At 43.1% G+C, this 60,948-nt stretch overlaps 3 protein-coding genes and 1 long non-coding RNA gene across 9 annotated transcripts; 3 read left to right on the top strand and 1 right to left on the bottom strand.

Moving 5' to 3' along the window:
• Nucleotides 1–7,564: 7,564 nt before the first annotated feature.
• On the top strand, nucleotides 7,565–13,565 carry SMIM45 (small integral membrane protein 45; the record flags this gene model as incomplete). The annotated part of the gene is made up of 1 exon (XM_083698845.1): nucleotides 7,565–13,565. One exon carries the CDS (start codon nucleotides 7,565–7,567, stop codon nucleotides 7,769–7,771), a length of 207 nt encoding a protein of 68 aa, XP_083554971.1. The 3' UTR covers nucleotides 7,772–13,565.
• A 5,411-nt stretch (nucleotides 13,566–18,976) lies between these two features.
• Nucleotides 18,977–44,073, top strand: SEPTIN3 (septin 3). 4 transcript variants are annotated; one of them, XM_083698493.1, is made up of 11 exons: nucleotides 18,977–19,265; nucleotides 21,982–22,930; nucleotides 31,676–31,867; nucleotides 33,255–33,383; nucleotides 34,796–34,877; nucleotides 35,523–35,660; nucleotides 36,455–36,572; nucleotides 36,694–36,789; nucleotides 37,697–37,793; nucleotides 39,384–39,435; nucleotides 39,701–44,073. In XM_083698493.1, exons 2-11 carry the CDS (start codon nucleotides 22,006–22,008, stop codon nucleotides 39,834–39,836), a joined length of 1,965 nt encoding a protein of 654 aa, XP_083554619.1. In that variant the 5' UTR covers nucleotides 18,977–19,265; nucleotides 21,982–22,005; the 3' UTR covers nucleotides 39,837–44,073. The 4 variants fall into 4 exon arrangements, with proteins under 4 accessions (XP_083554619.1, XP_083554618.1, XP_083554620.1 ...); XM_083698492.1 differs by having other exon boundaries at nucleotides 18,984–19,265; nucleotides 37,694–37,793; XM_083698494.1 differs by lacking the exons at nucleotides 18,977–19,265; nucleotides 21,982–22,930 and adding an exon at nucleotides 24,724–25,143 and having other exon boundaries at nucleotides 37,694–37,793.
• Nucleotides 43,228–47,937, bottom strand: LOC310825255. 2 transcript variants are annotated; one of them, XR_014555196.1, is made up of 2 exons: nucleotides 47,835–47,937; nucleotides 43,228–45,760 (listed from the first exon to the last, which is right to left on the bottom strand). It is a non-coding gene; the product is annotated as an uncharacterized lncRNA (long non-coding RNA). The 2 variants fall into 2 exon arrangements; XR_014555197.1 differs by lacking the exon at nucleotides 47,835–47,937 and adding an exon at nucleotides 47,616–47,824.
• A 286-nt stretch (nucleotides 47,938–48,223) lies between these two features.
• WBP2NL (WBP2 N-terminal like) lies at nucleotides 48,224–60,540 on the top strand. Of its 2 annotated transcripts, none has more exons than XM_083698497.1 (8): nucleotides 48,224–48,382; nucleotides 52,257–52,365; nucleotides 53,613–53,748; nucleotides 54,817–54,909; nucleotides 55,209–55,418; nucleotides 55,924–56,064; nucleotides 57,372–57,448; nucleotides 58,669–60,540. In XM_083698497.1, the coding sequence occupies exons 1-8, from the start codon at nucleotides 48,324–48,326 to the stop codon at nucleotides 58,714–58,716; spliced, it is 873 nt and encodes a 290-aa protein (XP_083554623.1). In that variant the 5' UTR covers nucleotides 48,224–48,323; the 3' UTR covers nucleotides 58,717–60,540. The 2 variants fall into 2 exon arrangements, with proteins under 2 accessions (XP_083554623.1, XP_083554624.1); XM_083698498.1 differs by lacking the exon at nucleotides 48,224–48,382 and adding an exon at nucleotides 48,682–48,915.
• Nucleotides 60,541–60,948: the final 408 nt, after the last annotated feature.

Here is a 60,948-nt window from a genome sequence, read left to right on the forward strand (position 1 = left end):
AGTTTAGCAACATTTTATACTTGGATAACATGTTTCCAACTTGTTCTTGTGCTTGAGGACTTTGTTGTTGTTGATAATAGTCTATTTTACTGTGGAGGGAAGATGATGTAATGGTCTAATACAAAATATGAACAGCAGCATGGGCACTAACTGGTTTTGACCACATCCTGTGTGCTTTCCTTTTTTGAAATACCATAAAGCACAGACCATGCAAAGGCTGTGTGTGTTAATGCAATCTGACATCATTTTTAAAAATCCTAACAAAGGTTGACAGTTCAGCACATTGCCAATGCTAGACAAATTGCAAGTGAAGTGGAAGAACTCTAGAAATATTTTTGTTCCTCATCAGATTCAGTTAGGGTTCATTGAGAATTATTCTGAAATAGGCTCATTGTAAAGGTATGAGAACAAAAAATAAATAAAACATTAAATCACCAGAAACTGCTATTGGGAATTTTAATTTTTAAAAAAGTGCAATGCTACATCTTGGAGATAAAAGAAATTGGGGGATGTCTTCTTTTATCTCCCATTTGTCACTTCTCCATTTATATAAAGCAGTTAGAACTATTGCCTGAATTGATGCTATTGTGCAATCTAGGTCACAGCTTCTAACTAGTCTGAATGCATTTCCCAGTGCTACATATTGATCTTCTTCCACAATTTGATATTTATTTAAGGAATTTCAGGCAGACATCACAAGGCACTTTACAAAAGATCATTACAACAATAGCTTTGATTTTAAAAATGTTACAACAAAATGGAGAGGACACCTGTTTCTTTAGAAGAAGCTATATAGCTACTCTCTTCAGGGCAATATGTTCTGCAGAAACCCCTGTGGTGACAGTTGGACTAGCAGTATGTTTGGTAACATCCAGAAAAAAGCATCACTGGTATTAGCAGCTTACAAGGTGGGATCTTTTATTGAGGCCCAAAGGCTGATAAGGGCTCACAAAACTGGGGGGGGGGGGGGGACTGTCATCCCCATTTCACATGGGGCATCCAATAAGATTTTCCCCAGTTTCCCAACCCAGATCTCATGCTCATACAGCACTGCTACATTACAACACTCCTGACTTTAGTAAGGGAGGAAAAGACAGAAATTCCCTGCGTTCTCCAATCCCTTTTCTTGCCAGCATTCTCCATGCCCAACCACATCTTCACTGCTGATTTCCTGTCCTTCATACTCACTTCTCACTCTGTAATGTGTATCATGCCCATAATTTTCTGCCAGGATTATTGCCCTGATTTGTTTGCACTAGCTTCGGTTAAAAATATATACTTATACATAACTAGTTGTGTCAAAATATACACAAGGATGGTCAATAGAATGAATATCAGAATCCATCCCATTGAAAGCAATGTAGCACCAGATGCAGATCTAATGTGCATTAGTTTATGGGGTGTGGTTCCTGTTCAAGTAAGTGACGCACATGCAGAAACCTGTTTACAGGTGTTTGGGAAAGCATGGAGTCAAAAGTGGCAACTTTAAGTGTTGCTGGGGTGGGCATAATATGTGTCTCTGTTGATGCTCATACATCACTATACTATATTTGCAAACATTTATCCCTTTTAAAACTGACTTCCTCGGCTTAGAGCATCTATCTCTCTCCCAATTCTGCTTGCTTATTCTCTGTACCACGTGCACTGGAGATCTTTCTAGGCTTGTTGCTATGACAACAGCTGATAGTCTGGCTGTGGTGTTTCGATTGGTTGGGGAAGGTCTTGCCTCTTTTGTGAGGGTGAAAGGGAGGGGGCCACCAAAATGGGAGCAAGATGGAAAGAATCCAAAGCCGATCCATTTATGCGAGCAATGGGGGGGGGGAGCGGGGGAGCAGTCCTCGGCAGCTTCAGATGATGAGGCAGTGAGCTTGACTGTGTGTCATTTACAATTGCATACATGAGCATGCGTACATGCAGGGCAAGCAGCACTTCATTTCTGTCCATGCTCTTGACTGCTCTGACACTTTGACGTGCTTGGACTGCATTCCATTGGAGAAGCACTTTGTCCCTTCCTCTGACCCATACAGCAGAGAGCAGCATCAGATGAGCGGAATGCTACTGTTCTGTCCTGGATAACAACAGATCGCAGAGCAGTAGTCTGAATGAAGCATGTATGTGGATCGAGGTAGGTGATGCACCATGCCCGGTATTGTACATGCATGACTTCTTGTGTTTAGGGATCTCCATTGAGTTATGTCTATGTGTAATACATCTTCGTTTATTTGGGCACTGTGAAGAAAAACAGAGCCATGGAAATTGAGGTATGGAAGGGAGCACATGGGTCATTTGTTCTAACCAAGCCCATAGAAGAAAATCCTTTCCTAAAGAAGAGAAAAAGCTAGGCTTTTCTTTAAACCTTCAGTGATGGAGAGACATTCTGTGATAGAGACTGGATGGAAGGAGGATATAGATGCATACCATGGGACTTAAATTTATTTATTTTATCTAGAAAAAAGTATAGACTACTTAATCATAAAGCTCTATAAGTGGTGTAAATAAAAATAATATAAAAAACCCACCATGCATAAGTAGGAGTGTGAATAGTGTTCCACAATGCTAACCTAATGATGATTTTATATAAAGTCTATGACAACAATCTTAGGCTGTGCTGTCTTTATTCTTTTGCAGAAGTGCAGTGATTTTAGGCAGGTAAAGTTTTACTTTCAGTTCCTCATACCATTTTAATAACATTTAATTTCATAAAGTAGCATAAAATAAACAGAATCTCAAAACAGACATATGCAGACTCCAGATATCACATATGAAAAAAATGGGGAGATGCAAAAGACTGAATGGAGAAGATAAATAAGGTTTGTGGATTTTTAAAGGAATTTGAATAACCCTATTTGGGGTCAATATAGTCCCAGTTCTACTGGGTATTGTTGATTTTTGATCTATGGGGCTGCAGTCTAAGAGCAGTAAGGAGTAAGTCCCAATTATGTCTCTGAGACTTCTGAGCAGAAGTGATTAGGCTTGTGGCAGTAAAGGAGAAGGATAAAAAAGGTGGATAGGATATTTGCCTATCAAAGTTAATGCAACATTTACGAGCATCTGAGGATTCACTGGATATTTATTTATTAAAATTACTCATCATATGACTGGCTATTATATTCCACTCTGTCAATGGCACCTGTTTCTTCACTTTGCTTGAATCTCTCTCAGTAGCTGCACTTTAAGGATGTCTTTTAAGGATTGTGAGGCTCACCATATGAAACCAAGGCCTATCCTTGCTAGTTTGGTTGAGTTGGCATGGGTTGGGTTAACTTCTAGTTGAGGCTGACATATTTTTGACCGGAAACTGGTAGGGAAAAGAGCTCCTACATTTTTCTTTTTGACCTGTTAAGAGTTGTTTGATGTGGTAGACCTTTGGATCCTACTAGATAGTTTCAACAGCTATGGGAAAGCTGTGTGTTGGTTCTGTTCTTTCCTTTCTGTGCCTAGCCGTAGAGTAAATTTAGGGGATATCTGTTCCACACCATGGGAACCGATCCGTGTTCCACCAGAACTGTTTAACATTTGTGAAACCACCGGGCTTAGATTGTCCAAAGACTACAAATGTGGCACCATTGTCAGTAAGCTGAAGTTTCCCAGATCTATGTTGTTTAAGCATGCAAGATGGTATCATGACTTTGTCACTTCTCAATAATAGGGAGCCTACCATTTGTCATTTATGCATTTGTGACCTCTGTCATTTCATTTCTGTGTGCCCTTTTTGAAGACTCCCTTCCTTGGACTATATTACTCACTTTTGCTGTAGTAATAAGGGATAGGGAAAACAAGTTTTAGTCATGTGGCATCTCTTCCTTTCTCACCTCTGTTTGTTCAAGATGCATCAGCAAAAGTAACCCAGAAGTTGCTTGCTGCCATCTGCTTTATGGAGTACACAGCTTTATATATTTTTTAAATATCTGCCAGTGTTTTGCCTAATGGATTTGGCCTCTGTACAATTATGGCAATATGTTGCCAGAGTATGTGAAACAGGGCACTTTTGTGCCTGGTTTAAATTTAAAAATCTGTTCCCATGATCAGCTCTAAATGAAATTGGGGCATTACTTCTGAAGTCTAAATGAGAGAAAGAAGTGCCCTCCCAAATGAGAATATGCTTGTAACCAGAGGCGTAGGAAGGGGGGGACCGCCCCGGGTGTCACCGCTGAGGGGGGTGACATTTGGTGCTTTGCTCACCTGCCTACCCCAAGCTGTTGATGGGGGGGGGGCATTTTGACAAAAAAAAATTCGCACCGGGTACCACCTGACCTTGCTACGCCTCTGCATGTAACTTCCTAGTTCTTATACTAAGGGTCATTGCTCATGCTGCACCCCAAATTGCTGGGTGCTCTTTTTGCATACTGCATTTTCATGTAATGATGAGCTGAAAGTTATCCTGTGAAGTTATCCAGAAAGATATGCCCCTCAAAATCACTGAAATGTCTTCACATGCATTGACCGATACACCCTTGAGACCCCAGGGAGAGAGCTGTACTTTGAAGGGCGACTCCCAATAACTCTACCAGCTTATATTAACCAAATCCTGATGTTCCAAAATAGAGTCAAAATAGGGACAGTGGATTGCGGATACCAGAAAACAGGGATTATCTCTGGCAAAAAAGGGACAGTTGGAATGTATGTGTAGCTCTGAAATGCTCCCATTGAGTTCTGTGGGACTAAATAAATGGACTGCAAGTATCTGAAATGTAGTTGAGAAGGTGCAACATTTCCTCCTTTCTGGGGTCAGGTTCTAATTGCCTCTCCAGTCATGACCCTGAATTCCTACCTTAATGGGAGCAGTGTTGCAGTACATCATCCCTGATGCAGAGGAGCTTAGCCTTCCACACCAAGGATCCCACAAGGAGAAGGACAGTAAAGCAGAATGCTTTTGATGCTTCTCCACATATCAGACACATATTTGAGAAGGGGAGACACTGTAGAGCAGTCCCTCCCCACCCCTCTGCTGCAATTTCTGCTTGGGAGGGTAGAGAAAGATCCTAGGAGCATCTTCTGTTTTAGAGGTCAGGACCAGATTTGGAAGTATAGGTCTGGTCTCATTCTTGACTCTCTCTGATGCTGTCGTGGTGGCTGGGGAGTGGCTGAATGGGGTTGAATAGGTAGGAGAGAGCAGTGGTGGAAAGTACTGAAATGCTCCTTCCTTCATCCATCAAATTTGAAGCATTGTTGGTTAGTTATTGTTTTATCTAGCAGCATCATATTGGTTCACGGAGTAACCAAAAAGGAGGGGAAGAGGATTCACACAGTTTGCATTTGGACAGTAAGAGAAACAAAAAAGGGAGGAATGGAAAGATGCAAGGACAACACAGAATCGGAGGAGAGGACAAGGAATGATTGTGAGGAAATGCAGTTATATATATTTTAAACATTTTGTTTCAGCTAGGGATGAAGACGGAGTGGTTAAGATAATAAAGAACCAAATTATGTGAGATAAAATGGGAAAGAATCAGTGGATTCACAAAATATGTCATTGCTATAGTCAATATCAGAAGCAAAGAATGATTGAATAATGAATTAAGGCCACTTGCAGACAGAGGATTTTTGAGTGCCATACAGGACTGTGTGTCTTCTCATGCAGATCACTGCAAGTCCAGATGACAGGCTGGGATCTAACAGGGCCAGCAGTGGCTGCAGGGTTGAAAATAATGACTGCACCCTACTTGGTACATCTTCTGTACTTTAGGTTCAGCAGTTTAGTGCTAACTTGCCAGCGGTGGCAGAAGCTGCCAACTGGATACAGTCTGAGTGAAAAAAGGAAAGAAGCTGAAAAAAGCAGGAAATGGAGCTCATCTATATTGAATGACTAGCTGGTCTAGGAAGTGGAAAAGTAGTGGAATATAGAGTTGAGGAAAATGTGTGATCAGTTGAGGTATGGCTAGGATAAAAGGGGGAGTGAAGTCAACAGTCTGGGACCAGTTAGTACCATTTGAAGGTGCCTTTGCCAGCCAATCAACAACATAAGCCTTGTTATCTAGCCTCCCTGCTGTGTGTAAAATGATGTGTGGGAACATGTGGCAAGGCTTTGTTGTAGGGGCTAGTTTTAGCTCTCAGTAGGGATAAGCTTCAGATTATTGGTAGCTGCTGCACTGATCAAACTAGTCTGAGTTCTGGATGAGGCAGATCAGGATCAGAGGGGCCAGAGCTTCCAGAGGAAGTCAGGGTTAGGTTGTAGGTTGTAGGTTGAGTGGCAAAGGCACCAGAACTATGCACTGCTACTCATGGCAACACATAGATGAGAGTTAAGGAGCAAGGAGAAAGCAGGAGTTGGCCTGTGGGATCAGCTAACAACTCAGGTAGGCCGGTACTTCAACCTTGAGGTAAAGGTTGACAGGTTTACAGAGGAGACAGAACACAATGGAGCAGAAGGCTAGGTTCTAGATCATGACACTAAATTCCTAAAGATACCAACTTGACTACAGTGGTACCTCGGGTTACATACGCTTCAGGTTACAGACGCTTCAGGTTACACACTCCACTAACCCAGAAATAGTGCTTCAGGTTAAGAACAGTTTCAGGTTAAGAACGGACTCCGGAACGAATTAAGTACTTAACCCGAGGTACCACGGTACTTCATAGCTTGACAAGCGCCAAATATGTTACTTTGTAAACAGACATTTGGACTGGAGTTTCATTAACTGATTGCACCCTTGTTGTCGTCGTCACCTATTTGTTGTTTTATGCTATACTGTTTGTGTTTTTATTATTAGGTTATCATTGTTTCTATCTGGATGTTAGCTGCCTTGGATAAAATATTTTAATTTTTAAAATCCAAATACTGCCAAAAGATAAAGGAAATGTGTGCATATTGGCTTGCTTTATTATGATTTGTTATTTCTCAATTTTCTCTCTCAGGGGTATAGCAACTTTACAAAGCACTTCTTAACAAGCAATCTGAGAGAGGAAAAAATCAGTTGCTCAAGGTAAGCTATTGTGTGGCTTTAGTAGACTTGCATTATTCTTTGGAATCATAGTATAATTATACTGCATTAAAAGAGACAATATATTAAGTGAAGCATGGATTAAAGGAGAAAGAAAAAAGTGGGGTATCAAAAGTTGCAATCAGCCTAGTGGGGATAGAGAGCACATTAGGAATTTTGAGACAGTAAGTACAATGGGTACCAGTCACATAAGAGCTGCTGTGGGGCCATAGCATAATACAAAATGGCTGCCACATCCAAAAGAGAGAGAGAAAAGACAGGATCATAAAATTGTGTGGGCATGTTCCTTACCACCCTCCCATCCATGGAAGAAAGGCACCGGATATCAACCTCTGCTGCACTTGCTCACAGAGTGCACCTCTCCAATGTGGGCATGTCTAAGGGTTCATATTCAATGTAAGAAAGGCTGAACCAATGCAAACAGGAACTGAACAAGGAGGGCAAACCTTCTCATGCATTGTGGATTTTTGAGGAAATATTTACTGAGACCTTCTGTGGGTGTCATAGGAAATACGCTGGCACCCATGGCTGCTGCGCTAGTGTCTATATAAATATATATATGTTTGACAGTGATTTTGATACTCATCAACTGCATATGTTTACCTTTTCTTTTTCTAGCAATCATGCCTCATTTCTTGGATTGGTTTGTGCCAATGTATCTGATGATCTCCATTCTTATCCTGGTGGGCTTTGGAGCTTGCATATACTACTTTGAGCCGGGGCTTCAGGAAGCGCACAAGTGGCGGACACAAAGGCCAATCATGGAACGAGACCTTCGGAAAACACTGATGATACGAGACAACCTTGCATTTGGGGTGCCTGAAGTCTAGTATTCTTCTTGCATATATGTGTTGGAAGTATCTAGAAGAAAGCCATCCCCACCTGAAGTTACAAATTACTGTGCACACTCTGGTTTGCTTAGCACTTCTGCAAGTGATGTGGTCAAACCACTCCTTGCTTGGGTCTCTGATAATGAAGTGTTCCTTTTTGCTATTTAGACAAGGCCTGTAGACTCATATCAACTTATACTCTCTGGTTTTTGAATTTGTTCATCACTCCATCACTTGATATTTTTTATCCTCCATATATAAAGAGCTCTTGTTACCTTGCTAGGAGTGGTCACACCTGTACGTGAGCTTTAGACCTCTTAAGTATAAGAAAGCAATATTTCTGCATGACCTGTGTATTTTGGTCGAGTGCCTCCTGGACAAGTGCCCATCTCACAAACCTCACAACAGACACCATTTCATTACTTTATTTAGAGTCTCTTGGGTGAGGCAAAAACCCCAAATTGATTGCTCAGACTGAATTCTATTCTCATTCCCAACACTGAACTCAGATATGCAGTAGGACACATTACTAGCCAAGTTGTATATATTTTGATTTCAGATCATTTCACTGCACACAAGCGCCTGTCTGGCTCTGAACTCACTCACTCAGATTTCACTTGTAAAAGTCTGTGCAGATTAATTACCGTTAACAAATTGCTTTTATTTCTCCATGGTTGGGGAATTTGTTTCTAGATGTTGGATCGTCTGCGCTTCTCTATACTTAGAGGATCCAGACTGCTGTCATGTGAAAAGCTTGTATTTCACAATCCTCTGCTGCTGCAATCTTTTAAAGTGGTCTGATCAGGAGTCCCCTGTTTAGCACTGTACTTTCTAGATTGTCAGCCAGACTGAAAACTGTGAAACACCATCACACAACCTACCTTTCTGCATCCACACCAAAAGCCACGGAGCCAGAGGCAGTCACACCGCAGTTCTAATTTCTATACGTTGCTTCTGGAGCTCCGTTGTGTGGGGTTATGCTGTCTATCCACACAGTGTTTGCACTTTGATCCACACTTCCTTTAGGGATATGTTACCAAAGTACTGTATGAAAACATTAATGCATGTGAAAATGAGCGGGAACCTCTGCTAATCTAATAGTGTGCAGATTGCATACTGATAATATTGGCAGAATATAGGACCTATGACATGATGGGTATTCTCATAGCTGGTTTTACTGTGCCCATATTATCTCTCACCTTTGTTTCAGGGCATCAGTTCTGACTGTAGAGTATGTTTCATTCCCTTGTTGGCAGAGTATGTTGTGCTGTGTTAACACATCTGTTGCACTGTGAAGTACTAGTCTTGTGGACATCAGTTTCACCATTATATAGTTCATGTTAGGGACATGTGCCTTTGCTTCTCTACCGTACTCATGTGCGTACATTCCATGTTAAGGTAGCACATACTGTTAATGTCTACATCATCCCCAATTACAGAGACATGTGTATACATTGGATGCCTCATTGGAATGTATTCACTCCCACACCATAGTTTTGTAGAACATAGTTCTTCTCTACATTCCATACTTTCCTCGCCTGTCAAGTGCTGCCTTCTCATACACTTGGATACATTCCATCGCTTCCATGATCTCATTCAGTGCCATAGTCCCTGTCAACTGCACAGTACAGCAGGAACTTGGAATCTTGCTGGAAAGATGCTCGCTCCTTCATTGGATTTCCTCCCCAGTCTGCTCACAATGAAACCACACAGCCAGCCGGAGATCGCTCTCACTTGAAAATGTGTGGCATGCTTTGTTAGCAGCTGCTGAATTTGAGCATAGCACATTGCATAAGGTGGTATGTGATTTATTGTGAGTGGCTGCCTGAGGACACTTCTAGTGTGAGTGAGGGTAGTTTCTAGCACAAGGTGGGGGTAAGTGTTTTGGTACAGCTGTGTGGAGCTAGTCTCAAAGCAGGTGTAAAAACCAGACTAGGTCTCATTACCTGCATCACAAATGTCCACAGAACTTGTGTTGCTTCAAATATACAGAACAGGGTGAGATTCCTGCATTGCAAGAGGTTGGACTAGAGGACCCCTGGGGTTCCTTCCAACTCTATGATTCTGTGAGGAAGAGGCGCCATTTCCTAGGTGCCCAAAACAGCAGAGCAGCTTTCTGGTGTGGGGTCATGTGTGTTGAGAGCATGGACCTTGGCTAGGTATATGCCATTTTAAGCATTCTAATGTTTTAAATTGGCTGCCCCTCTCCAGGGACCCTTGCACAGAGCAATAAGCTGCATCTGGGCCAGTCTTTCCATTAGGCAGAGTGAGTTGGTTGCCTGAGAAAGCAACTTTTGGATGCCCTACCAGGGTGGCAAGTTGCTTGTTTATATTGTGTCTGTATGTGTTGAGTTTGTAAGGCACCCAAATGTCTTGGTCAGCTGTGAGCAGCATGCTCCAGTGTGCAAAGATCAGATGGCACAGACAGAGCTAACCATCCATTTAGCAAGTGGTGATGCGCATTATCCTGCTCCAACACATAACATGCGTCTGTGCGAGGGCTACAGATTACTTTTCACCCTGCACAGTCAACCTCTCCTTGGAGTCCTCCGTGGACCAATGCAGAAAGGGACCTGCACACACAAACCTACTTCTGTGTGCACAGATTGCCTTTGCAGGATTGGAGCAATTATATTTTTGTTTGAGGGCATGAGACTAGGAAAAAGGCAGCACCATAACATTCCCAAGTTGTTCTGCTCTAAATGGGCACTTTCCTGTATCCATGACCCATTTGTTACTACATATATCTACTATAGCCATAGTCTCTGAGTTTCACTTGGAGACCTGTTTTCTGAGCCTTGATTTCATTTGTGAAGACTAGGCTACCAGTGCAAATGAATGGACCCCAGGCTGAGCAATGGGGGTAGCAATAAGTATCCTATCTGGGGCCAGGAGTTTTAAAGACTTTGTGGACAGGCTGCATTATCCATTGATGGCTAGTACATAGTGGGTGGAGGGTTCTGTGGGACTTATCATGACACACTTTTTTGAACTTAGCCACATAATCTTTGTCCTTCCCAAGTTTCTTTTCTCAGGGTTGCCTCACATGATAAGGAGAAAACGAGATGCATCTTCAGTGAATCAGCCACATGACGCTGCCTGCTGCAAATATGCTTTTCATATTATGTCAGGTATCTCTCAGTGTAAGATAATCTCCGTTAGGAGGTGACTCAGTGACCACACAAGCTTTTTGTAGGTATATTGATTTCAATGGAACTGCAGAATGTGAGTGCAAATAGTCGTTGAGTAATACCCTTGATATTGAGAAGTGCTGAAAGGAAACAATTTTTTCTCTTTTCTGTTCAAAATTAAAATTACTGGGCACAGGAACCTGGGTATATAATTTATATCCTCGCCCTCCAGAAGTGGTTGGGAACCAGCTACCCAGGTTCATGTGTCCAGTAATTTTAATTTTGAACAGAAAAGATAAAAATTAACTCCAGCCACAGAGACTGATCAATCATCAGCCCAAACTGATTCACATTGAGTGCTATTGAGTGAGAGCTCAGTGGAAGTTTCTCACACTTTTCTATTCCTATCCTTGAGGACAATTGAGGAACTGCATTTCCTACCAGCATGAAATCCACAGTATGTTTTCTGTTTCACGAGCAAAAAACATTTTCGAAAAGTCAACTATAGAAATAAAACAAGTCACTGAGTTTTGTGCCAAAATCTGGGAGTTAGGATAAATGGTTAGAATTATCCCACCTAACTTAGACCAAAAGGGCATCAGCCTATATTTGTGCTTGACTTTGATTAAATAGTAACCACATATACTGTTTTCTTCAGTGACAACCAATAATTATTTTAAAAAGGGGGAAATCAGAATTAGAAGAACCAATGGCCTGTCTACATTCTGTGTGAATCCCTGGCCTCTTCTCTTGCTTTGTACTGTTTTGTGTGCCAAGTCTTAAATGGTCTTATCTATCAAATTCTGTATCTTACTCCATAGGGCTACCTACCTGCAAATGAACAAGAAGTAAAAATATTTTTGTTCGTAATGTCTGTTTTGATAATGGAGCAATCTCATAAGAGAACTGTGGTGTTTTGGGGATTTTTTGAGAGTTTGTCACTTTTTGTGCTGTTCCTAAACCTACCAGTTTGCCTGCGAAATCTTCAGAATGTAATTGTTATGATAACCTCATGTGTGAATGTTCTGTTTCAGTGGTGGATTTTTATGCCCATGTGATCTTTTCTTGGATCATGTGCTTTACCTGATTGGGCTTTTGTGAGACAGTATGTATTTTCCATTATTGGAACCAACATTTCAGCAGGGTTTGAATCTGATTAATTAGAATTAAATATCAAATTTCAATCTGCTCAGAATTTAGAAATGTTAAACTGTTATTTCTATTTGTAACTCTTTGAGGTGAGAAAGCTGAACTAAAGAAAGTTGAAAAGTTACTCAATGCTCTGGAACATTCAATTTACCTAGTTTTGAAGTTCAAAGTTGTGAAAGTCAAAGACTAATCCTAAACAGACTCATTAAGAAGTCTCATTAAAAACAGTAGGAACTAATTTTCTGAGCAAACATGCATAAAATTTCTCTGACATTCGGAGCAATTTCAAATGTGTTATGAATCTAATTTAACTGGACATTTGTTTATTTTTAGATTTCAGATTTGTTCTGGTTCTTACTTTGTATTAACTGGTAACATTTGGAAATAGAACAGCTTAATGGTTCAGAAATCAAAACACACATCAGAATTGCGTTTGAAAAACAACTTGGAGTTTGGAAACTTGAGTCATAAATTGTTGTGCCTTGGATTATCATGGCTATTTTGGACATCTCTCCTAATCCAGAGCCACCAATTAGTGAGCAGAAGGTGGTTTCCTCTCTGTGGAAGTAGGTAAACCTGCAAGTTGCTCATGGAACCTGGACAGCTATGGGGAGCACCCAGCTGTCATGTCACCTGCCACAACTAGATGGATACTGAGAGAGACTTCTCAGGAGCTCCTCACAATAAAGACTTGTTTTGGGGAATGTATGTGGAGTGCTCAGTCTGAATCTGGGATTCCTTATGCCCAGCAACTTTCCCCCCTGAGAACTAATAGAAGCTAGAAGAGGCATGTAACTCTCCAGACATGATTGCTCTGTGAAGATCAATGAAGCTACATGTCTTCTGCTATACACATTAATTCTCTGCACTGGGGCTGTTAGGTTTTGTTGTCAGCATATGTGGGTAAATTTATTGTGTGAATTGTAAAGCACAAAGCAGACTCTCCAGCAGGTTTAGGAAATTTAAAACTGCAGTAATGCCTCTGAAGTATATACTGAAGTTAACAAGAGGTCCTACTACACTGACCCTGATACAGAGAACTGCAAGCAAATTAGAAGGCTGCAGAGCCAACTATGTTGCTTGTAATGCTTATATGGTGACTGGAGTTCCCCACTGTGCAATTTTCCCCCCCACAGCAGTTCTGCTCCCTGATGAATCAGGAGCAGGGAAAAGGAGGAATGACCAGACTGAAGTTAAGGGAAGATACTTAATACGGGCAGGGGGTGAATAAGCTGTGACCTTGTTTTCCACTACAAATACCTATTTCTCCCGAACCACAACATTTTCTTCCATTATGATAGTTCCATCCTGTGAATTTAACTCATTTGCCTCAGAGCTAAGGGAAAACAAAAAGTAACCTCATCCCTGTCTGATGTTGTGCAAAGTATGTTCTCAGCTTGCGTTTTGCACTGTTTGGTCATAGATGCTCCTGATGAAATGCAATTTCATGTTAATTGTTATATAGTGCTGTATTATGAAAAAAAATGAAATTCTAATAAACTATGTGGAGTCAATCAAGAGCATGGTGCTTTGTTGACATTGATGCATGTATGTTAATGTTTTTAACAAGCAGTCTACACAACTGCACTGGGGCTTAGGTTTTTGTTTTGTTTTGTTTGATACACAGAACAAGTGATACAAATTGGCTCAAACCAGTTTGCTACTAGCACAATTGTGTCATCAGTTGCTCACCACAAGCTGCACCTTCTGGAGCACATAGCAGCCAGGGTGATATTCTTCAAGAAACTGCCACAGGCCCAGTCCTGATCAGGAGTAAATCCCACATTGGATCCTGTGACTGCTTTGTTTTTCTTTCTTCAAAATACAAGTGGTTATTGTAACATGGTTTCGCCCTGTGCAGATTTTTCTCTCACAACTGCCCTATTGTTTTGCAAGTGCTTAGTCCACCAGGGTGTGCAGCTTTTTGAAGAAATGGAAGTGCTATATAAAACAAAATGGTGGCATGACCATATCTGTACACATTCATGCATTTTAAGATTCCGTGAAAGGACAGTGGGTTGCTTATTTCTGATTGACTGTGAATTCTCATCTTCAGTACCCCGGAAACCCACTTGTGACATGAAAATACACATTTCCAGTTATTTTTTTTAATGACTGGAAGGAAATGAAATTACTAATATCTTTTCTCAGTTCCCAAATGGTGAATTCTGGATACTCTGTTTTTGTTCTGCTCAGGGCTGCCCCAAGGCTCATTTTGCTGACTGAGGCAAAGGACAAGATGGCATCCCCTCTAATAATAATAATAATAATAATAATAATAATAATAATAATAATAATTTTATTATTTATACCCCACCCATCTGGCTGGGCTTCCCCAGCCACTCTGGGCGGCTTCCAACAAAATATTAAAATACCATAATACATCAAACATTAAAAGCTTCCCTAAACAGGTCTGGCTTCAGATATCTTCTAAAAGTCTGGTAGTTGTTGTTCTCGTTGACATCTGGTGGGAGGGCGTTCCACAGGGAGGGCGCCACTACCGAGAAGGCCCTCTGTCTGGTTCCCTGTAACTTGGCATGTACGAAAGCTGATCTGGTTGGCAACTGAATCTTCCAGTACTGGTGGTGATGGGTCTTTCACTGCACTTGAAGGCGCTAGGGCAACTTAGGGCAAACCATGCAGCGCACACAACTATATTCTTCCAACAACTGACTGCTGCTTTTTGCCACACACACCCACACCCAAGCAGTTGCTGCCTGAAGCAGCTGCTTCACTTGGGTAGCTATGCTGTTGCTACTAAAGTAGAATGGAGCACAGATCTTAAGATGCCTTAGTTTCTTAAAAGTGGTTTTTAGGCATTTTACATGAAAGTGTTAGAAAAATGCTCTTGGGGAGACGACGACCCCCCAGGAACTTTAAACGTCTCCCGGTAGGCACGTCTCTGGAATGGCATGTCCCTTCAACTCCAGAGTGCCCTTCTGCGACACTTTTCTTATGAAAAGTTCACACAAGTCTTCTAGCATCATACAGCAAGAAGAAAGAAACATCCGTAAATCTAAACGACATTTTATTTACATTCTATTCAGACAATCCATAATCACGTCTGTGTTCTCCAAGCTCTGGCAGAACAACTGTTGCATACTACAAAAGTGAAAGTACAGTACAAAAACACGCTCAGACCAAAGAGATAAGACAGTCTTCTGTTCCCACACTCTTCTCAGACATCTCATGTGATTTATACTAATCACACTAGCAGTATCGGTTGCATAAAATCCCAACAGAAAGAGCCACCTAGCAATATGTTTGTGTACCTATCCCAGCATTTCCATGCACATATTAGGGATTTTCAGACTTCCTTTTCTGATTATAAGCTCTTTGCTGTATGACGGAGGTTGCTCTATGGGACCCCATGACTTTTTGAAGTGAGATGTTGCAGTGGGAATTGGACTTCAGAGGTCACACTACACCCCTAGAAGTTGGACCGGCAGGTATTTGAGTCCATTCCCTATTGTATACTGAAAATCTGAACACTATGGAAGCAAGTTGTGACCACAAAAACAGATAATTATAACACTTGCAAAAATGTGTTTTCCATTGTACAAAATATGCATTTTTCAAATTAACATCTAAAAAAAATAAATTGGCAGAGCATGGTCCCAAGAAGAGGTGTTTTGTGAACATACCAAAACCTCCTTCCTTACTTTAATTGTTTACGTTAACCAATATTCCACTGTCAAATTTGGGAAGGTATGTAATCTGTTCAGTGTTATTGTTCAAAAACCTTTTGAACATCACTCCTGATGCTTCTACCAAGTCTGAAAGATATTTTGTGCTGCATGGTGCAACCAAAATAAATGAATTCCAGTTTTGCCATCTCATTACAGTACTGCAGTTGGCATCTTGATAGCCTGGTAGACCTTTAAATAGCACGGCTGTGGAAATATCACCTATAATTAAGAAATGTATGCATCATTGGTTTCCACCATTTATGTAGACTTGTCTGGGGATGACAGGGTTAGCGTGGCAAGAATGCGGGAGGGTCAAAGGTCTGGTATGGAAATAATGTTAGGATTCCAGGCCCTTCAAGCTTTCCACAAAAAGCTTATTGTTCTACCTCCTCCAACTTTTATGCTTCATAAACAAACACTAGATGGAGATGGCAATGGGCATGGTGATGACTGGGTAGATATGTTATTTACATGTATGACTTTAAGTAGGTCACAGATAACGATTCAAGAAACTCAAAAGATGCAAAATAGTGAAAATTAAACCACTATGAGGTGGAACGTGAAGTGAGAACCCAAGCCAAAGAGTCCAGAAAGGTGCTGTAGAACTATGTTTAAGAAGACTTTTACATGCATTTATAAGGTTGCTGCACTGCATCACTATGATCAGAGGCAGTAGCAACAGGAAGTATTGAAGAGGAACTTCCTCTTGAGGGGATTTACTGCTCCTGTTGCTCTTCTAGTGCAGTTGTAACCCTGCCTCCTTTGGTGGCCTTGCCCTTCCTTCTAGACCAGAAGTAACTGACCAAGGATCAATGACTGAACAACTATGTCTACATATAGACACCAGCATAAGAGCATTCATGTTCTGTTAACCCACTGGCCTATCAAGATTGTTTGGGGCTGTTAAAATAAAAATGGGAATATGAATATGAGAGAAAAATGGGAATATGAGAGAAATCAACTTTGACAGGTTTATCCAGCCCTACTTCTCATAGATCTGGGTGATTTTTTCACAGTTCCAAACTTCTACAGGGTTGTGGGGTATTTTGTGGGGGGGGGGGAGGGAGGAAGGATGCCTTTTACGAATAAATCCAGTTTATATTTCCACAGGTGAGAGATCCAGGTAAAACTGATTCTATTGTATGTTCAATTTGCCATATTTCAACATAAAGCTCCTTCGTATAGTCAATAGGAAGCATATTTTGGGTGATGATCTCTTGTCAACACAGCTTATCAGCTCTGTCCGGGGTACTGAAAAACCTGCCTCTGACTGCCCTTGTTTTGCCTGTTAGCTGCCTGTCCTTTCTCTCTGCCCCAGAACATTTGTCTGGACCTACTATACATCCTCTTGACCTGTCAATGGACTCATCATTGCCGGAATTGGATATCTTCCTCAGCAAACCTGCCATGCTGCAATCCATTGGAATTCTTACAGGCTTGCACAGAAACAAAGGTTAACTTTCAAAGAGCAACACTGGTGAATTTAAAGTGTTGTTTGTGCTTTCTGATGAACTGTGAGCTGCTGCAACACACTGCTTGGCTAATCATATGCCACTTTCTCCCCTCCAGTGGAGATACTCTTAGCTGCTAAATGGATATAAAAATAAAAACATGACAAAAATAATAAAGAACAATAATCCGATTATTAAAAGCAATTAGGTAAGGGGTTGCCAATCATTTGGGACCTATGGGCTCCTCTACAAGCTGGAGAAACTGCATGGCCACCCAGCATGCAGCACTACCTATTCTTTCTGTTAGATGTACTGTAGGGTGCTTATTTCAAGCCCGCTTTCAATAGGGGGTAGGGGTGGACTGTGGGCACCACAGAACACATCTGTGGACATGTGTACCTGCACATACCGGAATCAGGACTTCCGAACTAGATCAAGAACAAACACATCTCAAGACTGAAAATAACATTCAGGCACTAGTGGTGACCTGGGACCAGATCCATCCCCTCAGGGTTGTTGTGAGGATAAAAGAGAAAGTGGAGAGAAACATACATGCAACTTTGAGATATTGGGAAGAAAGGTAAGAATGTAATTTTTAAAAATGACTGCAGAATTATTGTAACGGTACGTTTGAATGGAAAGAAGAAGAAGAAGAAGAAGAGTTTGGATTTGATAACCCACTTTATCACTACCCACTTTATCACTACCTTTCACTCCTTTTTAAAAGAGTCTCAAAGCGGCTAACATTCTCCTTTCCCTTCATCCCCCACAACAAATACTCTGTGAGGTGAGTGGGGCTGAGAGACTTCAAAGAAGTGTGACTAGCCCAAGGTCACCCAGCAGCTGCATGTGGAGGAGCGGAGACCCGAACCCGGTTCCCCAGGTTATGAGACTACCGCTCTTAACCACTACACCACACTGGCTCTCCAAAGGAGAGAAGTCCAAAGTCCTTTGCCGTTTGGTAGAGTGGACAGAGAGGCTTGCGGTCCCACCTCTCTTCTCTTCCCTTAGCCTGATGGAATGGATGCTGTAGATGATGATGGTGATTTTATTATTTATGTCCCACCCATCTGACTGGGTTTCCCCAGCCACTCTGGGCAGCTTCCAACAAATATAAAAATATAATAAAACATCAACCATTAAAAAACTTCCCTAGAAAGGGTTGCCTTCAGGTGTTTCCTAAAGGTTGTATAGTTATTTATCTCCTTGACATCTGCTAGGAGGGTGTTCCACAGAGTGGGCGCCACTACCAAGAAGGCCCTCTGCCTGCTTCCCTTTAACTTCACTTCTCACAGTGAGGGAACCACCAGAAGGCCCCTGGAGCTAGATCTCAGTTAAGATGACAGTTAAGAGCCTGATGCTTTAGCAGATGGCAACAACAGACACCCCAAACCTGGAAAATGCTGAACAAGACATCTGAATATGGGGGCGGATTCATACTAAGCCAACTGTGACCTTGTCTCCCGTTCCTTTAAGCCTTAGTTGCTGCTGGATTGCAAAGCCTGCAGGGCAAACTTGGGAGAGATTCACTCTCTTGCCTTGTCCAACCAAGTCTCCATAATGCATGCCAGATCAGCTTGCTCTATATTGTCATTTCTGAAGTGTTACAGAAGATGGAAGTTGCACGACGTTTGTAGTTGTTGACATGGTCATGTGCACTGAGACCTTTAGAGTCCACTCGCCCCTGCTTTTTATTTCCTAGTCAGGGCAGTCGATGAGTGCTCTCATTCAGTGCTCCTGCCCACTCCTTCTGGCTTCTGTGTCCAGCTCCAAGTTCTCCTGGACTCTCTCTCCCACTTACTCTCTTGCAGAGGATGGGAAAACACCCAACAGTTCAAGAGAAGGGATAAAGAAAGAGAAGAAACTCACCCCATTCACCATGACGTCCAGGAGGTCTGGAAATGGATGTTCCTTCTGAGGACTGGTGTAGTCAAAATATTTTTGTAGAATTAATTGTGATCCATGGGTTGGGGAGCAGCCTGCCTTTGAAAGGTTTGGATTTCTTTTAAGTTCTGGTACACCAAATGGTTGTTTGTTGTGGACATTCAGCTGCTTTGCACCTACATCATTCCAGGTAAGCTCCTGATGTGTTCTTTCAATGTAAGAATCCTCTGGGAAAACTAGAGAAAGATCAGAAAAATCAACAGCTTTTATGAAGTGATTATTCCTTGAAACAGTGCTGGTTGGCAACAGGCAATAGCTTTTAAGAGAGCTGGGAAGGGCATCCTTCCTTTACTAAATAAACATATGCTTCTTTTATCTCATGGTCCTAGGGGCTTTGTGTGTGCTTGAACACTACAACACCTGGTCAACCTTGTTTAACTACCAGAGGGGAAGGTGGGTTGTGAGTGTGCACACACCACAATAATCCTTCCCTTATACAATTCAGTTTTACCTTTCCCAGAGTATTATCTGTCTCCAGACTTTTTATATACAAATTGGAGCAAGTGGATGGATAATAATGTTAATTTTCATATATTATATCTCGTAGCAAGGATTGCAAACATCTTTCTATATCTTAGCAGACTGTGAAATTATTTAAACAATAACAATATTCTGGAAAGGTGGAGAAATTTATCTCTGTGTGTCATGGGCGGGGAACATTTCGAGGGCTCAAGGCATTGCACTCATGGAAAACCTGAGTGAGGGAGCTAATTCCAGTAGTGGGCAGGGTCAGACCCACGACCAGCATCAGACCCACACACTTTCACACACCCTTAACACACCCCTAACACACCCCACACACAAACATCTCTATTTCCCATGGAAACAATGACATATATCTTATTCTTAGTAACAGCAGTTAAGTTTTGCTTTCTATTTTTATAGATTTAAATACTAATAAAAAGCTTGCTAAACATGGCTTTTTTAAAAAAATCTGGTTGTGCAAAAGGCAAAAAAAGTCAGTAATTCTAGCGCTTATTATATGTCTTAATAGCTTTTTTACAAAATGTCACAAAGCAACTTATGAAATATTAAGAATCTAAATAATGTAAGTGCCCATCTGAACTGCAAAACTGTGCATTACAGCTATTCAACGCCTCAAACTTGGCACACTGAAAATTGCTTACAGGGAGTCGCAAAATGAATGGAAACTTTGTTTGTTTATATACATTGTTTAAAAAAAAGTATATGACTTCTCATATTATAATATATCAGAGTGGTGTAAAGAAAACAAAAGATAAACATAAAATATACACCATGTGTTGCATCCAACTGAATTCTACACAGAGTAGATCAACTGAAATTAATGGACATAAGTTAGCTATGCTCATTAATCTCAATGGGTCTACTCTGGGCAGGACTAGCATTGAACACCGTGCCAAAACTAATACTGTTCAAATGACAGTTCAACACTACAAGTTGATCAGCAGACAATAATTCATTAGGAAAAGCTCACGCAAGTAAAGAAGGATGGTATTACACATGCACCTGAAATAGAGGATCGTTGGGGCATGCCTTGTCTCTAAAGGTATAAAATTGCACATTAAATGGATTTAACTCTGAAAGTCTCACTACTGGAGGACGCAGGGTGCGTAGGGAATGGTCTCAATGCCACTAGGAGGTCCTCTTCTATGAAATGTGGTGGCTGGGCAAGAGTCTAAGGAGAGAGGTGGTCTCTCAGGTAGAATAATAGAATAATAGAATTGTAGAGTTAGAAAGGACCCCAGTGATCATCTAGTCCAACCCCCTGCAATGCATATGCCAGTCTGGATCACACCCACCCACCCCTCCATTCATGGCATTCATAACAGTCTGCCCGGACACTGAGGTCCAGTACCGAGGGCCTTCTGGCAGTTCCCTCGCTGCGAGAAGCCAAATTACAGGGAACTAGGTAGAGGGCCTTCTTGGTAGTGGCACCCTCCCTGTGAAATGCCCTCCCACCAGATGTCAAAGAGAAAAACAACTACCAGACTTTTAGAAGACATCTGAAGGCAGCCCTGTTTAGGGAAGCCTTTTAATGTTTAATAGACTATTATATTTTAATATTCTGTTGAAAGCCACCCAGAGTAGCTGGAGAAACCCAGCTAGATGGGCGAGGTATGAATAATAAATTATTATTATTATTATTATTACTACTACTACTACTACTACTATACTTCTAATTTGGCTCTCACTCCCAGGAAAGTAATGTAGATTCTGTCAAAGGTTTCATAGAAATTTTCAGATTTTTAACTTTTTAAGTAACTGGCTTTGCAATATATCGAGAAAATGTGGGATTCCTTCCTCTGCATCACACACCATACAGTTAAAGCACATGACCTGCGCCAAATAATCCTGGGAACTGTAATTTGTTAAGCTTGATGGGAAAAGTGCCTAGAGCCAGTGTGTGTGCAACGGTTAGAATGTCACACTAGGACCTGGGAGACCAAGGAATCAAATCCCCACATGCCATGAAGCTCCCCAGGTAATCTTAAGCCAGTCATAGCCTCTCAGCCTAACCTACCTCACAAGGTTGTTGTGAAGATTGAATGAGGAGGCGGAGAACCATGTATACCACCTTGAGCCCCTTGGAGAAAGAGGTGAATATTAATGCAATAAATAAATAAATTGCAGCTCTATGAGGTGCAAATTATAGTTCCCAGAATTCTGGGGTGGGGGTGGGTATACTTCAAATGTATCATGGGTATACAATCCTCATCTCTCAAATCACATTGGCTGGGTAAAGTATTGAGTATTTTGTTGCCAGAACAGAGCAGTTGGATCGAGTTGCTTTTTTATTTTTATTTTACAGAGTTGCTGCTGCTGAGTGCTTTGCATCAACCCTTCCTTTGGTTTTGTTATTTTAGGAAACACGGAAGCAGCAAGCGCCCATGATGGACAAGGACTTTGCTCCTTCCCCACACAGGACCCGAAGATGTATTCCAACCTTAGGGGCCTCATCCAATCCCAGCCGCATCCCAGGACACACGGCTCGCTCCGTTGGAATTGGGGGGCTTGCGGCTCTCAGCCCCGTTTTGAAAAAGGAAGCCTGCCTCAACTCCTTCAGGCAGGACCCCACCAAACAGCTCCCATTGGCAAAAGGCAGGGGGATTCCTAAACCTCAATCAAGGCTTGGGCCCCCAAAGCCGCCTCGTTGCCCTGATGGGCTCCTCTCCTCATGCTCAGCTCCTACCGCCTCCCAGTCTCCTCACTGGACAGCAGCCAATGGTTTGGAGGCACGTAAACTAAGCTCTCTCTCATTTACTCTTCAGAGGAGCACCAATGCCCCTCCAGCTGGCCGGCAACTCCTCTCACACTCTATGGCAGCAAGGAGGGAGTTCCAGAAGGTTCCCTTCCAAAAGGAAGCATCGGGAAGGAGAGAGGAGTTGCCTTCACCAAGCCATCTGCCATCGTCCGGATTACAAACCTTGCGCCAAAGGGTAGCTGAGAATTCAGCTGATATGCAAACCACTCTTTGCCTGGAAGACGGAAATCATACCTCAGATGCAGGCATGCCAGGTTCCCAGAGACGTTTGGCCCCTGCTAGCCCACCACCATCTCCTCCCCCTCAGCCACTTCCCAAAACCACAGAAGATCCCACAAATTCACCCCTGAAAGAAACGGTTCAGGAAGACTTTGCTTCTAATGACAGATATGGCATCCCAAAAGGCATCGATGTGCCCCAAGGCTTAGCTGAATCTGGAAAGATGTTACTTCCCTTCCCTCAGGAGTGTCTTGAAGAGCATGCTCTGAACGGCATCTGCTTCATGGAAGATTCCATGATGTCTCCTGTGACAAATACAACTGGGTTTGAATGTAAGTCCAAAAGTGGTGTCTTGTCATGTGTTTGCTGTGTGTATGCAGTGTGAGGGTTTCTCTCTTCTTGACTGCTGATGGGCAAGATGCAGGGACTTAATAGGGTATAATGTGTCATGAGATAATATTCTGATTCTATGTTGTTTCATCAGTTTGCATCAGAGTAATGCAGATTACTATTATTTTTCCATATGATTCCCCCGTTCAAGCTGGAGAAACCCCAGTGGAAGTGAATATACAAAGGTGGTTTATACTGACATTGATCCATGTAGGCCAGTTCCATCTGCTGCAGCTGTCAGTCACTCTTCAGACATCTTTCCAGCCCTGCTAGCTGTCAGGATCAATGGTATAATGGTGTAGGAACCAGGCGGGTAGGGGGAGCAACAGTTCTGGGCCTTTTTTCAGACCCAGAGTGATGATGTCATTTGCCAGCATTTCACTTGCTCTGGCAAATGAATGAGGTAATAACAAAGCTTTCAAGTGCCATCTGTCCCAACTGCAATAAAACATGTCTCTCCCGTATCGGTCTCTACAGCTGCAGCAAGTGCTTTAACTCTCCAACAGTTTGACTTTACCCCGATGGCTCACTCTTCCATTGTCTCTTGAAACAGACAGATGGCAACACACAAGTGACATCACTGTTGGTTTCAGATTAGCACAGTAGGAAGCTCAGGAATGAAAGGAATAATCCAGTAGAGGCTGGATGCTTCCTTCCTTTGTTGGGGTTTCGACTGTTTCATGCTAGCAGTTTAAAGCACAACACTTTTTTTTTTTTACAAGATTGCTTGCATTTCTATTGCAAAGCTAGAGGTTGCATTAAAGGGGATGCCATGATGAGCTCCTGCTCTTCGGAATTTACCTCGACATCCCTGGTCTGTACTGGTGGTCTGGAGGCAAATAGGCAGTCCAACAAGGATAAGCAACCTACAAGCAATTCAAAAGGCATTCCCATTGAGGTGCCAGGCCAGTGTGACATCAGAAATTGTGTACCTACTGGCTTCTAGCTTCCACCAAGACCACAAATCAAAATCCATTGTCTGCATCCTATGACACTATTTCCTGGACATTTGCTTGAGCACTTTTTCAAAGGGTAGCCATTTCCCACATTTTCCCACTTTTGTGTAGGAAACATTGTGCGACTTGTGCATCGCTGTGTGTGAAGATTGCACGAGTGTGTATTTATATTTCCCTGTGTGGTCATGGCTTCCCATGCAGCAAAATCCAGTTTTGAGAACCACTTATATGTGGGTTATGCATTTTATCTTAGGTGGAAGTGTTTTTCCATGCGTTGCCTTCTGCAGACCTGCTTCTCAGCTCCCCAACATCTCCAAGGCATTTGTGCTTTGCCGTGACAAATGCGCAGAGACACACACAGATGTAGGTGCCTAAAGGCACCGGGAGAGACATCCTGTGTGTGCACTATGCACACTGACACAAAGACAGATTCTCCTTGCCTGGGCTGACATGCAGACCGTTTCTGGCAGACACGCTGTGCCTCCACATAATGGGTTACTGCTTCTCACCATTTCTAAAAATGCATGCTGACGACCGTTTTAAATGGGGTCCAAGTCATAGCCGCATGAATGCTTGCTAGCGAAAGACCCAAATATAAGACTGAAATGCCTAGATGCAGGCACACACTTGCCTCATTTCTTTGGCAAACGCTGCTGCCTGATGAAAGAGTTAACAATCCCTTTTCATGAAGTAGCTTCTTGTCTCTAGAGATGCTCAGCAGACAGTGGCATATGAAAGCTGCCTGGGAACAGGGGAGGAGAAAGGAGGGCGGAGAGGCAAGGAAGAAAGAGTATATATGTGCCGCGGGGAGGGGGCAGTTTTCTGGCTTCAGCTAACCCATTTATCACAGCACCTCCCTTCAGGAGCCAGCACACATTTCCATGCCCACCAATCCAGTCAAGGTCTCCCAGATGCTTGGATGATCCAGCCCTTGATCCTGGGAAGAGAGGGAGGCAGAGTCTGGGGGAGATTTTGCAGGGATGTTTAATATTCAGGTCACGTGAACATGGCAGTGGCGGCATCAGCATCTCTGGTTATCTGAAATATCCATTGGAGAAGGAAAAAGGAGAGAGAAAGAGAGAGACACATAGGGAGAAGAAAGAAAGAAACGCAATCAGACTCTCAGAGGCAGCTTTTAGGCAGAGGGAAGTGAAGAGAAGGATCATATTCCAGAGACAAAGAAAGATTCATGTTCAAAGGTAGGTGGTCCATGAGGATGCTTGCATGCTCTTATGGGTCTGGCGGGGCTCAGAGATGCAGGAGGGATGCTGGGATCCGGCACACACTCTCAGCTCAGCAAGACATTTGGCGTTTGGCATGGAGACTGGCACAGGCACTGCTAATCTTGCAAGGGAGGGTTGTGGAAAGGGAAAGCAGCATTTCCTGCTCCTCTTCTTCCATCTGGTGTCAAGGGGGAGGCAGGCAGGGCAGCTGCGATGGTGCATCAGAGACACTGGGGCTTTTGTGAAGGCGCACATTAATTCCCAGCTGGCTCAGAGGCGTGAGCTGCCTTGCAGCTGGCTTGGCTGTTGCTGACCGCAGGCGATTCTTCCCTTTCAGTGGCATGGATGTGTGTCATATTGGAAACCTTGCTCAGGCATTGTGGAGTGGACCACGGGTGGGGTGATGGCAGGGAACCAGAGCTGGGTGGAGAGGCCGTTATCTGTGGGCCTTGACTGGAGTCCTGTGGGATAATGGGTGGGGAGAGAAAGTGTCAGGGCTAGGCTGGGGTGGCTGGGGAAAGGAAAGCAATACTTGGTGAAAGGGGAAGAAGGGGTGTGGTGATGTGGGGGCTGGGTAGCAGTCACAAAAGGGCTGTAAATTAAAAAGGGGGGCAGGGTAGAGTGGGAGGCTTGAATGAATGAATCAATGAATGGATGGATGGATGCAGTGCTAGGGGAATGTGTTAATAGCAGGAGCTGTCATACAAGGGAATATGCCCCATGTCAAATAGCTGCAGCTATTGTGGCTGTGTGCACACCACACATTTAAAGCACCCCAGCCCAATGATCATGGGAACTGTAGTTTGTTAAAGGTGCTGGGAATTGTAGCTCTGTGAGGGGTAAACTGTAGGATTCTTTGGGGTGGGGAAAATGTGCTTTAAATATTCTTTGACTGTATGGTGTGTGCACAGACAGCCACAGTTGTAGGTGGAACAGTTCTAGTCATCTGAAAAAAAGAGTGCAAATGTTTGAACTACACAGTCTTCTGTGGTTGGAGCAAATGCACCCTGCCTTTTAGTGGAGCCATTTCATGAGGACCTGGGCAGTTCTTTTATTCAGAGTCAGACCATTGATCTATCTAGCTCAGGATTGTTTACCTTGGCTGGTAGTGGCTCTTCAAGGTCTTGGGTAGGGGCCTTTTCAATGCCTACCTCACTGGACTCCATGGGCCTTGATTTGGAGTAAGACATTTATAGGGTTACCTGAATTAATCTTTTTTAAAAGGGTATTGGATTCACATCCTCGTGGAAGTAGCATCCTTTGTGAAGATACATGAACCTTGCTTCGGCTTATTCACCATCAGCGTCCATGTATCTTCACAAAGAGTGATTCCCTTCAGAAACATTCTCTGCTTTGTCAAGAGCAGCCTTTTATTATGTTCCAAGGTTGGGACTTAGGGCTCATCCACAATTTTGCTCACCTTATTGCTTTCCCCTGGGAAAACTCACTGAATCAGAGCGCACATCAATTGGGCTTCTTCTGAATTGATGTTCGCTCCAATTTAGCATTGAAAATTGGGTTTCCAAGGAGAAAGCAGTGGGGCGAAGGCAAAACCGCTTGGATCCATGCTTTCTAGGCATGGGATGAGCAGAAGTGTGGAAGATCCCTTGGTGTTGAACAACAGCTCTGCTAGTCAGAGCTTGGTGAGTCTGCACAGCTTTGTGCAGTTGTGACCTACTTGAGAATGGATTGTCTTAAAGCTACCTTCCCCGACCTGGTATTCTCTAGATGTTTTGGACTACAACTCCCCTCAGCCTCAGACAAGATGGCCAATGGCCAGGAATTATGGGTAGGCTAACAACATCTGAAAGGGCACTAGGCTGGCCTATCCAAAGTTGTTGTTTTTTTAATAGGATGGGTGTGTGTTGGAACAAAGGTCCTATCCCCGGTGTTCTGGAAACAGCACCTGTATCTTCTCTTTGTTTTCTTATGACAGAGGGTTTAAAAAGACTGCTAACTAGAAAGCCACATGCAAACTATTGCAATAAGAATAGTACAGCTCTCAGGGGAGGTATGCTCAGTGCATTCCTTTTGAGGTCCTGTGTGTGGGCGCTTTCACAAGCTGCAGTGAAAATGGAGACAGATCCCCACTGAAGGGCAGGCAGCAGAACTGGAGGTGTATTCGATCAAAGCTGGTTATTATTTTGCTCCATAGAGTTACTCAGACAAAGGCAAGGAAGGCAAGGCGTGGAAGAAGAGCCTTCCATATCTAGACTGTAGAAAATAATTACATCAGGGGTTATTGCTTTAAAATAAAGTTACTAATTATCATCTGGCCCTAAGCCAACAAAAGAGCTGCTGCAAATTCTAGAGATGTGATTAAATGTGTTGACCAGAGGGAATATACAGTTCAAATTCAACTAGCCCAATTATCAACTAACCCAACCCCTGGGCAGCAAATTTCATAAGGGTTGAAAAATGTTTTGCAAAGGAGAACAATCTTATTTTTGATACAATCCTTCGTATTTTTGATGCCTGAGGTGGAAAATCCAAACAGTGTCTTGAAGATGGCAAAAATATAAAAGCCTGCTGAATAAATGATAATTTTCTGCCCCAAATCTGGTGCTTGAAGCAGGCCACTTTGGCCTGCTTAATGGTAGGACTAGCCCTTCCTCGTTTTAAGCTGTAATTCTGGCAATACAAAATGTGTACCTTTATAAAACTTACAGATCACCCAGTCATGTCGGATTATCAGTCTGGAATCCTTGTCTCAGGGCCTTTTGGGGTTTTGCTCAGAACTTCCATACGGGGGTGGAGCAGAGAGGAGGGCAAACTCCAATTTTGGCTCCTTTCTACAGCCCATAATTTACCAAGACAAACAGACAGAAGGAAATCCTCTCTGACTCCCTCAGACTCTGCTGCTGTTATTATGCTCCTATGGAAGGAGGGGATACATAACTGAAATTCTCATTCGCACAGCAAATTATTGGGGCAACAGCAAGATTGGGGCAACTACCACTGATTTGGGGAACGGCAAGGTAGAGTAGTGTGGTGTCGTGGTAAATATGTTGGACTGTTGCTGGGGTGACCCAGGTTTAAATCCTCTTTCCACCACAAAGCTGTTCCTAATTCATCTCCAGCCAAGGTGTGAACACCTTTGCAAGACATATGCGCCTCATCAACACACCCCTGGCATGTGGAAAAACAGAAATGAATTGAAGATGCCCTGATGTGAACAGCTAGGGGGCAAAGAGCTGTGAAATGCACCCAAAACCCAACAACTTCTGAAGGTGGTGATGTGGACACCTCTTTAAAGGCATTTGCAACAATTAAGGGACCAGCAAGCACCTATTGTAGGCTCAGCAGCCACCAGTTACAAGCACCAAGTAGAAAACACTGTACCAGATTCCAGAGAATGTAGAGGAAGTTGTTTTTTTGTAAAAAGGAGGGCAAGTTCACTGCAGCAGGGAGATCCTTGGCCAGGCTTTGCCTGAAAGAAAGAGGAAATCTTGGCAGAGGTAGAATAGATTGGAATTCTAGGCAGCTATTCAGAATAAGAATAGTTCCAGTCTAAAGGGCTGTGTGGTTACCCAAGGGATGCTTGAGAACAAAGAACTGTGTGGTGTACCAGGAACTGGCATGTGGAAGGAAGAGGATCTGGGCCTCAGGGATGATAAAAAATAGTGCTGATCAAGACCACTTTGGGGTATGCATCTTAGCTTGTGGGCCTGTGTGTTTTCATCCCACAATGCTTTGCAACAGGTGATCCACAATTAGTGCCTGTTGAAACGTATTATTATGTGTGCATATTATGAACACGTGTTAGGGCAATCCTAAACAGAAGAAACTGCAGTTCTTAGGATTGGGCTGTTGAGAATGCAGCACAAAATGGTTTAAAACCAAAAGAAAGGAAGAAAAAGCAGCAAGAGTTTCTGATGTTTTGTCAAATTGCTGGAGGTTTTCGTGGCCAGCAGCAGCTTCAAGAAAGCTCTAAAAAGACAACAGACGCCTCAGGGGATATCCCATCAGTACAAAAATCACAAACCAATTGTGAAATGTTAAATGAGAAACTTGCAGTGAAGGAGAGCTCCCTTTGGCTCTCACATCCTTGATCTGGAGCTTGCTGATTCTTGAAGAAAAACCTGGGTCACAAGCCCTCTATGAAAGCCCAACTGCAAATTCAGTGGAAATGGCATTTGGAAGTGGTGGCTGCTGGGATAAAGGAAATAATTGGGGTATATCTTCTTCTTGACACTGAATGTCAGATAAATTAAGGTGGAATGATGTGTTGGATCTATCAAAAGAACTCTGAATCATAACCATGAAAAATCAGCGATCATGAATGAGTGCAATCCCATTACTGCCATGGATTCATTGCAAGGCCATGGGCAGTAGCGGTAGTCATGATGCTGTTATGTTTTCAGGTGATAAGTGCTTTGCACATATTACACTGTAATCCTAGCATTAACCCTATAAAATCGGCCAGTACTGTTGTCCTCAAACTTCAGATGAAGTTCCAGGTTTGGTGTCTTCTGCTTGGTCTTCCTCCCACATCAGAATAGACCTCACTGACCTTACCTGGTGGTGACTGGCAGCGGCAGAAGTGCTATGAGGAGTGGCAGATGGTTTGGGACCGCCATGTAATTTTCCCAAAATGCCTCATGGTTACACTACACCAGGTGCATTGTGGAATATGGAAAGGGCAGGTGGCTGCCAGACTCAGCTGCCTGTCAGGTGTGTGTGCACAGGCAGAGAGCACAACAGGCATCCACATAGTGGTGGGCTGTGCCAGGACCCTGGCAGCTGCATGAGGATGTCACGTGCTTCACTGAGGCTGTGTTTTGTTTAAAACCACCTAGCAAGTTCATGGCAAAGATGAGATTTGTAGCACAGTCCCTTAGGCACAACACAGTGCTGAGGTGTTTCTGAAGGGCTTTCTCACCCCAAGAACTTGGCACCAATACAAAGAACTAGAGGCTGCTGGCTGTTTGACACAACTGGGCATTCCTGTTGGTACAGGGTGTTCTATGAGTGGGTAGGACCAGTTTCTTAAAGAGTGTGACAGTTTCTGTGCTGGAAAGATCCCAAAGCACTTAATTCTCATTTTGGATAAAAAGGTGTCAGTCTTCATCAATCCCTTAAAAAGGGATTTTTATTTTTAGTGGTGAAAACTCTATCAAAATGGGCCCTTTGTGTTCTGGGAGAAAGAGTTATTAGATACAAACTAGGGACTGGATTGAATGGGGATGTTTGTCTCTTGGATCCTTACCATTGTCAAAGCAAAGTAGTACCTTTTGTCTAGTTTTCCTAAGGAGTGCATGGATATCCTGATGTTTTGATGAGAATTGCTGAAAGGTAATTGGCTGTGGTTAAACCTTTGAATTTCAGCTGCTTTGTGGGAGTAGGGGGAGGGACCAGGGACATGATTCTGCAAGGCCCTGTTTTAGTATTTTAAGGATTTTTTGTTTTCAGCCTGTTGCTATCCACCACATGTGGTAGGGGATGCTGTGCAAATCAACGCTATCAATCAGTAAATAAGGAACTGTTGTTACCATCATGTGATGGTATTTCTCACTTGTCAGATCTCATGCAGGGTACTGTACCCTGCAGGCCTGGCATTAGAGTTTGGTGGGCCCTTGGCATGGTGCTGCCACCAGGCTCCGTGCCTGGTGCCACTGCTGCGCTGCCAACGTATGTTCCACTTCCCACCACAATATGTCACTGCCATGGCCATGCTTCATGGAGCAGACAGCCCTGCCATGCATCAAATGGCTCATGCAATGACAAGAAGATAATAACAGAAGTACATCTGCAAAAGCACAAATGGATAGAGAGAAGGGCCTTTGAGGAGGAGCTGTCTCGATTTGTTCTTTCCTTTCCCAATGGAAATGGAAGAGGCCCAGCATTTTTCTATGAAATATACTGTTGTTGTTTTTTCTATATTTTTTATTAGCTTTTCTGTTTTACATTTTAGAATATTCATTTAAACAGCCTTAAAATATTAATGACTTCCCCCCCTTCTCTTTCCATGGTTCATTTTGCACAACATAAATCCCTTCATATTTTATATAAACTAAACCATTCAGTATTCCATTATTACATCCATCAAAACTTATTTACACTGTTGAATTTATCTTAATGCTGCCCACGTTTTCAAATATACACAATTTTCCTTCATATTTTCAATAAACATTTTCCAATCTTCTTTAAATGTACCATATATTCTTCTTGTTCTCTTATTCTGTATGTTAGGTCTGCAAGCTGCGAATATTCCATCAGTTTAAGTTGCCATTCTTCTTTAGTTGGGACTTTGCTCATTTTCCATTTTGGGGCTAACGAAGCACAAGCTGAAGTAGTGGCATACATAAATAACCTTTTTTGACACCTGGGAATTTCCATCTGAATTATCCCCAACAAAAGGACTCTGGTTTATTTTTTGAAAAGTACTTTAAAACATTTTTTTCATTGGGAATTATTTCCCAATGCTCTTTTACCCTTTCACAGGTCTATCACATATGACCTCATTGCATCAGTAAATATACTGTTTATTTCCTCTCTCCACTTGCAGGGCCAGTAGATACCAAGCCTGAAGCAGCCATGTCTGAGCTGGTGCCAGAGCCGCGGCCAAAACCAGTCGTGCCAATGAAACCCGTTGGTATCAATTCCAATCTGCTGGGCTACATTGGGATCGACACCATCATAGAGCAGATGCGCAAGAAGACCATGAAAACTGGATTTGACTTCAACATCATGGTTGTCGGTAGGAAGGGTTGGATCCAAGGATCTTGTGAAGGGAGGCTTTGCTATGAAGCCAGGGGGCTAAACTGGGCAGCTATTTAATCAGCTTGATTGCTCTTGCATGTCTGTATTTAAAAAGTTAATAGCCAATGTGGTGGGGAGGGCAGCTGGACGGGGGTTCTGGTGTAGAAGGGTATGTTTGAGTATGTCTAGAAACTAGTCCACTGTTGATATTCATTGCTCCACCCACTTTTGCTTCTGGCCCCGCCTACCACTGGCATGTGGCCTTAGAAGGTCGCCCAGAAGCTAGTGAAACTTTGAGTTGAAAAAGATTCCCCGTGCCCAGTACAGAGGAAGGGCTATAAAACCCTTTCCCCTCACCATGGTTCAAATTGCAATCCGACTCCACAGCATGCAATGCAGGCAACTCCCAATTTACATGAGGGTTATGTTCCGAAATCGCGCATATTTGAAACACCATGGGAAAAGTCTGCAAACGCCCTCTGGAAACCTTCAAAAAACCCTCAAAAAACTGGCAGCACATACCAGACTGGCAAGAAGGATGGCAAATTTGCCAAACTCCACTACAATCACTCCAAACTTTTCTCAAACTCCAAAGCTCCACAGGCCTCATCAGTCGGTGCAAGGGGTCCTGGGACTGCACTTACAAAGACTCGTGGGATTGTTTGGTTTTGTTTTGTGCCTTTTTTGTCCTTTCTGGGTTCTTTCAGGGCCATTTTTGCCATTTTCAAAGACTTCCAGGTTTGGCATGATGCATGTGAGCGTGGTGGCGCATCATCTGGACATGTGTAAATTGGGAGTTGCCTTTAGAAGGAAAACATCCCTTAACCTCAATACAGTGGTACCTCGGTTTCCAAACAAAATCCATTCCACGACGCCGTTCGGGTTTTGAAACGTTCGAAAACCGAGGCTGAAAGGGCGGTCTGCAAATTTAATTGAGAAAATTGAGAAACACCCAGCGGAAGCCGTTCAACTTCTGAGGCACGTTCGAAAATGGTAGCATTTACTTCTGGGTTTTCGGTGCTTGAGTTCTGAAACGTTCGTCAACAGAGACATTCAGAAACCGAGGTACCACTGTACTATCACTGTTTAACAACATGAGCCACGACCTGAGACAAACATGGCCTGTGCACAATCTGCATGCCTGCCTTGCCACATCTACCATCACAAGAGCATCTCAAGGAAATCCTTCATTTCATTGGGAATGACTGCTTGTGCTCCCCATTGTCTGCTGATAGCCAAGCTGGGAAGCTGGGAAGACATCGTCCTGATGAGCTCTTACTTTTACCCCAGCCAGTGCCTTCTCAGCTCCCAGCAGCTGGGCTATAAATGGTTCTGCTGACTGGCTTGAAAAGGCTGTGGTGAATCCTGTATGCTTCTTTTAACAGGCCAGAGTGGACTGGGCAAATCCACACTTGTGAACACCCTCTTCAAATCCCAAGTCAGTCGCAAGTCTTCAGGCTGGAGCCGTGAGGAGAAGATCCCTAAGACAGTGGAAATCAAGGCCATTGGGCATGGTAAAATTGCCTAACGTTTACATCAAAGAGAGTTTTCGGGAGAGGGAAAGTAGACCTGGGGTGTTCCAGGAAGTAAAGCCCAGGCTGGCAGAGGTCTAGGAGACCTCCATATGTTGCAAAGGACTTGTCTGAATGACACCTGAAGGATCAGTCTGGTCTAGTGCACAGTCCAGTGTGCCATCCCTGCCTGTACCATCTCCAGGAATCTCTGTGGGGATGGCCTGACATGCATAGCCCAAAACTGCATGGCCAAGTCACAGATTTTCACTGGCTGATCAACCATTCAATGTTGGCCATGTTGTGACTGCACTGGGAATGGCAGAGGCAGAGAATGCATATTGCCTTCATGTGATGAAGCCCTTTCAGTTGTTGTCTGAATTGGTCCAGAGTTGCTACAGTGACAGTGTCCATATGGTGACAGAATATGTGGACGCTCATTCGGACTAGCTTGAGGTTCAGTTAGAGTGTCCATGTGTTTTACAAAGGACAGTCTAAGAAGCGCTTTCAAAAGACAGGCAACTCTTTGGAAGTGTATATAATTTGATGAGATGTCTGGTCCAAGACCAGTTTAAGGATGAAAGCTATAGGAAGAAAGAGCAGGCTGCCTTGGAGTTGTCCAGCAGCAGTGAACACTTGGGAAGCAGACTGAGCAGGCACATAGGTCTCCTGGTTAGAGTCCCCCCACCCTATGATGAAATGCAGTGTATTGTGTTTATTTCTAAATTTGCATCTGTGCATATAAATTAGCATATGCCAATTGCATGGAAAACGGTGTCCTCTTTTAGTAATAGGCCTCCCTGGAATCAGTAGGCCACCCCAAGATCAATGTGTCTAACATCTTGGACTTGAGGATATTCCCTTCTTATAGGGCTTATCCACACTTACCTTTTGCCCTGGTCTCTCCAGGTACAGATCTGTGCTTTAAAGCTCTGTGTCTAAGTACCCTTTTTTGGCCCTGGAGCTTTCCATGCAAAACCCGCTCTTTATAGCTGAAGTACAACAAATGGCAATTTGGGTTTTCCAAAAAAAGAGTTCTCAGAGATGCAGCTTCAAACATGGACCATGACTACAAAGAGCAGTGGAAAGGAAAGTGTGGATAAGTCCATGCTGGAGAGGTGCCATACAGAAACAGGCCTCTGTTTGGATCCAAATTTATAGGGTTTACCCCCCTCTGTCATCTATGGGGGATTGTTGCAAAGGGTCCAAGCTCTGTTGTGCTCCCCTTCCACCATCAAGCTAGATCTTGTAATGTCCTAGACAAGGAACTTTATTTCTACAAGGGCCACATAGATCTACATGTTCAAAAAGAGCCTCTCCTTTCCTCGCTCAGTACCATGTAAAGGCCTTTATGCTATCATCTCTATAAAAGTGTTCAGTTTTGGAGGAAGATAACTGTAACATTTCTCCCCCAGTTATTGAAGAAGGTGGTGTCAAAATGAAGCTCACAGTTATTGACACCCCTGGATTTGGTGACCAGATCAACAATGAAAACTGGTGAGTGTTTTGTTCCTTCGCTAATTCTCAGTCTCCTCCTTACTTTCTTTTTCCAGCATGACTTAGCATAACTAGATGAAGGGAGCAGGACTTAAGATGGGTAGATATTTTTTTTGCTCTGAGGCAGACTCCTGTCCAGTGTTATTCGTGCCCAAGAACCCAAGATAGTCTGCACCATAGGGATGGTAGTGTTACAATATTTACCAGTCAAGTGCCCACTGTGACAGACTTTGGGCCACATTAAGGGATTATGTTGCTCAGCAATTCCCCTAGGTGACATTAGGACCCACTAGTGGGGCTGCAGGAACCCTGATTGTTGCCAAAGTGGAGAGGAGTAGGGAAAGCATGGATCTTCCAAAACCAAGTTTATATTGAAGGATCCTCTTCAAGGCTTGGACTCACTGGTGGAGGAAGGGGGATGCGGGGAGTGCGGTCCGCCCCAGGTATCAGCCCTGAGGGGGGGCATTGCTGCCCTGCCTCCCTGGGATGCTTGCCGTGGGTGGCGCCCCCTGGGATGCTTGCCGCTTGCCGCAGCGCCCCCATGGGATGCTGACCCCGCCCTGCTTGAATTACTGACATTGCAATCTAGTTTCCTTGAATATGAGATAAAGGTATGTCTACCTCTTTTCTCCCTGACCCTCCTAGCTGGGAGCCCATTGAGAAATATATTAATGAGCAGTATGAGAAGTTCCTGAAGGAGGAGGTCAATATTGCAAGAAAGAAACGGATCCCAGACACAAGAGTCCACTGTTGCCTCTACTTTATCTCCCCCACAGGTCACTCGTATGTATCTCATCCGTTCTGGTGCATGCTCATAAGACTGGGAGGGAAGGGGCGTGGGAGGGCCCTGGGGTGCTAAGTGAACAAAACAGGGATCTCCACAAACTACCTGGCACCATGTGCAGGGTGCACAAGTCTCCCCTGACAAGCCACACAGCAGACCGAGGTAATGATGGGGTAGCCATGGGGCTGCACAGTCCTAATAGTAACTGGTATCTCTTCCACTTTTCTGCCATAATGAGAGTGTGCTATGTCGGACATCCATCTAACGTTATTGATGAAAATGGAGTTCCAGAAAAGAACATTTCAACCATTGCTTGTCTATTCCTGCCATAATTGGCAGGAAGCTCCCATGAACCTATATTCTTAGGTTCACACATGCATTGTTATGGTTTTGCTGGTTGTTAGGAAGCTGCTACCAGTCATGGTTTTTCAACAAGTGTCTACTTGGCAAAATTTGCATCATCTTGTGTAATGCTCACACGAGATTCTGTACAGCAGGATGCCTTTCCACCTTGCTTCAATTTTTTTCCATATTTAAGTCTCGCTCTTATCTCTTTATCTTTCCACTGAATGTATCCAGTGGGTTTTTAATGCTATCACTATGGAGGAAATTAAGAAGTAGAGATCCAGAGCTATAGATGAGAAAGACTCTAGTTCATTTCCCCCTTTCTAACCTAGAAACAGAATAAAAATGGGAAGGGGTTTAATTTTGTGAATGTTAGGAGCAAGACAATATGCTCTTCCTCGTTAAAGGTAGTGGTGGATTCTTAATAGTCTTTTTTCCTGGACTGTAGCTTAAGACCTTTGGATATGGAATTCATGAAGCACTTGAGCAAAGTAGTCAACATCATCCCAGTTATCGCCAAGGCAGACACCATGACTCTGGAGGAGAAGATTGAGTTCAAACAGAGGGTAAGTATCCTGGGAAACATCCAGTAAGAAACACAAACACACAGTCCTTTAAGTGTTGTGCCAGGAATACTCTCTGTCTTTCATAGCATTGAATTTTATTTTATTTTATTTTTCTATCCAGGTCCGCAAGGAACTGGAAATCAATGGCATCGAATTTTACCCCCAAAAAGAGTTTGATGAGGACCTTGAGGATAAGACAGAGAATGACAAAATCAGGGTAGGATGCTTATGATTGTGGAGTAGATTTTCTTGTTGGAGATGCTGAGGTAACTTGAGTCCAGTGCTTTCTTCTTGGTCCTCACCATGAGTTGGATGTAGTAAAAGTTGGCTGTAAACGTTACAGCCACTATGGAAGCATAAGAAATGGATTCTTCCAACCTTTATATTTATATTTTGTAGTTCCTGAGGTGAGAATTAAGCGCTTTTGAGGCCTTAATTAAGAGTTAATGTGGGGTACCTGTCCTCACAAATGTTTGTTTCCTATAAGTTTCCTATAAGTTTACATGGGACTTCCTTCTGAGTAAAAGTAAAGGTGAAGGGACCCCTGACCATTAGGTCCAGTCGTGACTGACTCTGGGATTGTGGCACTCATCTCGCTTTATTGGCCAAGGGAGCCGGCGTACAGCTTCCGGGTCATGTGGCCAGCATGACTAAGCCGCTTCTGGCGAACCAGAGCAGCGCACGGAAATGCCGTTTACCTTCCCGCCGGAGTGGTACCTATTTATCTACTTGCACTTTGACATGCTTTCGAACTGCTAGGTTTGGCAAGAGCAGGGACCGAGCAATGGGAGCTCACCCCATCACGGGGATTCGAACCACCGACCTTCTGATCAGCAAGTCCTAGGCTCCGTGGTTTAACCCACAGCGCCACCCGCGTCCTTTCCTTCTGAGTAAACTTGCTTTAAATTTCATTGTAAAGGTGTCAACAGTCTAAAGAATTGGAATGCTGAAAAGAGTATAGCAGGAAGGGCCAGCATTCATGTCTGCTAGGCATTGGGGTTTGGTAACTGGGACAGAATCAAGTATGCAGCAAGCTGGGGAAGAAACACAAGAAAGGAAAACAAGCAATTGTCCATACGTGTCACACAGAGAAGCAAAGTCATTTCATTGGATATTTTCAGCAGGAAAGTATGCCATTTGCTGTGGTGGGCAGCGACAAGGAATATCAAGTGAACGGAAAAAGGGTCCTGGGGAGGAAGACACCCTGGGGAGTCATTGAAGGTAAGCTGATGCTGATCCTACAGTTTCTGGCAGTTAAATTTTTAGATTGCCAATAGGTTGTAGAAGCTAAAATGGCAAGGTCAACATTCCCAGCAGGGAGCCTCAGCGAGTGTTTCTGGTAGAGATGTCTTGCTTTGTTGCCAGTTGTGCTCCCTGGAATTATCAGCCACCATTTCTTTCTCCTGCAACAGAAGCTGTTTGCCAGTAATGATCTGAATGAATAAACAATGGATATGTTTATCAGAGTTGCCCATGATGGCCCAGTTTGCACATAACACGAAACCAAACCACGGCTTAGTGCACTCCTCCCTCAGTCCTCCTCCTGGGGCTAATACATGGTTTGCCTTTGCATTATGTCCAAACCTGAGCTCCTGGCTTGTCTGCCTCTGAAAAACCATGAGCAGTAAATCAGGAACAAACCTTGGCTACAGCTTGTGGTTTGTTATCGGAAACCAACCATGAGCCCAGGTTTGGAAGGGAAAGGTAAACAGTAAGCCAAAGCATGGCTTAGCTTGGGTAGTGTTGGGACAGCAGGACTGGGGGAAGAAATCAGCAGCTATAATCTTCATTGCAAGAACCCACCTGCTTGTTTGTTTGCACTAAGCCATTGCTTAGCTTAGCATTAACTGAGTTAGCACACAAAATGAATGGGCCACAAATACTTTCAAGGCTGGGCTAATCTGGTAATGCATAAAGGTACCTAGAAAGATTGTAGACAATTCTTATATGAGATTGTCAAAGAAAGGCTTTATAGGTGTCCTACTGGATATGATTTAGACAGCCTGCCTTCAGGCCAGCGGTGATGGGACTCAGCTATACCGCTGCAAATACAGTGGTACCTCGGGTTACAAATGCTTCAGGTTACATACGCTTCAGGTTACACACTCCACTAAGCCAGAAATAGTGCTTCAGGTTAAGAACTTTGCTTCAGGATGAGAACAGAAATCGTGCTCTGGCAGCGCGGCAACAGCGGGAGGCCCCATTAGCTAAAGTGGTGCTTCAGGTTAAGTGCAGACCTCCGGAATGAATTAAGTACTTAACCCGAGCTACCACTGTAAAATGTTTTAAATGTGTTGTAAAGTGCAATATACAAATTTGACACTAGATGGCAACAGTGAGCCATGCCAAATTCAATGTATTTTTCAAAACATTTTTAAAAAGCGTTTTCACAGCGTTTTTTAATTTATGTGTAGTTTCCACCATGGGGGCTGGTATAAGCAAGTGTGGAGTACTGGAAACGTATAATGAAATTGCTGTGAATTGTTTCACCTAATTCACTCGTTTGCTTAGACCAGGCATAGGCAAACTCGGCCCTCCAGATGTCTTGGGACTCCAACTCCCATCATCCCTAGCTTACAGGACCAGTGGTCAGGGATGATGGGAATTGTAGTCCCAAAACATCTGGAGGGCTGAGTTTGCCCATTCCTGGCTTAGACCAAATGGGAGAGCCTGAAAAACAACAAGCAAGCCACTTTTATTAGTGCTGTTTCAGGTGGTGGAAGTTGGCCTTGATGGATTTCTCTGAGTTCTGTAATACTGTACCAGAACCACTGTTCAAGGCATGATTAATGTATTTCCCTTTATTTACAGTGGAAAATCTCAGTCACTGTGAATTTGCTCTACTTCGAGACTTTCTCATTAGGTGAGTCCATTGGTTGTTAAAAGGTGCTGCTTATTGAATTGAAAATGAATTTCTGGTGAGATCTAAATTGGAATAACAATGTGAGGTGTTTATGCTAGAACGGATGATTGTGCTGCAGCTCCAAGAAAGCCTTAAAAAAAAAAAAGCACTTTAAAGCCATTTAAATTGGGACCCTAAGGGCAACAATGAGTGCTCCTATACTTACATAATAGATTCCCCTGTATTTCCCCCCCTGTATTCTCTGTCTTTTTCTCCTACTCCGTAGGACCCATCTTCAAGATCTAAAAGAAGTAACGCACAACATCCACTATGAGACTTACAGGGCTAAACGACTGAATGACAATGGGGGGCTCCCACCAGTGACCGTAGAAACAGAAGAAAACCATGAAAGCAACCTGTGAAGGACCCAGTTATCTGCCATTTCCGAGTTATAACCACTACTACCACCCCATCCCTTGATTTGAATTCAGGCCTCTCTTTGAAGCATGTGGAATATCCTTTGTGTGTGCATACTGGGGAAGAACCCCCAACTTCACCCAAATGTCCCCATCTATTATTATTATTATTATTATTATTATTATTATTATTATTATTATTATTTGAATTTTGTATTTTGCACAGCAGACTCTAGTCTTCCGTTGTATTCCAAGATTCAATTGTGCATCCTGATTGTGGGGAAAGTTGAAGGAATTCTGAAAGTGGTGCAATCTCTGGGGGTCACGAGAAATACCCCCAAGGGAGATAATGAGATCAATGTGAGGATGTTGTATGCACTGTGGTGGAAACAGAGAGCCATATTTTGGGTGCGAGTTTCACAGGTCTGGAAGAGACTGGGTTGCTCTGCAGCTGTGATAGATGGTTTGTGTCGTAGGCTCAGTTCTCAGCATGGAAGCAGGAAAAATGGACTCAGACTAGATCTCGCTGGCACAGTTATGTGAATTAAGGTGCAGTGAAATAAATGGGAAGGAATCTTTTGCCAAGTAAATGTGTTTCAATGTGCCAGTGTAAGAAAAAAGACAGAAAGACAGGATTTTGGCCATTTTGGCCCATACCGATGGGAGGCAAACTTGTTGAGTGAAAAACAAGAGTGGAGATTTGATTTGGGAGTATTAGTTTTCTTGGTGTGGGGTGGGAGCATTAATAGTGAGGAACTGCTTTCAAACTGCGCTTTAAACATTTTTGTTAAAGTTCAAGGCCACCCTTGTCATATCTGATATCTTGATTCTGACTGGCTCTCAGATTTGTCAGATCTGCTCTTTTAACAGAAACATTACTGTAATAATCCCCTTTGGATTGTTGCAGCAGCTGAAAACACCAAGAATGCAACATGTTCTAATTGTGCCTTTCCGCTCTCTGACCTACTGACGAGAAGACAGCTTTCTGCAAAGCAGAGAGCCCCTTATGCTGGGAGGATTCCCCTCCCAAAGAAGATGTCTCCCTATCCATTGCACACTGAGAGGTCAAACAGCATGAAGAGGCTACTTGGGCAGAACACACTTGCCCTTGACCCCATAGCCTGGCATTCTTAACCTGACTTTGCTCTCTATAGGCTTTCCTTGGGTGGTCTAGGAATCAGCTTGATTGCAGGTATGCTGCCAATTAGTTATCTTTAGATATGTAATTTGGTAGCACCATACAAATTCTGAGAATCACAGCCTTTGTTTTTGAAACAAGAGCAGGTGCCTAGGTTTCACGATGGTGGAGGGGGGAAATTTGTTAAGGTGTTAATGCATCTGCAGAAGGCTGAGAAAGCAGAAGTGGCTTGTGTGGTACTTCTAGTGGTCAGGAGGACTTACACTGACCTGTGCAGGCCCCAGACTGTCCCTGCTCCATCCTGTTTTTGTTATTTTGTACTGTCTCTCAAAGTGCCAGAAGTACTATATCTCAAAGTGCCGGAAATACCTAACTCCTTTTCAGATGTTAATTCATAAACCTGTGTTCAAATTCAAAGGATCTTTCTGCCCCATATAATTTAGTAAAAAACAACAACCGTGCCTCATATTCTCCCAATTGGAACCAAGCCAGCTAACAATAGCAGAAGATACAACGCAAAATGGGGACATAGGAAGCCATTGGTCCACCTAGTTCTGTACTGGCTACTTGACTGCAGCTCACCAAGGTTTCAGACAAGACTTTGAGCTATAGCCCGTCCTCACTGTAGATTATGACACAGAAATGTAAATAGAATAAACTCTGTCACCAGCTCTAATCCACAGCTTGGTAGTCACAATTCTAACAGGAAACTCACCTAAAAATCAGTTTTTTTACAGTATTTCCTAAATCCTAAAGATTCAGGCACTGGAGGATTTCCTTCAGAGTTCTATGGAATCACAGCGAGAACTCCAGGCAACTGCATATTTTTCTTGGTTTTTCAAATGTATGATATGCCATCTGGAATAGACCATTGTCAAATATCATGAACCGGTAGGAAGAGAAACATGGAGAGAGGTACACTGCAAGCTATTATAGCTGAGCTTTAGAAACCTGAGTGGCAAGCCCCAATGTAACCACCCAAATCTGGTCAAGCAGGGAAATGAGGGGCGTATGTGATTTTGTTGCTGCTGCAAGGGATGTTGCTTTTTGGAAATTTGGAGAGGACAGTATAAATAAGGTCCCATAACTTCTTTGAGCCTTATCACCTGTTTCTGATGGTGTTGAAATCCAGCCTATGAAAGAGCAGGGATAGTAGATGCTCCAAAGCACATCCAAATAGATTTTCTGTCACAGGGACCCAGATCCTGTAGCTGACATACTGTACCTCAAGGCCCACAGACCAGGTAGAGCATCCTTTTGGAGCCTTGCAAAATCAAAGGTGGGCACTTATAGCAATATACATTTAAAACAACAATTGATTAAAGAAGAAACATTTTGACCATTTAGCATTATTATTCTGTCTACTAGCCCAGCTTATTGGTCCCTTGCTATTTAATCATTCTCCATTACTCAAAACATAAAAAGTATAGTTACCATGCTACTTGCACATTCATTTCAATAGACATAGGTGCTTATTAGCAGAGAATATTTTACTGAAATCCACTCAAACATGAGGATAGCAACTGCTGTCTAAGTTGATGCAGTGGTGATATAAGATGATAATGTAAAAAAATTACTGTATGAGCCAAAAGACCCTGGTCTTGCTCAGGCCAGTTTCAAAGTTAACTAATTACTGTATTTTACAACATTGCCACAGCACCAGAACTTTAGGACTTAGGGACAAATGATCTCATTCTTCAATACGGGCAGAATATCTGTCTGTCTTCAGTGTAGGCCCAGTCAATGAAATCCAGGTTTGCCTGAAGTTGAGGCAGGCCTTCCAATTTATTTCTGTGCATAAAATCTTCCTTTATCTAGCTTAGTCACTGAGAGGCCAGTGAGACTAGCAGGTTATAAATATGCCTAACCCTTGCATAGCTGAAGTCAAAGATGAAATGAGCTTACTGGTTTCAGCCTAGTCCTGAGAGAATTTTTGGAAACCTTTTGTGGTTTTCTGTAGCACAGCAATAATAATTGCCTGGCATTTTTGATGAACAGAGGTAAAATCATTGGAGTTCTCTAAGGTTTTATGCCAGGGTAGGGGTCTTTTGGAAGATTGTTTGATAAAGGTTGTTGCAGCATTGTGGTAGTTAGAACTGTAAGTTTTTTGTGTTTTTTTAAAAAACACATATTAGATGCTGTAATATAACAGAACCATGTGAGACTAAGTTGGGTTGGGTAGTGGAATAACAGACAAAGACTCGGGGGAGAATTGATCTGCATGTGAAGGGTTGTATCCAGTGCTTTTTTTCTTAAAAAAAAAAATGTTTAGGGGTACTCTCATTTTGCTACTCATATTGAAATACTGCCCCTCAATGAGGCCAAACATAGATTCACAAAATGTTTAGGGGTATGCGTACCCCCAGAAAAAAAAGCACTGGTTGTATCAGAGATTTATGGCTGCATTATGCCAGTGGTTAGGCTTCTGTATCTGTGTGGAGGCCTCTTCAATATCATGTTGCTCTGTCAACATACATCAGAATCACCAGACATGGCATGGCATCTCTGGTAGTGTTGCTTTTGTCCATCTACAGTATATCAGCTCTGTTTAGCTTTGTTGCTCTCTGGGCAGAGGAAGCCTAGTGATCCTACTGCCCTTTAACCTGCCTCATCATGACCTTGCCTATCGTGTGAGGAAAGCCCCAGCCATGGTGCTTGAATCCAGGCATATCAGCTGTTCTCTGCTCACATGCAAATGGCTGGTTGCATCCAATTCCACCTGACCTTCCTTTTATCTCACTTGTAATCAGACCACAATGCTGCTTATTTGTGAATCCTGTTTCTGTCAAGTTTTTCCTCTATACCTCTGGTGGCAAACGTGTCTAGGCAAGCATCAGCAGCCTTTTCCATTGTTGAACTATGCTCATCATGTCCATTTCAGCAAGCCACAGCCCATTAATGGTACATCAAGGCCATTTCACAGCCAGCAGTTTCTTTCTTTCCAGCCTTGCATTTGATGTACACCTAGGACTGGTGCACATGCTACAGCTGCTACCTGGGAACCACCAAAATGTTGCTTTAAGTGAAATGGAAAATTAGTTTTTCAGGGTTTCTCCAGAGGCAAAATGGAACATCTAGAATGTATGTGGCACTGTATGTATAAATGAAATGAATAGGTTGCTTCAAACAGACTCACAATCCAAAGGGAGGGGGGATCATCCAGACTTGTGCCTGCCCCATGCCTAGATAGCCCAGGCCTGAGCAGTTTTCCACTTGTCCCATGCTTCCTAGCCATGGGCCTGAGTGGTTTTGCCCTTGCTGAACTGCTTTCCCCTGGAAAATCTGCCCTTTAGCAGCAAAGCAGAACCAACATGAGTCTGAAGAAAACCTGATTGATGTTTACTCTGATTCAGTGGTAAGGATCAGGTTTTCTTAGGTGAAAGCAGCAGGGCAAGGGCAATTCTGGATGAGTCCAGGGAGAGATAGAGAGATGGAGAGAGGGGAGGGGGAAAGGAAAGGGGAAAGGAAAGGGTCATTTATGTCCAGTGAGTCACCGTATGGAGTGGTATATTTGCCCATGCTGCTACACAGCTTTTTTCTTTTTCTTTTCTTTTCTTTTTTGAGCCTTTTGCATTGTGGGGAAAACTGACCAATCCATGTGGTGAAAGCTGTCAAAAAGGGCAATTTAAAGCAGGTCCATCTCCATGTGGCAGCTGTAACATGTGCATTGCTTGTAGTCAAGGCTGCTGGAAGCCATGAATGTTTATCCATTTAAGCTATTTTTATTTCAAGCATAGTGGTAAAACTTCCAGAGTGGTAGCTTCATCCTAAATCTACACCTTCAGGCATTGATGCTACTGTCTGATGAAAGTTTAGTGCACTTGACTACCCAGTCATAGGGAAATTATTTTCACTTCAAGATTTAGCTGCTGTGACTATAGGGCTATATTTTACTTTGTACATGGGACCAATAGGTGTGAGGAATGCAGATTTGTTTTCCTTGGCGGAGGAACTGTGGTCTGAAAACTCCAAATCCAAGTTTTAATGGTTTTAATTTCTGTTGAACAATTTCTGCCTGCATCAATCTAAACGGTAAAATATTGTTCGTCACTTTGCTGTATAGCAAGATTAACGTTACAGTTTCACTCTCAGGCTGAGCTGAGCAGGTCCATTTATTTTAAGAAAATTTCCATTTATATTATAGCAAATCTAAATTTACATGTTATAGTAAATGCTGTCCATAAAAGGAAAAAGCAGAGATATGCGCACACTCCTTGTCAATATGGATCTTTGCTTTTCTAGCTGAGAAGGCTACGGTAGCCTTTTGCTGCAGCTAGTGGTATTTACTAATATGAAATTATCTTTTGCTCCATTCCAGTTTGCCCAGATCAAATGCCACCCAAGACACACAAACTCCCTAAATAGCACTCTGCTGACTATGACTACAGTACTACTACTGCTACTGTTATAAAGGTAATAAGAAAGCAAATGCCCCATAGTAATATTTTGGCTTCCCTCTTTTTGAGGTTCTTTAATGTTACACGTGGATCTAGACAACAAGGCCATAAAAGAGACACAGGTGCAGAGAAAAAGGTATTAGTGGAATCCTACTGTAGTCTCTGAAAATCCTACACTGTCATTGTGCATACTGAGATGTACCTAAAGTATTTTGGAAATCTAGATCCTCTTGCAAGCAAGTTCATGGATAATTGTAGAATACACTAAGATTCTTTTCTTCTTCTTCTGGCAGAGAAACTAATACAAGCATGGTAAATGAACGTAGCCTAGATTCTCCTGGTGCCTCTAGCTTATGGAAGTATCATAATGAAGTCCTCTTGTCATCTGTCCAGTCCTGGTTGAGATAAATGACAAAAAGACACATACCAGTGATGTAAATGTTGCTAGACTTAACTTTCTGTGTTCTATTGTCGGATTAAAGGAAACGTTCTTTGAACAACTGGTTTATTTGCTTAGTTTTCCTTACACACACACACACACACACACACACAATCACTCCATTTGGGTCAGAGTTGGTACACATGCCACCTACTTTCAGCATTATTGTGTCACCTATATTATAACCCTACAACAATGGGCTGGAACTTTCCCAGCTTGGAGAAGAACAAGAAAAGGGGGGAAAGGCGCCAGTCCCTGGTGCCACCCCTCTCGGCTGGCTTAGCCCTCCAAGCCTCGGGCAAGTGGTCCCTGCTGCCCACCCCCATGGCAAAGGACTGGTTGTGTGAGAGTTGATAATATTTTATGAAATAATCCTAGTCCTTTGAGAGTACATTTCCAGATAAATACTGTTCAAGGCCATCTTAGATGTGCTTGTTGCCCTGATAATATTTGTACCGTAAATAGATTTTGTCATTTACTCTAAGCCATAGTCTTCAACCTTTTCAGACTCACAACCCACCATTAGCCTAAATATGCATTTGGGGATTCACTTTTCCCTGCCTCTTGTATATAATTTGTATGGCAGTAATATTACTGTTTGCAGCCCACCTTGTCTTTGGTCCCAGTTCACCAATGAAAGACTAATGAACAAACTATAAATTAGCAGAACGCCTGCTGTATGGCTGAAGTTATAACACACTTTTAACGTTAAGGAACCCAAGGTTGCATGACTATGTCTTCAACATGCACTATGAATGCAACATAGTTGTATTAAAAATAGTCTTGATTCAAAGGTAATATTAATATCATACAGTCACAGCTGTCCTTGTGAATTGAACTCTATGTATATTTCCAAAGGGTTCCACATCTGACATTTACCGTAAAGCTGCTGTTTCCATCCCGAACAAAGTGGACTTCTAAAATCACAATTTGTGGTTTTGTGGTTTTTTACCATTTACATGAGAGGCTTGCCGCATCAGACCCATCAAGTCCAGCATCCTTCTTACCACAGTGGTCTACCAGCTGTCTCCAGGAAGCCTACAAGCAACCTAACATCTGTAGGCATGAGAAGAGATGGGATATGAAACAAGGTTTTGTGATTGGGGTAGGGGGGTGGAACAGTCACTACTTTTTGGAGCCAAGTACAGCAATAAGAGCATAGTACAACTGTTTTAAGGTATTGTGCCATATTCTTAAATATGATATAGCAATATGTCAAACTGTTGCCAGGCCTATAAAAAGGTAAAGGTACCCCTGCCCGTTCGGGCCAGACTTGCCAGGGTTGTGCGCTCATCTCACTCTATAGGCCGGGAGCCAGCGCTGTCCGCAGATACTTCCGGGTCATGTGGCCAGTGTGACAAGTTGCATCTGGCAAGCCAGCGCAGCACACAGAACGCCGTTTACCTTCCCGCTGGTAAGCGGTCCCTATTTATCTACTTGCACCCGGGGGTGCTTTCGAACTGCTAGGTTGGCAGGCTAGGTTGGCAGGCGCTGGGACCGAATGACGGGAGCGCACCCCGCCGCGGGGATTCGAACCACTGACCATGCGATCGGCAAGTCCTAGGCGCTGAGGTTTTACCCACAGCGCCACCCGCGTCCCACAGGCCTATAGCAACAAGTTAAATGCAAACAATAATAGAGAAGGGTAAGAAAAACAAGCCTTGAGCATTTAAAAAAATGTTATAGCACCACAGTTATCAAGAGGTTCCAGAAGGGCAGTAATGTTAGTCTGCAGCAAAAAACAATACAATCATGCAGCACCTTAAAAACCAATACATGTATTATGGCTGTAATAAGTTTGGGTTCAATACCTTGAGACAAGATTTAACATAGTGAAATTTATTAGCTACTACAACTAAGAAATGTCTCTGAATCACTACAATGGCTGGTGGCACAGCTTTGGCAGACTAGAGTCCTCTTCCTCAGAGGTATGAAGCGTATAGAGTGCGCACTAGATGGAGGAAATGTAATTCCTGCAGTGAGATGGAAACGCAATGCAAAATAATAATAATAGTCTGTATCCCCCGCACCCATTTCGTTTTCCTCTGACTTCACTGTTGACACCCCACAGCCACACGTTGCTGGGAATCGCAGGTAGGCGAGAGGTGAGGTGGGTTGGCTGTTGCGTCCATGCCCCGCATAACAAAATCCTAGAATGGTAGATCTGGAAGGGACCCCAGGGTCATCTAGCCCAACCCCCCGGGATGCAGGCATTAAGCCCGGGATACATTTGTTAGATCCGAATACGCCGCTGGGTTTAGGCTCTTTGTTGATTTTAAGCTATGGGGACTCTGTCCCTGCGACTGAAGGACCTCGATACCCCGCTCTGCTCGTTTCCCCCTTCTTCCTCGCTCTTTCTTTCCCTCACTTTGCCGGCGCGCCCGCCCCATTCCCCGCCCCACCGAGAGGCGGGCCTGTGCGCCGTGAGGTCACGGCCGCGGCGGAGCCACTCGAGCGCCGCTTCGTATAAGGACGAGGGAGGAGGGCCGTCTCGGTCGGCGGCGCTATTGGCCGGGAAGATGGCGGTGAACAGGCACCACTCGGCGGGCGGCGGGGTGATCCCGCCCAACGGGGAGAGGTAACTAAGGAAGCGAGGAGAGGGTAGACGTGGAGCGGGGGAAGGGGGCGCCATCGCCGGCCTCGGGGGTCGCCAGGGGGGCCCTCGCCCGGGTTTATTTCGGAGGAGACCGCGGGCGGCTTCTCGATAAAAGTCGCCCCTGGTTCGGCCACCGAAAGCAGCGCCAAATCTCTCCCCAGGAATTGCGATTGTGACGCGCGCGCGCAGCAGTTAACTGCTCGTGTGAATGCTGTTACGCAGGGCATTCCCCGCCCCCCTTCCTCCCGTGCCTTCTTCCCTCGGGCTCCTGCCCGGTTGATGTTCATGGGGGGGGGGCGAAAGTTTTAAGGGGTAAACATCCCTTGATCTGTGTTGTTGTGGGTAGATAAACTCGCTCCCTTGTAGCGCAACCCTGAAGGTGTTTACTCGGAAGTAAGGCCTTCTGTTCTCCGCGGCGCCCACTTGCCCCTTCGCATACTTAGGGTCGGTGCCTTAGGCGTAAGCTGCTGCGCAGGCTGATTCAGTTCGTGACATTTCCTCCTCTTCAGCCCTCGGTGGGTGTGACCCTAATCCGTGCTTTCCCTTTGTCATGTGCTACACGCAAGTTACACGTTGATCCCCCACAGTATGAGTGGAGATCAGCGTACATTTATTTTCTTAATATTTCGCCGGCCGGTTTGCCACTTTACCAGAGATAAAGTGACTAGCGTGCCAGTGAAGCATAAAAGAAAAATGTCGATTTTACCAGTGTTTACAAAGTAATACTAAAAATAGTTACATTCCTTTGAAGCATATTTGAGACATACTAAGCAGATGGGCTGTGGGCAGCCATTTATCCCCTACAGTGAAGGAGATATCCAGTGTTTGGGGCAGCCGAGAATTCTCTTGAATAAAGATACCTTGCCATTTTTTCCTCATGAAGAACTGGAAAGTATCTTAAAAGTAAGGGTGCTGTGAATTGATGTATACAAGTGTGGTTCTCCAGGTGGATTTAGTGTCAATTTTTACCTCACTAGGTAATTGTTATCAATTGATAACAATTGTTATTGATAACAATAATCAATTGATAACAGCTGGCCAAAAATATTTGTGGCAGAGGACATCTCATTAATGTGGCTGTGATTTTGGTCATACCTAAAGCATGCATTTAAAGCATGTGACTTCCCCCAAAGAATAATGGGAACTGTGGTTTAAGAATGTTAGGAAATGTAGCTCTATGGGGGGTAAACTACAGTTCCCAGAATTCTTTAGCAGAAGCCATGTGCTTTAAATGTATGGTGTGGATGTGATATTCAAGTTGCTCTCTGCCTTGTTATGTGTAAACAGAGCACCATTGGTTTTTTAGGTGGTGTGAGCATCAGTCTTCTGCATCTGTCAAAAACTACTTGCTGGATTGGCAGCATGCCAGAAAACTTAACTTGTGAATGATTGGCCCTCAAATTGTATCTAAGGGAAAATAATTCTTCCAGCCTGCTGGCTAGTTCATTTGATCTATTAGACTTCATAGTTGTCTTTGAGACTATAGTTGTTGTCTGGCCAGGGCAGACAGAAAAGCTCTTGATAACCATCACAATACTGGTATCTCTTTCTTACCCTTGTTCCTGTTATTGCTGGAATTGACATGTTACTTTCCCAGTGTAAGCTAAATTTGTCAAATGGATTAGACATCCCTTCGCTGTGCTGTCCCTATTCCTGGCACAGGGTTCCTACAACAACTCATTGCTGAGATTTGAGCTACCATCTTAGAATCACAGAATTGTAGTTGGAAGGGACCATGAGAGTTATCTAGACCAGCCCCCTGCAATACAGGAATCTCAACTAGATCATACATGACAAATGGCCATCCAACCTCTGCTTAAAAACCTCCAAGGAAGGATGGTCCACCACCGCTTGTGGGAGTCTTTTCCACTGTTGAACTGCTCTGTCAGAAAGTTCTTCCTGATGTTTAGTCAGAAACTCTTTTCTAATAACTTGAATCCATTGGTTCATGTTCTGCCCTCCAGAGCAGGAGAAAACAAGCTTGCTCCATCCTCCATTTGACAGCCCTTGAGATAATCTGAATATGGCTCTCATATCTCCTCTGAGTCTCCTCTTTACCAGGCTAAACATACCCAACTCCCTTAACTGTTCCTCATAAAGTTTGGTTTTCAGACCCTTTATCTTATTGGTCAGTCGCCCTCCTCTGCACATGTTCTAGCTTGTCAGTATCCTTCTTTCGCTGTGGATATTGACAATTATATTATTCAGTTGATTATTCAGCTGAATGACCAAGAACAATAAAAGCAGAGTAATGGTGAAGCCAAGTGCATGTTAATTGTACTTGCAAATTATGAAAAGTGTAGCACAGAGTCCAGTTTGTTTTCTAAACAGAAGATCATGGTTAGGAGAATTTCAGATGCTGGAGAAAATAGACTGGCCCAAGACATTTTGGCACCTGAGGCAAACCACACAATGCTCTCCCCACCACCAGGGAAGAAGTGGTGAGTGAAGATTTACATCAGGAACAAGGATGGTAGCGCCTCTTATTTGCCTAGAGGCTGTATCTGGCAGGGAGTCTGCTGAGGAACACAGCTGATCTGGCCTCCTAAGAGTGCCACAGTTGTCATGGCCACTGCAGCAGCAGCAGCAGCAGCAGGCGATGCATTTCTTGGAGATCAGTTCTGTGGATCCTTCCCTCTGAGGCAGTCGTCTCGCCTTGTCTCATGCATGAGCTGGCCCTGCTTGCATGCAAATTTATATGTTGTTGCAGATTGTTTTAAGCTTCTGAAAGCCGATGGAAGCATTGCATTTCTGAAAGATGAGCTGAGCACCTATAAACGACAGTCACAACAGGAATAATGATTTCAACTTAATTATTAACAAGTTTAAGTTTCCACTGTATTGACTGTTAGTGCATCATTTGATCTATTATTTATTTATTTATTTGTCCCACAGCACCTGTGCTTCAGGATTGCTTATAACAAAAAACCTGACACTATAAGCCACAAGACCAGTTACAGAACAGAGCACACAAACCTCGTTGGCAGAATGAAATTCAGTTGACTTAGAAAACTCTCACTAATTGGCTCTGGGCTAACAAAAGAGCTGGAAGGGAAGCCAGAGCGAGTTAAATCAGTCACATGATTCTTAGCTAGTCAGTGAGAGAGCTAAATTGAAAAGCATTGCACAGCTCTTTCATAACCTGTTCGTGAGCAGTAGGTCACCAGTAAAATATCCCTGAACAAGAAATGGTTTAGGGGTATCCTGATGACAACAGACTGTTCATATGGGAGTTTCCGTAGCCTTAATATTAGCAAGTGTTCGACACACACTTGGAAGAATGCAAAATGAGAGGCAGCTGTAGAGCACATCACATGGGGATCTGCCTTGTCAGGATACAGCTCCCAGTACCGCTCAGCTGGCAGTAAGGGGAAGGATTTTTGTTTGTTTTTTGTAACTCCCCCTATACAGCCAAAATCAGTTCTTCAGACTTGGGGAGGCTGGGGAAGGGGAGGCGAATTGCTAACCTGCTTTTTCTCCTGTTCACTAATTGAAGCTTTATTGTCAACTGAGTAACACAGTTGGATACAATACAAGCCTCAGTTAGGACAATTGGGGGGGGGGAGTCCCTTTGCACAAGTAGAAGCCCTTGTTAGGTGAATCCCGTTCACTGGATTCTCTCGTGTCCTGCTTTAGACTTGAAATGTCAGGAGAATTGTGTTCCCGTTTAGTGTCTGAAGGGGAAAGCAAATATATCTGCTGAGTTGGGTTTTGCTTTCTGAATGGCTGTCTGGGCTTGGCAGTGGCTCTCCCAGTGAGTATAGTAGAGTTGGTTCTTTACCGATCAGTACTGGCATGTTTTGCATAGCCCACTAAGAAATGCTCACACGGCCATATTTTTTCTCCTTCCCTGAAGCATTCTCAAGCACTGTAAAGATGTGGAGCTGACCTTCTCTGATGTGACTGGCAAACCAGAGATCTTCAAAGGCACCAAGAAAGGAATGGTGTTTCTCACTCCTTACAGGGTAAGTCTTGAGTGAGGGCCAGTTGCATCTTAGACATCTTTTGAAGGGTCATTCAGTCAGGATAGCAGTCACTTGTAGTTTATCTAACTACAGCTAGTGTGAGATTCTTCAGTACATTCATTTCTCTACTATTAGTGTAGGGTTTTTTTTCCTACGTTACTATGGTACCTCTGGATGCGAACGGGATTTGTTCTGGAGCTCTGTTCGCATCCAGAAGCGAACGCAACCCGCATCTGCGGGTCGCGATTCGGCACTTCCGCGCATGCTCTTGACATCATTTTTGAGCATCTGCGCATGCGCGTGCGGCGAAACCCAGAAGTAACGCACTCCATTACTTCCGGGTCGCCGTGGAGCGCAACCCAAAAATATTCATCCCGAAGCTACTTCAACCCGAGGTATGGCTGTAGTTGAAATGGTAGAGTAGAAGTAGTTTTCTTCTTTCAGGCATTCAGCATGGCTGCTACAAATTCTGAAATTTTCTAGATTATTTTGTTCTGAAATTTCATGTTGGCTTAAGATACAAGAAGGCATTCTGACTGACACAAGATGAAAACTGTTTTTGTGGGTTGTTTGATGTTCTCCATAAGTCTATCTTTAAATACTGTTCAGAAACTTCTGCTGGTATAGAATGCCACTTCCTTTTTCCAGCCCCCACCTCTCACTGGCCTTACTTTGAACCTTCCAGGAGCAGTGTTGTTGTTTTTGCCTGGTTGGAATGTGTCCTTGAACTCTGATAGTGCCAGGATGGAGGACAGAAAGAGTGTGTAGAAACTAGCAGACTCCAGAGTGTTCAGAAAGAGCATGTGGCACTTGGAAGGTTACCCAGAAGAGAATTTGGCCTCAAGATGAAAAAGATTCCCACCTTCTTCCTAAACTGCCAGTGAGAGGTCTTAGTGGGGAACCTCCATGCTCTTAAAAGAGGCCTGTCACAGCCCAATTTTGTAGACATTTAGGGAAAGGGTGAAGACATTTGAGTGGGTGGAGGGACTTCTGTAGAAAACTGGTTATGATTCCTTATTTTTTCATTTATTTTAATAAATATTAAAGAAAAATTCCTGACTTAAGTCTTCAGTTGATGGTTTGATATGGGGGGTTGGCTTTCTCTCACTTTGAAGAATTAGTTATTTGTCCTGGATTGTTTCGTACGTAGTTTTATATTACATATTTTTATCCCTGTGTTAACTGCTTTGGGCCTTGTATAGAAGAGACAGCACATGGTATAAGTTTGATAATTAAATGTATTGCAGGTTATTTTTGTGTCCAAGGGCAAGGACCCAATGATGTCCTTCATGATGCCCTTCTACAAGGTGAAAGGATGCTCCATTGAACAGCCCGTATTTTCCGCCAATTATATCAAAGGAGTGATAGAAGCAGAACCTGGAGGTATGTACTACATCTTGTGGTGACGAATGTATTTATTGTATCACTGAGTTTAACGCAAGTTGTGCAAAATCTACTTCAGTGATTTATTTTCCATTGGTCTTTTTCCCCCCCTTCCATTGGTCTTGAAGAGCATGATTGCATCGGAAATGTGGGGCAGTGTCTCATGTGAATATCACATGATAGAAATGAGTTTTTCCTGTGAGTTTGTGTGTTTACTAAAAACACACCCCTCCCTGCCGAGTTTGATTGTGTTTCAGCACTCCTTTTATGAACATATCCTCTTGGCTTGCAAATCATTATTTTCATTGTAACTAGTGTAGCGATGAGGATTTTCACTTCAGTCTTTTTATTATTATAGCTTGATTTGGGAAGAGGAAAAAGTTGTTTTATTTCAGAAACATATTTTTAAAAAACTTTCATTTCAGCAAATATTTTCTTGCTGAGTTATGAAGGATGCTTGCTGGAGTAAGACAGTAAAAGATTCTGCTGGTAGAAATTCTTATTTTACTTTCTAGTTAAGTTCCAGACCCTGATTAAATTAATAAATCCACTTATCTGACTTATTGGTCTTTCAATCAAGTTATCCATCCTCCAGCCTTATCAAATCAAATGCTAATTTTATATAGCTATTTTTTTTTTCATACTACCTGAAATAAGATGAATCTTCTTTGTATCTGCAAGGGGGTGAAACCTAGTTTGCAGGAGAAGTACTTGATGGGTTAATACTGGTGTTAATACTATAACTTGGTTGAAACTATTCTTGATTTCACTTTCTTACCCAGAAGTGACCAACCTGTTGTGCTCCCTCTCCTCCTTGGTGTTGTTAGATTACAGTTTCCATCATTCCTGACTAATGGCCTTGTTGGCTGGGGCTGGTGGCAGCTGAAGTCAAACAACATCTAGAGCTTCCCCATCTGTTTTAGTTACCTTTCGTGCCATCAAATTAAAATACAAATGTTTTCATTTGCCCAGAAGCATATGGGGCCAAATTAACTCTGTTAAATTTTATCTTTGCAATCTCTTGGGAAGCTGCCTTAATTAACATTTAACCTGACTTGTTTTTCTTAGGTGGCTGGGAAGGACAGGCTTCATTTAAGATGAGCTTCTTCAGTGGAGGTGCCATAGAGTTTGGGCAACTGATGTTCAAACTTGCTAGTGATGGTAAGATTCTCTCCCCCGCCCCCAATGCCATTTGCTGCTTAATCTGTATTTGCTTTGCTTTCTGGTTTTGCTAGCAGTAGCTGGCCCTTAGTTAGTCTGGCTGCCTCCATTAACTGACCTGTTCATTTTCATCCTCATGGTTCTGTCCTGCTCTAGGTGCAAAACTGGCAAAAACATCAACAAGGGAAAGGAGATAATTTTGCCTTAATCAATTAAATGTAGACTGATTTAAGACATCGTCATAAGAAGTCCAGGGTTTCATGTGCTGATTTTAGCTTACTGAACATATTCCTCTTCAGCTTCTAGGGGAGTACCTGCCCAGAGTTTTGGCTATGGCTATGCACCTGTTCCCGGGGGCTATGCCCCTCCGCCTTTTCCAGGAGGATATGCACCTGCACCAGGGGCCTATGCCGCACCACCACCAGGACCATACGGTTATATGCCTGCACAAATGAATGGATATGGACCTGCTGCACAACCTATGGGATATCCATATGCTGCTCCTCCAGGTAAAAATTCCAGCAGATTGCATGAAAGAATGTCACTCAAAAAAAGGCAGTAGTATATACGACCAGACAAAATATATAACTATTGCATGTAGGTGAGATGACTAATGCTCAAATCTTGAGAATATCCACAGTAACACAAAAGTGGAGGGGATCCTATTCAGTGTAGAATGCTTGGAACACACTAAACGTGGATTGGGTCAGTTCACTAAACAAAGTAAGACTTAGTCCTTGACTTCAAGTATTACATGCATTGTTTTAGTAGGTACATTCTCCACAGTACATCTGTATGTGGTGACTCAGCCTCTGCTGCTGCCTTGCTTTCTATCCAACCAGTGGGAACAGTTGCTGGATCAGTATGGACTATGTAGTTTGAACAGCAATTGTCTCAGTTTAAGCATGTAACTTATATGGGGAAAGCGGATGAAATGCAGCATGGGAAAATCCTGTCCTGGTGAACTGCTCCTCCTTGAATATTTCTGTGATGGCATCTGTTATCTGTCGTCAGGCATGTATCCAGCACCTCCTGGGATGAACTCCATGTACATGGCGCCGCCTCCTCCATACCCTGGCCCTTCTGCAGGACCTTCGGCCCCATCTCAGGCAGGACCTTCAGCTCCTAGAACCTGGACAGAGCCAGGAATGCCAGGTAAATTTCCGTTTAGTATGGGGGGGGGGCGATTGGATCAGTCTCCCAGTGTATCTTTTTTAAGGTTTTGAATAATTTCTTTGTTGAAGAGAGGTGAGCGGTTGAGCGTGAGGAGTTACCCTGTTCTAATAGCCATGACAGCCAAGGAAGCTGTGAATCTTCTTCTTCTTCTTCATCATCTTCTTCTTCTTCTTCTTCTTCTTCTTCTTCTTCTTCTTCTTCTTCTTCTTCTTCTTCTTCTTATTATTATTATTATTATTATTATTATTATCATCTCTATTTGAATTTATATACCACCCTATACCCAGGGGTCTCAGGGCAGTTCACAGAATAAAATCAAGATATAAAACCACAAAATACCTAATAAAAATAAAAACAGCAACCCAATAGCCCCCCCCATAAACACATTTTAAAAGGGCATGAGATGTAAATTGGATCAACCAAATACCTGGTTAAAGAGGAACGTTTTTGCCTGGTTCCTAAAGATGTATACAGTGGTGCCTCCGGTTATGAACATTCTGGAGGTCCGTTCTTAAGTCGAAACCATTCTTAATCTGAGGTGTGCTTTTGCTAATGGGGTCTCCTGCTGCGAGTCTCCCACTCGCATCCTGGGGCAAAGTTCACTTCCAGGAGACCTACTTCCAGGTTAATGGAGCTCATTACCCGAAGCATTCGCAAGGAGGACAGTACGTAACCAGAGGTTCCACTGTGATGAAGGCACCAGGCGAACTTCCCTGGGGGAAGAGCATTCCACAGACAGGGAGCCACTGCAGAGAAGGCCCGTTCTCGTGTTGCCATCCTCCGAACCTCTCGAAGAGGGGGCACACAAAGGAGGGCCTCAGAAGATGATCTCAGGGTCTGGGTAGCTTCATATGGAAGGAGGCGGTCCTTGAGGTATTGCGGTCCTGAGCAAGCTCTCAGAAGGTTTTAGGATCCCAGAATGCTTGTTAACAGAATACAATCGGTCTAAATTCCAGGTGGCTATCTAATCCTGCAAAAACCTGTTGGGACTACTATTTGTATAAGTGGATACCTCTCTCTCTTAAAATCTTGTTTCTTGATCTTTGTCTCTGTGGTCATTGTGGCATCTTTTCTCCTGTTCCCTGTCTCCTCAGAATGAATGCTGTTCAGCATGTCCACAAACCAACTGCTAGTCTAGTCATGTCCTAATTCTTTCTTGCTGACACTGCAGAATCTGCTCTTTTGTGCTAAAAATTGTGCTAAAACAAGCAGCATTTGCTTTGTGAATATAAATAGTGTGGATTTTTGTATTTTTAAAGATGCTTGATTCTTTCCTTCTGCACTAGGTGGCAACAAAGCAACAGAGGCAACTTCCAGTGCATATTATAACCCGGCTAATCCTCACAATGTCTACATGCCTATGGTAAGGAACCTCACTAGGTCTGATGGATATAGGGAGGAGAAATGGCAAGAACTCTTGCTATGCTAGCAATCAGCTGGACATAACTTGCAACTGGTTGAAGTATACAGTACAGCTTCTTACAGCACAGTAAGCATACTTGGTATCTTTGCTTCCTGTAGTAGAGATACCAGCCGTACTAAAAAATGGGAGGGCCAAATGTAACAGCACATAGGGACCTTGAGCTTTGCCTAGTCTCCATCTGCATAAACGTCAGTGAGGACCTTCCCTATAAGGGCCTCCTTTACTTCATGCTCGTGGCTGCCAAGCTCATGATATCGCATTACTGGAAGGAGGCTGGTTAACTATCCGAAGACAGATGGTATGATGAATTTTGGAATGCAGCTCTGTTGGAAAAGATCACAAATAACATAAAATCCACGAGAGGCAAATCAGAATCTATGAAACATATTGCAGTTTCATAATTTGCTTCAAATACATCCAAATCTGACACAAGATGGCACCCACTTTCTTGGTACAAGATTATTTGATGGACCCACTTCTCCTTTTAGCTTTGATGCTAGCTTGGAATAATGTGAGAAATGCTCACTGTAGCTTATTTCTTTAACCTGTACTGGCAGCCAACAAGACAATTTTTGTTACAAGTAATAACCTCATTTGTATTACTAGGTTTTTGTTCTTGCTTGGTTTTTAGTATATGTGATTAATGTTCTGTGTCACTAAGCTATAAAGCTGCGATAAAGAGCCATTTCAGTGGAAGTTTTACACACACACAGAGAGAGAGAGAGACAGAGACAGAGAGAGTCTTGAATTCTAAGGGGGAAAGGCTGCATTAAAACAAAGTAAACCTTAAATTAGTTAAATTACACTACTTAGACAATCCAGAGTGCACCCCTCCTTTAGAAAAAAGGTGCCATTGCAGCCATGTGTTAAGTTCCATTCTATCTTTGGCATGTGCAGATTCTATAAAATTGTGTGCTCCATCTTGAAGTGTATTGCTAGGGGGTACTGGACTTAAACTTGTATTGAGAGAAGAACAAGATACCTTGTGGGTTGAGGACCCTCATATTAGATGTCTTGCCCATTTGAACATGATGGCCCCCCCAAGCATGATGATAGTGTGCTGAAACTATGAAATGAGCAAAGTTTTGATGTGTTTTGTAAAATAAGGCGACTCATGTACCGTGGATGTGCCACATTAATGCTGTCTCCATTTAATTTAGGATCAACCACCTCCTTATTCACCACCTGAGGAGAAGAAGAATAACTGAGAAGAGCCCAGGGGCTGTCCTCCCATGTTTTTGTCCTAGAAGATTTTGCCATTGCTGCTGCCTCCTCTTGGTTCTGTATGCTCTAGGTCATACTGTGTCACTAACCTGCACGATGTTGGGTGACTCTTCAACACCCGCTGTTCTTGAAACTTTCCTCATGGCAATACAAAAGAGCAGTGACAGTATTGCTTTCCTGAGTACTTACTTTCTCTCCTGAGACCAGAATAGAACAGCCATGACTATTTTAGCCCTTGGTTTGACAGGAGAGGTGAAATATGCATAATGCAAATGAAGCCACTTCACATAAGTAGGAATGAAATACTGAAGCTCTTTGTATGGAACAAAAACACTCGTATAATGACACACAGATAGGAATATGACAGGAGTATTCTGCTTCTATGCATCTCTGCTTGTGAGCATCAGTGTGGCATGTTACAACTGTGTTAACTCCATGCATTTTTAAAAAAAAATTCCATGCAGTTTAATGCATGAGAGGGAATTCTATAAATATGTGAAGGCTTATCTTATTTTCTAGGAAAGTAGCAGAGAGGACTTATGGGAAAATCTCCAGTGATGTATAAAAAGATGGCCTGGGGAAGCAACCAAAGGGCTAACCAGTAGCTGTCTTTTTGAATATGTCGGTGCATCTCCAACTTATCATGATGAAATTGCATCTGGCTCTGCAACAAACATGTTCTCTACACTTTTGCAACCTATCCCTTGCAAAAGGGATGCCTGGTGGAAACTTACAATCATATGAAATAACATGTAATAGGTTTCTCTTCTGCTTTCTCTTTTGATTGTTGGATCAGTGTCTCTAAAAGTGTATCCTGTCTTTTGGTATAGGGGATATTGAGAAGGTCTCACATTCAAGAGAGGCCAGACTATCTGTCTGCTCATCTAATTCCTAGTGCAGCTGAGAAACCTGGAAAGGATCAATTTATCTGAACTGGAACCAAAGATGTGGCGTTATGAAATTAGTAGTTTGGAGTTGAGGGGTGAAGCTAAGCAAAAAGTATAGAGTACAGATATAAGAGCAACCCACCCGTCAAGCATTCTAGAAACACAACCCAAGCAAGAATGTCTTGGTCTCCTGGAAACCAGCCCAATCCAGGTCCAGAATGTCTTGGTACCCAGTAGCAGCAAGTGCAGCAGAGTCTATTTAATAGGAGAGTACTTTATAGAAAAGAGCTATTATTCTAGCAAACTCCTGAGATAGATAGTGAAGCCATTTCTCTTTGCTCAGCCAGCTGAGCTAGGCACTAATGTAACTAGAAAGGGCTAAATGGTGAATGATGTGGGTGAGAGGGGAAGTATTAAAACTCACTTTGAAATAGAGAAAGGCATGTGAGATTTGCTTTTGAACAAAGTTGGAAGAGATGGCAAATGAGTTAGGAAGGGCTAAAAGGATGTTTGCCAGCAAGCCGCACACAATATTGTGGTTGCTTACATAAGCGGTCGCTGGTTTAACTTTTATTTTTCACATGATAATCCCCCCTCTTATCTGTTCCAAAGAGAACTCTTGCTCCACATATAATGGAAAATATAACTTAAGTAAAGCCTAATCTCTTAGGATATCTTTTCCTCACCTCTAAAGGGGCTATATTTTGCAAGAACCACTCATACTAGTTTGTATTCATGAATCCCTTTCTGACCATCTTCCCTTTAGTAACTGAGAATATTACTCAGTATAGCAGGCATAGGGTGAAATTTTCTAATATCCATTTTAATCTAAATCCAAGAAGCTTAACCACTTTCCATAACTTAATAGTTTCCTCTGTAATATTTTTGGATTGCACTTTAATACAGAAGTATTGAAATCTTTATATTTGTATCTGTGGTGATTGTGTGGACAACCTGGTTTTTTGTGTGCATGTCACAGAGAGAGAGAGGGTGGGGGAGAGTTTCTTTCTAAAGGAGCTGTATTAAATACTGTTCTGGCATGAAGTACGTGAGGCTTTCCAGAGCTTGACACACAGCATTAATCATTCCATTTTAAACTGCTACTCAGTTCTTTGTCCTTCATCTGATTCCTATAAAATATACTCATAGAGGTAAGTGGATAACCTAAGACAAAAAGACCTTGACACAAGCAGAAAGGTGGTTTTATATGGTCGTTTTTCATTTTGACAAAAAATGATTGCAGAAGGTAAAATGAGAGTGGTGACGGCTGACTCAAGTGGTAGCCTATAATATTCATGTTAGATTGTGGCTGCCACCAGTTTGAAACAC

This window comes from Podarcis gaigeae (assembly GCF_964106915.1).
Source record: "Podarcis gaigeae genome assembly, chromosome: 10".
Classification (NCBI taxonomy): domain Eukaryota; kingdom Metazoa; phylum Chordata; class Lepidosauria; order Squamata; family Lacertidae; genus Podarcis; species Podarcis gaigeae.

Excerpts from the sequence above, each read along its gene's own strand:
- SEPTIN3 (XM_083698492.1), top strand. The coding sequence starts at position 22,006 with ATGATGGACAAGGACTTTGCTCCTTCCCCACACAGGACCCGAAGATGT. Across the intron at positions 36,573-36,693 it reads AGATTGAGTTCAAACAGAGG|GTCCGCAAGGAACTGGAAAT; the intron begins GTAAGTATCCTG and ends TTTTCTATCCAG. Across the intron at positions 37,794-39,383 it reads ACCCTGGGGAGTCATTGAAG|TGGAAAATCTCAGTCACTGT; the intron begins GTAAGCTGATGC and ends CTTTATTTACAG.
- WBP2NL (XM_083698497.1), top strand. The coding sequence starts at position 48,324 with ATGGCGGTGAACAGGCACCACTCGGCGGGCGGCGGGGTGATCCCGCCC. Across the intron at positions 52,366-53,612 it reads TGTTTCTCACTCCTTACAGG|GTTATTTTTGTGTCCAAGGG; the intron begins GTAAGTCTTGAG and ends AATGTATTGCAG. Across the intron at positions 54,910-55,208 it reads GTTCAAACTTGCTAGTGATG|CTTCTAGGGGAGTACCTGCC; the intron begins GTAAGATTCTCT and ends ATTCCTCTTCAG.